We start from the raw sequence: 72,089 nt of genomic DNA, 5'->3' as shown, positions 1-72,089 counted from the left end.
CTCTCTGAGTACAAGTGTCATATCATTGGCAAGCACCATCTACAAGAAATACTGTACAAGTCTCCAAGATTTCTACTTGCAGCTCCATGCATATCCAAATGCATGAACACAAACTACAGGTATGCATATTTTCTGTACAATACATGAACACATTTTCAAATTGACTTAATATTTTTGTTTTATTTCTTTATTTATTCAATTACTTTAATTTAAGCATGACATTGAGGCACTATTACCTGGAATACCTTAGTTACAGAAATAGTGGTATTCAGTGGTACATTATGAATTTCACAAACATAGTAAAGATATTTTGTTTGCTAAAGTTAGTCATTACAATACAATGTGTTCATTAAGAACATATTATGTGTATTGAACTTGTGCGACATATCTTATGTAAATAAGATAGTTTTAATAGTTTTGAGGAAGGTGCTGAGGATTTCAATTAAAAAAATCAATGTCTAAATTAAAAACAGTGCTATATACAAACAAAATTACTAATTTGTTTCTTTTACAATAGCAGTGAAGACCATTCTCCTGAAAAGAAGCAACCAAATTTGAAGAACAGAGAAGAACTAAGAATTAACCTGTTCATTTAAAAAAAAAAAGTAAGTAGAATATCACAATAATATTTGTATTATTACTGAAACACACTGTAAAGTTAATTCATGCTATTTCTGTGCCTAAAAATAGAGATTGTGCACCATTCTGTCCAAAAATCCCCATGTCTTAAACAGCGATTTACAGACAGAATGGCCCACAAATTCCTATTTTTGGACACACAAATTACCCAACTCATCCGCTACAATTTGGATATTATAGAACAAACAACTGTTTTAATTGTATACATTAGATTTACTATTTTTACTTCTCCACACCACTAGCTTACTTTTTTCTGTCGTCTGAACCCCAGTTTAGTAGCATATAAATTCAAGAATACCCATCCCTACTAGTTGTAGTTCCCAATGCACAATCACACACCATTACATACATCTTTATCATCTTACTCAAACACTCATGCACACAGCACACATACATTGCAGAACACCCCAACCCATACCTTCTTTATTTTTTTAAACAGACCCTAAAGAATGCCTACCAAAAGTCAAGTCCGTAGAAAGCAACGCAGAAGTAGAGCAAATGAAAATAAAAGTGTCCAACATAAGCATCCATATCTAGAGGAATTTGTAAAAGAAGTTGAAACAAAACAGCTAATACAGTCATTTAGTGAAACAAAAGAAGTTTCAAATGGAAAAACATTGCCTCCACTATCAAAATGTAAAACAAACCAGAAAACAATTAACAAAAAATCAGCTATCACTACAGATAAAACTGCTTCTATAAATCTTGATAAAGTTCAAAGTAAGCATACCAAGAAAAGTATTTTAGCCAAAATGTTCTGTCACACAGTCCTTCAAAATCTTATAAAAACAGGAGAGAAACCAGGTTCAACCCTTAAAACCTATCATAGGAAATTAATCTTAGAAGCGTTGATAGACAGTGCAATTCTTCTCAAAAGAAAGTTATTTATTTTAGTGTTAAACAAAATGAAACCACTAACAAAACTAATAACTAAATTACAAAAAAGACTTCTCAATAAACGAAATGTCAACAGAAAGAACTTCTTAAGTATATGCAGAGGTGTATGGAATCACACTACGAGCACAGAACCATACTTTAATGAAGAAGCGTACAAACAAAAGCAAACAAATACAATTGCCATACATAGCAGTGGTCGAGGTTATGAAAAAGGGAACAATACCATAATGGAACAAGAAGTACTCCTTACAAATATATGCCCTGAAAACTTAGAATTACCCCTCCATTTACTGAATCAGAACATCTAGGGTACAAATGGCCATGCACGTCAATGTGTAACTTTCCCAAACAATTTTTCAAGTCTTTATGCCAATTCCTCAATCAATAAGTAAAAAGCAAAGACAAAATCCAAATTAAACTACTGCAAAATATGGATACCTGTCCAGTGCGCAAGTACACAGGACTACAAGGACATTCATTGGCCTGCATTACAAGACCTACTTGTAAAACCACCTTCCATGATATCAAAAGGATATCAACACATCATTCAACTATAAGAAATCTAGTCTATAAACTGTACTATGCTAAAAGTCCTGCTTTAGCACTAGCACATTTAAATAACATTATTCTACATGGTACAGCAAAAGACCTACTTGAAGAAATTGACTATATCCAGAACAAATATTTTGGAAGTGAAAGCCACTTACAGAATGAAATAGCTTTAAAGCAAATTAGCAACAATTCTACACATGGCAACCTTTTACAAACACACACAAAAAAGAAATAATAACATTTAAAAGTACATTAGCTGAAGTACCAAACCATGTGTGTCTATGTTGCCGCAGAACTTTTTATAAAAGTAACACAAAAACTGTAGACCTATCATACAAAATAGAAGACAATGAAGATTCTAAATGGTTTGAATTAGCTCTCTACCTTGTAGCAGAAAACACATATGAAATAACTGACCCCTTAATACTTTGCAGTTACTGCACTACAAAACTTGACAACAACCAAACTCCTTCACATGCTATCATAAATAATTTGGAATTATACCCACTACCAAAACCCCTACAACAACTTAATTTATATGAGAGCATCATAATTCAAACAGTGCACCCATTTCAAGCAATAATACTACCCATGTGTGACCAAGCCACAACAAGACTTCAAAAATAGTTTAGAAAAATCAATCTCAAACACAGCAGGCTTAGAAAAGATGTTAAAATTATCCTTAAATTGAAGAGTAATGCTTAAATGTAACCTTGACGTGGACCAAGGACTAGGTAATGGAGCACTGGGTACAGTTGTTGGCTTTCAAACATAGCCACGTGACAACAAAATTCAGTTTGTCAATATACTCTTTGACAAACTTTCAGAAGTAAAAAGGATAGGACACTCAACAGCTCGATTCCTTCTCTTCAAAGACATGTATGTACGCAGAGAAAGATTTTCTCTAACTCTTGCATACGCAGACACGATTCATAAATCACAAGGTCTTACCCTAGACAAAGCAATGATAGATATTGGTAACACAGTCTTTAAAGAAGGCATGAGCTAAATAGCACTATAACACTTCCATACACTTGACGGTCTATTTCTAATCAACTTTGATTCAAGTAAAATAAACGCTGATATTCCTTGCATTTTAGAATACAATAGACTTCGCTCACTATACACCCCCCATCTAAACACATATTCTGTTCCACAAAAAGTAAAACGTTATAAAAGAAAAATAAACCAAACCGAAATTCAACAGGATGTCACTGCAAATCCCCCAAAGAGAGTAAAAGAAAGTAATACTTCATCAAGTACCACAAGCAAAAAAGAATCAATTAGGGAAAGTAAACCAGGTACTTCTTCAAAGAAGGAAGACAAACTCCAAAAAAAGCAGTCAGATACAGAACTACCTGGTCCATTTAAACTCTCAAATATAGTTGGAGTAAGTTGCTACGGAAATGTAGCAATGAATATTCAATTTCAATTACCACCAATTGTTGACAACATTTACTTACACAGTACAGACCCATTGTGTATGCAAATGTTCGTACTTCACAGAAATGCAGCAAACAATCCTGATAACACTTATAGTATTTATGGAATAAGACAACAATTGGACTACTGTGCTGGAATGGTGGAATTCACTATAAACTCACAGGAAGATCCACAAGAATTTCTAACGTACTTACTACAAGTACTGGAAAACAAAAACATACCTATAAATGAAATCTTCCAGATTTCATACATGTGGAAACAAACATGCACTCTCTGCAACAATGTGACACAAGAAGAAATCCCCAATGAATGCTTCATATATATATCAATACCTAATTGTGAATCCATTCCATTTCAGCAACTTGTACAAAATGCAAACCATGGTAGATTATGTTCTACCTGCAATTCAGATAATCGCTCCACGTTAGTAATACAAACACGTAGTAAATACATAATGCTAATGCTTCTACGTTACAATGCAGATGGTACCAAAAACAACTGCAAGCTGACTGGATTCACCCATGGACAAATATCACTTGGTAAGAAAACCTTCACAACAATAGGTATAATCTACCACGCAGGAGCCACAATCAATTCAGGGCACTACACTGCATATATAAAAAAGAAATGTGGATGGTTTGAATGTAATGATAGTACCATTACTCTAAAGCAGAGATTACCAGCAAATCTTACAAATGCTTATTTAATATTCTTAAAACCAAAATTTGATAACTAAACTGTGCTTAAACCTTAAGTAAACTTGTAGTAAAAAAATATAAACTGTTAGAATATTCCAAAAGCTATCTAACTGCCCAAAGATTGTACAACAACTAACCAGATAAATGAATACCACTAAATAAGAGCAAAAAATAGAGAGTTAGAATACGCCAATTGGTATCTAACTGTCCCAAAATTTAACAATATCGAAACAGATAAATTTATACCACTAAAATATATAAAAAAATAGACAGTTAGAATACGCCAATTGGTATCTAACTGTCCAAAAATGTAACAATATCCAAACAGATAAATCAATACCACTAAAATATGTCAATAAATAGACAGTTAGAATACACCTACTGGTATCTAACTGCTCCAAAATTTCATAATATCCAAACAAATAAATAATATGTTAGTGCTCCAAAAAAATGCAACAAGCCAATGTATAAAGCATTAGATAGAAGCAACAAGTGAACACTGAAAACAAACAAACAAATAAACTGTAGCATAACAGAAAAAGTTTTTTTTTTTAATCCAACATGGATTTCTTTTTCTCCCACAGACCCAATGATTTTAGCAACAAACACAGAAACTGAGCAAATAGCACAGTACTCTGGTTTGTAATCTACTAAATATGAGGGTCCAAACAAAAAAAAATGTTGATTATACAATGTAATAAGTCATTACAAAATACTAACACTAACATGCTATTTTCTTTTATCACAGAAATTAACAAGAAATACATGTACTCCAGTTACTAAACCAAACCGTAAGTATATCATACACTCTATACCATGGCCACAACCATCGCAGCATATCACACCCATAATATCTTATAACTTTGTTCCTTATAAAAAAAAAATGTACCCAAAGTTATAAGCAACTATAAGTGTGCTATGGTGCGGTGGTTGTGGCCAGGGCATAGAGTGTTGGATGCATGACCAAACGGTCATGCACCCAACACTCTGTGCCCTGGCCACAACCACCGCAGCATATCACACCAATGAGTCAAAATTTGCAACTATGGCCTATGGAAGCTTTTAATGTCCGCAGACATTACCAGTGTTCTTAGAACACTTTCAACTTGCCAGCGAACCATATGGACAGTGTCTTCAGGACACCCCCTACGAACATTTGAGGACACCACGAGTGTTCTTAGAACACATTCAACTTGACAACGAACAATACGGACAGCGTCCTCAGAACACCCCCATTTTGTTTATTTGCGAACATTTCAGGACACCACAAGTGTTCTTAGAACACATTCAACTTGACAAAGAACAATATGGGCACCACGTGTGTTCTTAGAACACTTTCAACTTGACAACGAACAATACGAACTTGCGTCCTCAGAACACCCCCATTTTGTTTGTTTGCAAACATTTCAGGACACCGCAAGTGTTCTGAGAACACATTCAACTTGCCAGCGAACAATACGGACAGCGTCTTCACGACACCGCCTAGGAACATTTCAGGACACCGCGAGAGTTCTTAGAACAATTCAAATTGAGAACGAACAATACGGACAGCGTCTTCAGGACACCCAAGTATTATGACACATACCCTCTAGCAAATCACCTCCTCAACACTTACCTCTAACAACCTTAGATACTCAGTTGATGTATGATCCCTAATATGATTTCTGGCTGTGTTGTGACTCTCGCATCCAGGCGAAACACTGCCCTAGTTTTTACTATGCTCCTAATGTGATTTCTGGCTGTGTTGTGACTCTCGCATCCAGGTGAAACACTGCCCTGGTTTTTACTATGCTCCTAATGTGATTTCTGGCAGTGCTGCGACTCTCGCATCCAGGTGAAACACTGCCCTGGCTTTTACTATGCTCCTAATGTGATTTCTGGCTGTGCTGCGACTCTCGCATCTAGGTGAAACACTGCCCTGGTTTTTACTATGCTCCTAATGTGATTTCTGGCTGTGTTGTGACTCTCGCATCTAGGCGAAATACTGCCTCGTCAACTAACTTGCACTGCCAGCCTGCCACCACCTATGCCTGCCCAGCTCACCTGCCCACATAGGTCTTAGCAATCCTACCCCCGCCTAGACTACCTCACTAGATTGCACTCGCCACCTGCCTACACCCTTAGCCCTAACTCGAAGTTGCCTCATCAACTCCTCCCTGCCTATGACCACTATGAAAACCTCCCCACACCAATCACTTCACCTTATACTGAGCCTCCTCACCACCATGGCACTTACACTTGCCGCCGCGCACCCTCCTAAAGACAGAAACATGAGGCTGAGGGCAAGACTCCCCAGCCTACACGAACCATCATCCTACCATAACCACAGAGGTTACATTAATCTAGCAAACAAACGCTCGCAACATACCAAATCTGCCCCTCTCATAACACCCAACCAGACACCGTCACAAAGTGACACCCTTACCAAAAATAAACAACCTCCTACTACTACACTAGCCAATACCTTATCACTTACTGGTTCACTAGTCAATGCTAGATCCATGGTAGCCCACGCAACAGAGATCTCTGACACCTTAACGAATGAGAACTTAGACCTACTAGTCATAACCGAAACATGGCTCCATGAGGCGGCTGGCCCAGCCATCATGCTAGCAATACCGGACGGCTACCAACTCCTAAGAGTTGACAGACCTCACACCAAAGGAGGTGGCCTAGCCATTATCCACAAATCCTCTCTACCCATCAAATTAGCCACTAACGTACTATTTCAATCATGTGAACTCCTTACCGCTAAACTTCACCTCTCGTGCAACCGTACCCTCACCATGCACGTCATCTATAGACCCCCAGGACCACTAGGATCCTTTGAAGATGACCTAACCAGTATCCTAACCAATAACACTAAAGACCATGCTCAAATCCTTCTACTGGGAGACTTTAACTTGGGCTTCAATGACTGTAACGACAAACACGCCCTATCCGTCGCTACAATCTTGAATGACTATGCCCTAACTCAAAAAGTCTGCTCCCCCACTCACGTCAAAGGTAGGACCTTAGACTGGGTTGCTGATCGGAACTGCAACATTAGCATCATCAACATTCTGCCACAATCTTGGACCGACCACTACTTAATTGTATTCAACGCCTCTCTTGACCTCATCCGACCCAAACCTATACTCATGGCCCCGCCTCTCCCCACCAGAAGTAAAAAAGATATCACAGCAGAAAGACTCCTACCTCACCTTCTCCCCACACTCGACAATCTAGACATTACTACAGACCCTACTCTGCTTGTGGAAGTATACAACAACACGATGACTAAGGCACTAGACTTGATTGCTCCCACCAAAACTCGCAAAAGTAAACAACTCTGTCACCTGAACAACTGGTTCACACCACAGCTGAAAGACCTCAGAATCCAAAAAAGAAAGCTACAATCAATTTGGCAACACTCACCCACGGTGGAGAACAAAATCAAATTAGCCACATTTGCCAAACAGTACAAAAAGGAAATTATAACCACCAAAAGGAACACCTTTAACAACAGAATATCTAAGGCTAAATCAGATACCAAGGAACTATTCTCTATCCTTCGGGAAATGGAATCACCCATACCCCCGACTGATAACATCCCTAAAAATAAACTCTGGTGCACTAACATACAAAATGCCCTCGCGGGCAAAATTAGTCTGCTCCAAACCAAAATCGCTAATAAAAAAGCCGCCCTGCTCCTGCAAACCGAACCCATACCTCACTCAGAGCCGCCCTTAAACCAGCCTAACACCCCTCTCCCATTCAGCTTCAGACAAGTAACCACACTAGAGACAGAAAAAATCATACTATCTTTAAAACCATCCAATTGCAAAGGAGACAACTGCCCTCCCCAAATCATAAAAGATGCAGCTAGAGACCTAGCCCCCTTCATCTCTAAACTCATCAATGCATCCTTGAAGTCAAACCTAGTGCCCAATAACCTAAAACACTCCTGGGTGCTCCCCCTCCTAAAAAAACAAACACTTGACCCTGCTATACCGACAAACTACAGACCCATCACCACCGTCCCATTTTTGCTTAAAGTCATTGACAGAGCAGCGTATCTGCAAATACAGAATTACTTAGAAGCTAACAATTTACTAGGCTCTCGGCAATCAGGCTTCCGTCCCCTTCATGGAACTGAGACAGCCCTGATTGACCTCAAGACCCAAATTGACGAGCTGAAGGACAATGGCAAATCAGCTATGCTACTCCTCCTTGACCTCTCTGCGGCCTTCGACTTGGTAGATCATGCAGTTTTATGCAATCACCTCAGTTCTGCCGCTCATTTTTCAAGTGATGCCATAGCCTGGGTACATTCCTTCCTAGCAAACCGGACAATGAGAGTATTTTCCCCCCTAGCAGCTGCTGATCCCACACATGTTTCATGCGGTGTCCCCCAAGGATCATGTGTATCTCCAACGTTGTATAACATCTTCACTAAGCCTCTGTTCGACAAGTTGGATAGACTGGGTGTCACCTACACTAATTACGCTGATGACACGCAGATCCTTATTCCTCTCTCAGGCAACTTCTTGGCGGACACAGCCTTAGTGAACAAGATATATCTCCTCATTCAGGCATGGATGGCATCTCACGGCCTCTGCCTGAACGACGACAAAACTGAGCTATTGATCCTCGGCTCAGAGCTGGCCATCAAAAAATTGGACCCTAATTATGCCTCATTTAACATAGACAACAATATCATCAAAGTGATGCCTGCAGTTAAGACTCTCGGGGTCTATCTTGACTCAGCGCTCAACTTCAAGAAACAAACTAACTCACTAGCATCCTCCACTGCATACACCTGTAAACTGATCCGAGCATGCAGACCATTCCTAACGGAAGCTAGTTGCATTACCCTAGCGAACGCACTCATCATATCCAAGCTGGATTACTGCAATGCCCTATACACTGGCTCTAACAAATACATCCATGACAAGCTCCAAACGCTCCAAAACAACGCTATCAGAGCAGCCTTAAACATTCCTAACAGAGTTCATATCTCCACCGCTAGGAAAAATATTCACTGGCTAAAAATCAAAGACAGGATTGCGCTCAAGACCTTATCCCTTACCTCCAAATGCCTCAACAACATAGCGCCCCCCTACCTGGTAAACAGAATCAACAAGAGAATCTCAAACCGACCCACCAGAATGACGAATGCCTACACATTAGTAGTGCCCAGATATAAAAAGAGCACAGCGGGCGGCTCCAGCTTCCCGGTCATAGCTGCTCAAACCTGGAACAAACTCCCCTTTGACCTCAGAATAGACCAACCCTACACTAGCTTCAGGCGTAAAGCCCTCACCTGGATTCGATCCCTCGACACTTAGCCCGTCCACCTTACCGCCACTTTTCCCAGAGACTGCGGATGTGCATAACCAGATTACAGGTCGCTAGACTACCTGCTCTATCTACATTTCTGTATTTTTGTACTGCCTGTATATGCTTTCCTCTCATCTGTACAACCTTTTCTTGTATTGTAACTAAGTTCTCAAGTATCCTTGTACTGCCTCCTGCGCCCAGTTACCCTCGCGGGTTTGGTTTCTCTGCGCTATACCAAATAAACAAACAAACAAACAAACCCTCTACGAACATTTTAGGACACCACGAGTGTTCTTAGAACACAATCATCTTGACAAAGAACAATACAGACAGCGTCTTCAGGCACCCCCTACGAACATTTCCGGACACCACGAGTGTTCTTAGAACACAATCAACTTGACAACGAACAACACGGACAGCGTCCTCAGAACACCCCCATTTTGTTTATTTGCGAACATTTCAGGACACCGCGAGTGTTCTTAGAACACATTCAGCTTACCACAGAACAATACGGACAGTGTCCTCAGAACACCCCCATTTTGTTTATTTGCAAACATTTCAGGACACCACGAGTGTTCTTAGAACACATTCAACTTGCCATTGAACAATATGGACAGTGTCTTCAGGACACCCCCTACGAACATTTCAGGACAACGCGTGAGTTCTTAGAACACACCCCCATTTTGTTTATTTGCAAACATTGCAGGACACCACGAGAGTTCTTAGAACATTTTCAGCTTGTCAACAAACAATACGGACAGCGTCTTCAGGACACCCCCTATGAACATTTCAGGACACCACGAGTGTTCTTAGAACACATTCAACTTACCATCGAACAATACAGACAGCATCCTCAGAACACCCCCATTTTGTTTATTTGGAAACATTTCAGGACACCACGAGTGTTCTTAGAACACATTCAACTTGACAAAGAACAATACGGACAGTGTCCTCAGAACACCACCATTTTGTTTGTTTGCGAACATTTCAGGACACCGCAAGTGTTCTGAGAACACATTCAACTTGACAACGAACAATACGGACAGCGTCTTCAGGACACCCCCTACGAACAGTTTAGGACACCACGAGTGTTCTTAGAACACAATCAACTTGACAAAGAACAATACGGACAGCGTCTTCAGGACACCCCCTACGAACATTTCAGGACAACGCAAGAGTTCTTAGAACACTTTCAACTTGACAACAAACAATACTGACAGCGTCCTCAGAATACCCCCATTTTGTTTATTTGGGAACATTTCAGGACACCGCAAGTGTTCCTAGAACAGTTTCAGCTTGCTTGCGAACAAAACGGACACATATTGAGTCCTCAGAACACCCCCCCATTCAGTTTATTTAGAACATTTCAGAACACCTGTGATGTCCGCAGACAAATCGAACACAAAAAGAACGTCTACCACATAAAAAAGCACAACATTTAACCTATCTCATACCCTCCCATCCTCCCCAAACACTTCTACACACCAACACACTCTACTAAATACACATTTTGAACAAACTTTCACTGTGCTGTCCACGGACGTCCGCGAATCCAAGATGGCGGGCGCTACCGAAAATCTGACACGCTTCACACCGTCCAATCAGCGAACACACTGCATGTCCGCGGATATGACGTAAGCCGCTCGGCCAATCAGGATACTGTCCGCGGAGCGAACAGGGAAGTGTGTCCGCGGACCGAACACAGATATCACTAATTTTTTTTAACCTACTTTTTGGGCATTTTTTTAAAAAATACTGGACGGATTTTCACCAGATTTGCAAAAGCACGCTTTCGGGACCACGCCGCTGCTCCTGGTCTAAATTTGGTGAAAATCCGTCCAGCGGTTTGGGCTGTATGCGCGAGCAAAACAATTTTCCCATTCAGTCTATGGGGAAAAAAAATGTTTTGGGACCCCCCTATAACTTTGCCCCCCTGGACGAATCCTCACCAAACTTTGCAAAAAAATTCTACTACTGTGGCCATGTAATTCAACAATATTATTTAACTGACATTCATACTGCATTCAGTTTCACTTGTTATAAACTTTATGTGGGCAAAATAAGAAAGGGCACACATATCCAGATTAAAAGGAAGAGATCATGGATCAGGAGTAAAGTTTCCCATGAGCCAATGGTAAACCATTACCTGGAACTAAATCATTCTGATTTGGATATGGAGTGGTGGATGCTTGAAACTGTTTGCACAGTAGGTCGGGAACAAACAAAGGAAATGCATTATCAAGATGTGAGCAGAAAGGGATCTTAGTCATATATTGATGGCATACATTGAATCATGCATTGTCTGCACTTGTCTTCTAAACCTTTACTCATCAGACAAGTATCTCTGTACCTGGGTTTATTCAAATTATACCATTAAGATCTCCTTAATAATTAGTTGATTCCCATGTGTAGGCATCATAAGATTATATTCATTGTTGACTGTGGTAGCAAGATCTACATTTCCATGAACCGTATATTCAGATCCTAAGCATGAGATGAAGCAATCGTTATTTAGGATGCTTTATTTTGAAAAGCAAAATTACTTTGAGATGATGCTTTATTGATTGTGAACATTTATGATGCCTGTGCAGGTTTCCAAGCTCTGCTACATTTCAGAGGTTTCATTTTCGCAACCAAGAAGGTTTCTGTTATGAATGTCAAATTGGGTGACATCCTATCTCTGCTTCATTCTTTCATATTCATTGTTGTTATTTTCATCACATTTCAAATGGCCTCTCAGAGTATTTATGATCAATTCATAAGCACCTGTTTTGGTCAATTTGAAAAACAGTATTTCCAAATTTCTCTGCAGCCCTTTCACCAGATTGTAAGCTAGTACCATACACAATATCGGGAACATCTTCCTCATACTAGTTGTTAAATATGGCTTTTGAACTAAAACACCACTACAATGGGACACAGGCTGCCTGGAAATATTGACTATTTCGGAATAATAAGCACAGTGGAAAGGGATTGACATCTCTTTAAGGCTCATATATGATTGACTACTCTAAATAAGATATCAATAGCATGATTCTACTGTGTTCAAATTACTAGCAGTAATAATGACAATAGGCATTTCAAAGTATTTGCATTGAACACTTTGATAATGCATGCAAAACCAATGTTTGTAATTCATTGTACACATACAGTTGGTTAACATCAAAACAAATCATTCAGTTCAAGATGTGTTTATGGTCAACAACACATTAATTCTCTGTGATGTTTCTAGGAACTGTACCAATTTAAAGCTGGGCTTTAAACTGACATTTACTGAAGCAGGCACAGTTGAAAGATTGCATGTAAAGTACATTCATTTCTGAAACAGCAAATGGATGGGAAATCAAATTCCAACAAGTTTTGTCAAGGAGCATTTTCCATATATCAGGCCTTCCCCAACACTCTAAATACTAGGAAAAGAAATCATAGTTCAGGACTTTTTTTATCAGACCAAAGTTTCATAGAGAACACATCTAGGAACCCAATCATTGACCCTAACCATGTTGATTAAGGAAATCCATTATGCACCAAAGCCCACAGAGCCACACAGATATTTGGTTTCACAAGAAAGAGGGCAATTAAATTATTAATGTCTAAGTGTCAGAGGTGAGTGTTAGGCAGAATTGCATGCAGTACCCCCTGGGACCCCACATACAATTAGGAATATAGGTGTAAGCAAAACCAACTTTTGGTATAAGTCTGTACTACATAGATTTGTGGTAGCAAGCTGAGCAGCCAGCCTTATCTCAAGAGGGAATGTGAGCAGTACAATACGTTACACAGCGGTTTTACAATCACAGTGGTTCAAGTAGACACTCACACTCAAGGTTTCTTGGTAAAACACTTATAAATCTATTACACAATCATTTAGAAAACATTCACTAGAAGGATGCAACATAATATTATTCACAAATATACTTCTACACAAAACCAATGCGTTTCTGAACAATTTAAGCTCCGCTGAAATAGGAGCCAAATGGCATTTCAGGCACTTTGAATGGGAAGGCAAATGCACAAGTTAATATATAGATCACACATACTTTCTTAGGCAAGACAAATGTTGTAGTTCACTAGAGGACTCGATTCAGTTCAATAGGCATAGGCCAAAGTCAATGGACTAGTGTCTTGGATCAGAAAGAGCAGTTCTTGAAGTAAACAGTAAAGTCTATGCCAAAGTTCTCAGAAGTGGTTTGTACGAAAAAGAATCGTATGTTGGGTCATAAGCTCATTAGGCCTGTAAGTTGGGAAAGTTTCACGAACTTTCACCGTGAGAGAAGGGTTCTCTCAATCAGGTTGGCACAGTACCTTAGTATGAAGTAAAAGATGCAGCTGAAGATGTTGGTTCCTGGCAGTTTTTTCAGATCTCACTGTCCCTGGGCCTCAGTCATGGGGACAAGAGGGAGGACGTCAGGGGACTCCTGCACTGCACAGGATCATCGGAAAACACGGTCAAAATGGAGTCACTTCAGTTCGAGTAGCTGTTCTCCAAGCACACAAGCTTGTGTCCTTTCCCCTGGTTAATCCTAATCGGCTTCAAGAATGGTATCCAGGTGACTTATGAGTTGATTGGTCCCACGAACTCAAAGGAAGAAGTCGTCTTTGAAGGGGCTTCTCTGTCGAGATGAACTTGCGAATTTGGACCTGCAGCAGCGCTTCACCGGGCAAACCAATGGTCCAGGAGTTGCAGCAGCCATCCTTTTCCAGCTCGTCTTCGGTTGTTTTGTTCCAGTGGTCGACTCTGCTTTCCAGTCCAGGAGACTCGCCTTTTAAACAGTTTTCTCCCATTTATTCCAGCCTAGCTGCCACTCACCCAGCAGGATGGCTGTCCTTGCCAGACAGTCAGGTAGCCAATCATGCAAGAGTGCATTTGGGTCTCCTAGGAGACTAAGCACAGGGAGTCTCGGGCACCTCCCGCACTTCCTGCCTACCCCAGACACTCAGACGCCAGAGGCAGTCTTCAGTCCTGAAGCCCACCAAAGGCATGGAAACAAAGGGACAAACCTGGTTTGGTGCACAGAGACAAACACTAGAAGGACCTTTCCAAAATAAAATGGTGAAAAAAGAAGACCGGGACCCGTTTTAACAAAGGGGCTTAAGGCGCCATCTTGAAAAACATGGATCCCGCGATTTTTAGCTACCAGTGTTCGCGGTCGAGAAAATTCATGGTAGTTTGTTGTAAAACCAATGCCACCAGCCATTTCAATAGAAAAGGGTAGCATTTGACTGCTACATGAGTTTCTAGACATAGGGGATACTAGGTACCCCCTCCAGCGCTCTATAGGAAGATAGTGTGTGTTGGGTCTAGGTATTTCAAAAGACTATTAAAGTCAATGTAACCCTACATTCTCTGGGAAACAGTAGTTTATCCCAGAGAAGGTATTTAAACCTTTGGAAAGTCTAAAAAGACATCCCTGTGTCACTGCACTGAGGGTGCTGTGTAACACACATGAAAAGATGCCTATGGAGTGTCTGTGCTCAATGTCTTAGCTCATAAAGTTTGTCTCTGTGGTTCTCAGGCTACAAACGTTTGATTTCACAGGTTGAGCAGCAGTGATCACACACAAAGCAGTTCTCAGCATTGCCATTTATGGCAATCATGGAGTTTGTTTGATGCTAGGAGGGGAAGGGGAAGGAGGCTAGGAATGATGAGAACGAGGAGGAGGTGCTGAATTTCTCCTCTCAGGATGAGGACATTTACCAATGAATGATGAGTAGGTGGGGAACCATAGGATTTTTGTGGCCACCAAACTCCAGGCCTGGCCCACAGAGCACCATTGATCCTCTAAGTCAGCAGAAAGGCTATAGTATTGGTGGAGGCCTCAGGAATGGGAGAGGAGGTGGATCATTGGTGGAGTCCCCAACAATGACAACCATAGAGGCAGCAGAGGGAGAGATTCATGTGGATCCCCCAAATAAGCAGTAGCGGTAAGGCCTCACTTGAATGGTCCCACAGAGCCATTGGAGGAGCAGGTAACATGCCCTTATGAGGGAAAAAGTGATGGCCAAACCAAGCACCCTGAAGGCAGTATTTGGGATGGTCCTGTTTGTGTGAAGCACAGAGAGACTGATGTTTTCTGCACTCAGCAGGGTGAGGATGCTGCTGCAGGAGATGGGAAAAACTGACAGGAGGAGACTTGGGATGAGGACCAGCTCATGGAGTTGATGGAGCAGGAGGTGGATCTTCCTGAGGGGTAGTGGGGGGGACAAGGAGAGTAAAAGGTGATGGTGGAGGAGATATCTAGGCAGTGCCACAAGGTGCAGCCCACTGGGTTTTGGTTGTTGAACTATTTTAACCTACAAACATGGAAAACTGCTGGGTGGGTCAACTGAGGTCTACTGCACAGTGGGAAGAAAAGGGAATCAGGTGAAGTGGGGACAGAAAGGAAGCGGTTCTGCACCCTAGGGAGATTGGTGATGCAGAACCATATGCACCATTGGCACCAATTGAGCCACCACTGCCCACCTCCAGCATTGGATGAGGAGGAGGCTTCAAGCACATCCCAGGGCTCAGGTGCAGCAGAGTATCAGTATCAATATGGGAAATACCATGGTCAGGGACTAGGAAGAGGTGAGTGAGCACAGTAATATTCTATATTCCTCCAGTTTTCAATATTTTAACCTTTATTTTAACCTTTACATCTTTGAGTGTGTTGCAAACCCAGTGTTAGGTGCCTCCGTGGTGGGCACTCGAAAGTAGAACAAGGAAGAACACTTCGGCTGATCAGACAGCAGTGTGGGCTTCACTCCCAATGTCCACTTTGAAATGTAAATTAAAGACCAAAAAAGTAATAAAATGCATCAATAGGTTTTTACTCACTAATATATGTCTTCTTAGCAAATCATTTATTCATAGTTAGCAAGTAGGTGCTTGGATTGCCCTATGCATTTCGGACTATTCATGTACCATGGTCAAACATCTGCACCATCCAGCCTGCCCAATTCAGATTATTGGCTGCATCTGCTGCTGTCAGCAGCTGGTCCCATTTGCCAGTGCTCACCCACAGGTGGCTGGGCAGGACCCCCTGAAATATTTCTTCAGCATAGAGGGTTCCACTGCCTTTTCAGGAAGTCTCTTAGCTGTGGTGCGGTGGACAACATAATGGTGGCTGGAAAATTGAGATGAAAGATAGAGCTCCACCACCCTTCCCTCCTTTAAGGCATTGTCCAAAGGAGAATGAATGAGGGAATCATGGGGGTGCGACCTGCCTTAAAGAGGACTGTCCCACCTGTGAGAGAGGCAGCAATCTGTGGGAGAGCAAAGAACTTAATGAAGGTTCTGTGGGAGAGCTTGAGAACTTAGTGGTTGGATGCAACCTCGGACAGAGCCCGAGAACCATAGCGGGCAGCAGTACCCTATACAAAAAAAAAAAAAAAAAAAACAAGAAGAACTTTAGAGGGTGTCTGCACTTTGTGAAAACGCCTGAGTGATGTAGTGGGCAGATGCGTCCTCTGGGGAAAGAAAAACAGGTAACATTAGTGGGTGGCTATGCCATCTGAAAAAAAAGAGAGAACCCTTAAGGGTGGCTGCATCTGGTGGAAAAACTGAGGACCGTAGTGGATGGCTGTGCCTCAATAAAAAAATCCATTAACCTTAGCATGTGGCTGCACCCTATGAAAAAAACACAAACACCTTCAGGGCTTGCTGTGCAATATGAAAGATTTCGAGACCCTCAGTGTGAACCTGCACCCTGTGAAAAATCATGAGAATCTTAGTTAGTGGCTGGACCCTGTAAACCAATAAAAAAGGAGTGTGGAGAGTATTGGTTTAACATTTTTAAAAACTGAGAACCTTATGGGGTGGATGTACTCTGTGAAAACATGGATATATTGCACACCTAAGGAGTGTCTTCACGTGAAAAAGCCTGAGAACCTTAATAGGCAGCTGTGAAAAACAAAGAACCTTAGATTGTGGCTCTGGCCTGAGAAAAAAACCTGTGAACCCTAAGGAGTGTCAGTTCCCTGCGAAAGAAAGAACATTAGGGGACAGCAGCATTCTATGAAAACAAAAAATAATGAACCAAAGAAGTAGTGGCACCCTGTGAAATAACTCCAGAATCAGAAGAGGTGGCTGTGCCCTGTGAAAGTTGCCCAGCCACTTAGTGGACAGATATACTCTGTGGGGGAAAAAAGAAGGATTGACTAGCTATGCTTTGGGATGGGGGAAAACACAGCACATAAGTGAGTGGTTATGCTCTGTGAAAATGTTGAGATCCTTATGGGCAGGCTTATGAAGATATTTAAGGTGTAGCTGCAGACTATGGAAGAACATGCATCAACCTTTGAACAAATATGTGATCAGGATTTGTAAACATTACGGCACCACTATCAATGCAAGAAAGAAAATGGTAAGTGCCTCTCTCAGTCACAGTCTCTAAATGTCCAACCACATGCACCCTCTTCTTTTTTTATTCATATTTAGACTCTCAAAACAAAGAGAAGGACCTACATTGGGAAAACAACCTATTAAAAAGTCCTCTGCCAGAGACATGAAGGAAGAAGGCATCCAAGGCAGCTCAGGGCACAGTGGGGCTGAACTGCTGAGGACAAGGACCTCTCTGCTGCTTGTGCTCTGGAGATGGGTTCCTGCTCACTGAATGTGAAATACTGCCTGTAGTTGCCAGACAACTTCCTGGAGTGGAGGTTCAGAGTTAAAGAACTCAACTTGTCACTAGACATCTTAGATTCGACCTCCAAGCAACTCAGAAGTCAAGGAACAGCCCTAGGTTTGGGTTCCCACATTGGTCTGCTTGTGAAATACACTGACCTAGACATCACCTGGCTGTCCCATGTCTCTTCATGCCACGTGCCATTTCTGCTAGGACCACTCTGCGTTTTGGACCCAGACGACCAGCTCACCAACCCAACACTGAATCATCATTCCAGGAAGCTCTGACATGCTCGGCTTAATGATGTTAAGCCCTCAGAAGAAGATGTAACATTATATATATGGTCCTGTCCCCCTGGTCCCTATTATTGACTTTTACTCAACCCATTCTTTCGCTTTTAAAAAGACATATTCTTGAACAATAACATTGCTGCTGAAATCTATTGCTGGGGTACCCCGGCCTATTAACTCTGTGTTACCTTTATTCTGAAACTATGCCGTCTCTGTCTTTCTTCTACACTGGTAGGTCTTTAGTTTGTTTAATTAGTAGTGAGATTGATTTATGAAAGTCCCTATTTGTATAGAACCTTGATTCAACATTGTTTTGTTTTGGTATCCCCATACTATTGTATTTTTGTGTTGCAACTGTATCGGTTCACACACCATCTGAATATAAAACCTCCCCAGGACCTGCACTACCAAAAGAGGTGAAGGAAGTATGCCTCTCAGGCTCAGTCTGTTTTCCTGTTTCACCAATGTAATTGGATTCTCTGCTGGTTTAGTAGTAGTATGGGACTGAATGGGTGATTTTGCCACTAGCCATGCCTGTACTCTCGCAGAGTAGTAGTCATGTTGTCACAATGGTGAGCAGTGGTTGAATGTAACACAGACTTCTCCTACAGCTTGGTCAAATAAAATAAAACACTGTGCGTTCAATAGTAGAAAAAATGCCAAGCATTTGTTGATTTTGCACAATAGAATTGAACATGAGATCCATGTAGTGCAAGTAGAGTGCCCTTTGTGAGCTGTGTCAACGAAGAGGACACCCCATGTCAATAAGTTTAGTCAACCGAAATTCTAAAGTTTTGAGGAAGCTAGAGTGGAGGAGGAGACCTAGGGGCCAGTAGTTATCTGTAGACCACAACCAAGGTACCAATTCCAGTCGGGCATAGTCATGGAAAGGGTGGAAAGGGACAGATATAGCAATACATTTCATGCCATTCTTCCTAGAGGGCCGGAAGTGGGGTTTCCCTGAGATCCCAGAGATTTGTGAGACTTGTCCTTGGCCTCAAGCCCAAGGATCATATCTCTCAGGACTGAAATCTCTGCACTGGCTCCCAGTGGCTGCGAGGATTAAGTTCAAAACCCTCCGCATTGTCTGTATCCCTACAGTCCCATTACCAGCACTTGACACCTGATGTCTTCACTTACCCTTGTACTTGCCACCTGCTGCCCGTACTTTTTACTTATTGTTATTTATTCTATTATCCCATGTACTGCACTGTCCCCTTCCCCCACCGCATTTTCCCCCTTTCCATGCACTTGCACAATCTGAATGACACCTGGCTTAGTAGGATCGTTGTCTGTCTCCCCTCTGTTCTCCCTCCCTTGCCCTGTCGTGCCTTGAAACATTGTGTATAGGTGTGTTATAAATGCCATATCATATCATATCATATCTCATGCTTCATACAAATCCTGAGTTTCAGTTAGGCCCCAGGTCTCATGCAGGTCCTTGTGGAGATGAACTGAGACTAGTCAAAGTGCTAATAAGCACATTTTTGAAGAAAAGAGGGTGTCCACAGAATAGCAGAGAGATGAGGCACACAATCAGAGGGATTAGCCCTAGCAGAACAGAAACTGAAGGATGAAATAATGCAAGATCTGCTGGAGGTAGAGATTGAGGCGAAAAGGGAAACCTGCAGACACTGCAGACAATCTTCTAAGGGGGAAGGAAGTTTCTCAAGCAATGCACCCAAGGAAGGCCTAGGATTCATATCCTCAAGGACTTAATTTAGCTATGTGATGTGGGGAAAGTTATTTTTATCTGTCTTGAGGCACTATAATTAGCCTTCCAACTCTGGGAAATGGAAGAGTGATTGTGCGGTGCAGCCTTTAATGAGCTGATTACATAATGATAGAACTAAGGCTATTATTCAGTGTGCTCCTATGGAATGGCACATTTATCACAACATGAAAGTCGCCTTCTCCAGAAAGTTCTAGAAGACCTGTGGTAATTCAGAATCAGGAGATGGACGAGGTAGCATTTTGGGTCAATGTTTTCTTGTTTTTACACCAAAACCCTGCTCTGTGCCTATGTTTCTCCGCCCTTCTCAGAAGAAAAGAAAGGCATCTAAAGGGTGCTTTTCAGGATGCCCTACATAATAAATATAGTCCTGTGTCAAGAAACCTGTTCTTGCCTGATTTCTGTACATACCACTATAACAGAAAACAAGTCTAACTCTGACAAAGGTACAATAAGGGCATTTACCCAAACAAAACAATGGTGGATGGTTTCTGACCCCACCCTGATGTCTCTGTATCTGAAAAAGGGGGTATTTTTCCCGTTGCACAATTCAAATCAGGACAACAAACGTCTCTTAAAGCTTTGCCTTCTCAGGTTAGAATGTAACACTTCAGTTTGTCTCTTTCTTCTTGGATGTTCTGGGTCTTTGACACAGTCTCAGGATTTTCTCTACCCATGAGAAGCCCCTGGTTCATAAGTCCACACCAGGTACCCGCCTTGAGCACCCCACCCAGATCTCTTGTGGTACTTGTTCCAGTTGGCTACCTGCTGGTATGTATCCCTCCCTGGGTTCTCGTCTCCCATACCACGCATTGGGGCCTGGTTTTGCTCACACCGGCTTGGTGCTAGGTTTCTCTCACCCTGCCTCGTGGTCTGGTTTCTCACATTCCGCTTTGGTGTCTAGCTTCTGTCACCCCGCCTTGATCTGTTTTTTGTCACCCCACCTTAGGGTCTGGTTTCTCTCACATGCCTTGATTCCTGTGTTTTTTTCTCACCTCTCCTTCTGCTCTGCTTTCTGTCAACCCCGCCTTGTGGTTTGATTTCTATCACCCCGCCTGGGGGTCTGGTTTCTGCCAACTCGCCACGCTGCAATCTCCTCTTGGCTATGGACAGTGCTCTAGAAGGTTCAGGAACCATGTCAGCCGACAGTGTAGGAAGTTATTATACAGGTCAACTCCCTTATAACCAAAAGAAATAATTAGGTTCGAGAGAAAAGCAGGAATTACATATATCCCTGTTTAGGGATTGCCTGTCCTCTAAGGAAGGTCATCCACGGTGAGATACCACTTGCCCTGTCCCTTAGGGAGTGTTCAGTTAGCAAGTTCACCTCCTTAGTCCCAATGGAGGTGCCCCCCTCTTGGGGAGTGTGGACAAATTCCCGGGATTCTTCACAGACCCCAAACCAATATCTCAGTACCTTTATGCAGCTCACAAAAAGGGTGAATACAAGTTATGAGGCATGTACACATCAGTTATTGAGGTATGTGAATGGATGAGCCATTGGTAACAAAGCTGACACATTTGAAGGAATACGTTTTGCAACTCTATCAACTCACACCCCTCACATGCCATATAGCCTGCCCTTGGTTTGTGTTTAGTGTTAGGCAGATTATAGGCAGTACCCTTTGGAAACACCACATACAATTAAGACTACAAGTGACAGTACAAATTCACCTTTGGTACAAGCCTGTACTACACAGTAAAGTGGTAGCGATGGCTGAGCAGCCAGGCTTATCTCAAGAGCAAGTGAGCAGTATCAATAGTTACACAAAGGACAGCAATTACTGTGATTCAAACAAACACTGACTCAAGGTTTCTGAGTAAAAGAATGTACATTTATTTGCACATTTGTTTTATAACATCTCACTAAAGTAAAGCAGTTGAAAAATCACACTCTTAATACACCAAACCACTCCCAACTGATTCTGGACAGGTTAAACTCAAAATGAAGTATGAGCAAAAGGGCACTCCAATAATTTAAAAAGGGAGGGAAAGACACAGTTAGGAAAGAATTGAGCAGCACCAATAGGTAAGTAAGCAGGGCAATATAGAAAGAGGAACTACAGTGATGGAATTAAATCAAAAAGGCTTAGGTCCAAAGTCAATAGGACAAAAGTCATTTGCTCAAGATCACACAGTTCACGGTAGCTAGCGGTTAAGTCTTTGCCAAGAGTTCTGGACAAAGTTGGTTGGCAGAAAAGTTAGTTTAAAGAGTAGAGAAGGACAAGCCCTCAGATTGGCAAAAGGTTTCACACACCTTAACCGCGGCTGGATGAAACAAACAACCGGATTTGCACAGTACCTTTAAATGGAGAAGAAGCTGTTGCTGAGGCGGACGTTCCTGGCTTTTCCTGCAGGCTCACGGTTCCTGAAGTGATTGTCGGACTGACATGAAGTAGGAAGACTGGAGGGTCCTGCACTGCCCAGGGAAGAAACCAGCAGCAAAGCAATGAATAAAAGGTGCGCTCCTTAAAACCCAAGCAGGGTCCAACCTTCCTGGCTATCCGGTTCACTGTAGCACTGTACAGCAAATTCGACCAGAGAAGGGAGTCCTGGCTTGCAGTTTGGGCAAACTGGTTGGTCCCACCAGCTCAGGGGAAGAAGATTCCTGGTAGATCTTCTCTGTCATTGGAGCTTGAAGATTTGGACCTACAGCAGGGCTTCACCTGGCGGTTCAGTCATTGTAGGGGTCCTCTTCTGTCAGCTCCTCATCGATTCTTTCGTTCCAGTGGCGACTCTGCCTTTCCAATCCCAGAGACCTGATTTTTATGTAGTTTTCCCCCATTAACACAGCCTGGCTGTCAATCACACAGCAGGGTGGCTGTCCCGCCGGGACAGTCACCTAGCCAAAAAAACAGGAGTGCGATTTGGTTTACCAAGGGAACCCATGGCAGGGGTCCTAAAACCCCTCCCTCACATCCTGCCTACCCAGACTTTCAGGCGCCTGAGGAGGGCTTCTGTGGAGAAGCCCAAGAAAAGACGGTGAACAAAGAAACCAAACCTGCTTTGGCACGCAGAGTAAAACCCGAGAAAGACATTTTCACAAATAAATGGCAAATAAACCCAGCCAAACCGTATAAAAACCTATATGGTCTAGCGAGTTTAAGTTTGAGGCTACCAAGATAGCCTAAAACAATACCAAGGTTATTTAAGATAACCGCGGTAGGAAAAATAGTGTAGTTACCACTGCCACCAGCCAATTCTTGATGAAAAGGAAAACAAAACAATGTTCCAAGAGAAACAGACAAAAAGGGATAAGTATTAACCCTTTCCAGTACTCTATGTAAAATAGGGTGTACTTGGTCTGTGGATTTTAAAAGACTAATAAAGTCAATGGCAACTTTACATGTTCTGGGAGACAGTAGTTAGTCCCAGAAAATGGAGTCTGAGTTGGGAAGTCTAAAAGACAACCCTGTGTCACTGCACTGAGGTGCTGTGTAACACAAAATAAAAAGATGCCTATGGAGTAGGTGAGGCTCCTCAGTCTACGAACACATGAAAATGTTAAACACACAGCAAAACAGATGTAAGAGTGGGAATCCTGCTCTGTGCTTAATGGTGAAATCAAACCCTTGCAGGCAGATTGACCATCTCGGAAGTTTTGGGGTTTCCCTTTTCATTCACATTAACCATCTCAAGGGTCGGTGGTCTGTCTGAATCACAAAAGTAGATCCATACAAGTAGGGTCTAAACTTCTTCAGAGACCAAGAGACCACACAGTGGCAAAACATTCACGCTCTATGGTTGCCATCCTTGTTTCTAGTTCCTTCAGTTTCCTACTGATTAACCACATGGGTTGCTCCCTACCTTTCTCATCCAGTTGACTAAGGACTGCACCTATACCTGTATTGGAGGCATCTGTCTGCACAATGAAGGGTTAGTGATAATCAGGAGCTCTTAGGACTGGAGCTTGACAAAGGGCTTTCTTCAGGTTTTCAAAGACTTGAGTGCACTCCTCATTCCAGCTAACCTTCTTAGGGAATTTTGGAGAGGAGATCACATTCAAGGGAGAAACTATGGTCCCATAGTTCTCTATGAAATTCCTATAGTACCTGGTGAGACCTAGGAACCCTCTCTCTTGAGTTTGAGTAGAAGGGCTGGCCCAGTTTTCCACAGCTTGTACTTTGCTGGGCAATGGCCTTATTTCACCTCCTCCTACCTCATGACCAAGGTAGACCACTCTGCTCTGACCAATTTTATATTTGCCTTTATGGTCAGATGGGTCTGCTCAAGAACCTGCAAAACATATCCTAAGTGATCACTATGTTCTTTCCATGTAGGGCTGAACACTGCAATGTCATCCAAGTATGCCATGCAGAAGTCCTCCATCCCATTCAGAACTTGATTGACCATCCTTTGGAATGTAGCAGGTGCATTCTTTAATCCAAAAGGCATAACCTTGAACCGGTAGAGGCCTGCTGGAGTTGGGAAAGCAGTTTTCTCCTTGGCATCGCCTGTCAGGGCTATTTGCCAAGAGCCTGACGTCAGATCAAATGTACTTGGGTACTTGGCTGAACCAAGTCTATCCACTAGTTCATCTGTCCTTGGCAAAGGATGGGCATCAGTCTTAGTGACTGCATTTAGAGCTCTATAGTACACACAGAATCTCAACTCTTTGTATCCTGCCTTTGGTACTAGAACAACTGGACTATACCATGGACTTGTAGAGGGCTCTATAAACCCAAAGTCAAGCATCTTGTTGACCACTCCTTTGATGTGGGATCTCACATGTTCTGACCTTCTGTACCTCTGCTTTTCACAGGTAAACAGTCACCAGTGAGAAGATCATGCTGGCCCCAAGGGGTCAAGCCTGTTGATAGTGAAAACAGGGAGGCAAACCGATCTAACAGAACTTTTCACTCCTCCTGCTGTTCAGAAGTCAGTTGAGAAGAGACTGCTTCTATTTTCTCATCCAAAGTTGGCCTCCGAGGAGGTCAGGTAGAGGTTCACTATACTCCTCCTCTTGAGCTGAAGCTAGAAACAAAGCTCCCACTTCTGGTCTCGAGACATACGCCTTCAAACGGTTGGTGTGAAAGACTCTGGGAGCCTCCTTAGGTCTGCCTAAATCCACCAAATAGTTCACCTCTCCAAGTTTGCCCACAAACTTGAAGGGTCCTATACATTTGTCCTGCAGGGCCCTCTGCCTTGTTGGCACCATAACTAATACAAGCTGGTCTTGAGTAAACTCAACCATGCTAGCCTTCTGGTCATGCCAATGTTTGACCAGAGTCTGACCTGCTTTTACGTTATCACTAGCTTTTGCCATCATTGTTTGTTTATTTGTTTGTTTATTTTATTTATATCGCGCACCTGACCCAGAGGTAATTGGGCGCTAAGGATAGTAATGGTTAGAAGGCATAGGTTGACAATGGTAAATATATACAAATTGCACATTATACATACATGTTATATATTTGGTCAGAGCAGTCGTATGAGCCGATCACCTAATAGTTAGTGGTATCAGGAACTGTTATTTTATGTTTTATTTAGTATCCAGGTAATGGCCTGACTTCTGAAATTGTTGAAGGTCTGAATGGTTTGAATATTCTGTGGGAGAGAGTTCCAGAGCTGGGCAGCTAATACTGGGAAGCTGGAACCTGCGGCTCTTTTTAGATTCAATCTGGGCACCACCAGACATGGTGTGTTGGAAGATCTGGTGGTTCTATTGGATACCTTCCATGTGAATTTATTTGTAAGGTAGGGGGGGCTTGGTGGTTAAGAGCTTTATGAGTGAGGCACATAGTATTTCGGGCAATTTTGCCCTGTATAGAGAGCCACCTGTGGTACTTTCTCGTTTCTGATATGTGCTCTCTTTTAGGAATATTCAGTGCGGCTCTGAGCACGTTATTTTGCATAATCTGTAGTTTGTTAAAGATAGTTTTGTTCGCTCCTAGATAAAGACTGTTGCAATAATCATATGTGACATTCTCCTCCAGAGACCTATCACATAGTCAGTCACTCTGACTGGCTTGGGAGAAGGAGCACTCTCCAACCCCTCCTTGATCAGGACCAATGGACCTCTGACTGTATGGCAATAGAGAAGTTCAAAGGGACTGTAACCAACTCCCTCCTGAGGGACTTCTCTATAAGCAAAGAGAAGGCATGGCAGTAGAAGGTCCCACTTTCTTTTAAGTGGTTCTTCTAAAGCACCTATCATGCTCTTCATAGTACAATTAAACCTCTCTACCAGTCCAATTGTGCGTAGATGGTAGGCTGTAGAGAACGTGTAAGTGACACCACAGTTTTTCCACATGGCTTGCATGTAGTGGGACATACATTTGGATCCCCTGTCGGATATCACTTCCTTAGGAAACCCTACTCTGGTAAAAAAAAATACCAAGTAGAGTCTTAGCCAAAACCTGAGCCATAACAGTTCTCATAGGAATGGCTTCTGGGTATCTTGTAGCATGGTCTTCTACAACCAGGATAAACCTATTCCCTGAAGATGTGGGAGGGTCAAGGGGACCAACAATGTCGATGCCAACCCTCTCCCTTTGCAGTACTCTATATAAGATAGGGTGTACTGCATCTGTGGATTTTATAAGACTGATAAAGTTAATGGCAACTTTACATGTTCTGGGAGACAGTAGTCAGTCCCAGAAAATGGAGTCTGAGTTGGGAAGTCTAAATGACAACCTTGTGTCACTGCACTGAAGGTGCTGTGTAACACACAATAAAAAGATGATGCCCATGGAGTAGGTGAGGCTCCACAGTCTATGAACACAAGACAATGTTAAACACACACAGCAAAACACATGTAAGAGTGGGAAAAAAGGGCTCACGCTCTTACGAGGTGAAAAAATAAATCCTAGAAATCCAGCAAAGCTGCTGAGGGAAGGGAAATTAGCCATTCTTGAGAATTCTCCCTAACACTTTGGTGTTACTATTGTACAGTGTCTGTTTCAAATGTATGATAATGGTTTAGTAGTAGTGTGTGGCTGAGTAGGCGTCTTAGCCACCACTCATCCATATACTGTTGCGCAGCAGTAGTCAGTTAGGCACACATGAGATGAACTCCTTCAAGATGAACGTCATTATAGTAATTACAATCCTTAACTTGGCTAACATCCAAATGCTATTAACAAATGGCTCTGCACTTTCTGCTTTTCTTTCTCTAGATTGTGTGATCTGGCATCTTCCCTTCACTTCTGTTTATACTATGAGCGTTGCTATAAATAACTCATGTGTATGTATCGTGGTGCTCCATTTCCTGCTATTCATTTCCGGTGAACTATTTCTCTTTGCATGTCATGGATCTTTTTGATGACGTAATCCTGCTTACCATGCAGTGCTCCTGGGGCCAGATTACAGAAACTTTGCACCGGTGCAAGTGCAAAGTTTGCGAGGTAGTAGCACCAGAGCAAACTTTGCCCTATTTTTTAAAAACACAGGGATATATTAAAAAACAAATGCACCTCGACAAATGCAGTTTGGCACATCAAAAGCACCATGGAACAAATTGCCCTAGTGCTAAAAAGATGCATTTTCTCTAAATGTGTGCAGAAGCACAAAGTTTGCCTTAGTGCTAATACGGAATGGTAATAGCACTAGGGCAAACTTTGACCTTGTGCAAAAATGCATCAAAAATGTATTTTTTTTTTATCAGCACTGGTGATTTCAGTATGCCAAACTGCACTTGTCGAGGTGCAATGGTTTTTTGATGTGTCCGAGTTTTTTTAAAAATAGGGAAAAGTTTGCCCTACTGCTAATACTGTGCAAACATTGCACTTGCACCGGTGCAAAGTTTCTGTAATCTGGCCCCAGGCTGGTGTGTCCGAATTCACAACATATGCGCACGGCAGAGGAATCTCTGACGCGCCGAGGCATCCTCCTCTCATCTGCGTTCACCCATTTTGTCGCTATGCTCAAGCAATGGGAGCTTTTCATTGGCGATCTTCTGGGAACACAGAGGTTTAAGCTTTAAACTCGAAAGGGCGTCAAGTGTCTATACTTGACTGCTGAAGATTAAAAAGCAGTCCAGCACACAGTGGGTTTGCATTGGGTGGTGTTTGAAAGGCACGAGAAGAGGTTTGAGAAGAAAGATAAAACAATCGAATGTTACCTGTAGGATGACATGTTGAAGCTTTTATTCTGAGAATCAAGGAAAGAGTTTCAATGGAGTTTGACCTATCATCTATATAAAGACATGTGAGGCGAAAGTTTGGCTACTCAGTGGTTGGCATTTGAAGAGTTGGGAGCTATAGTTCAGGCATCTGGCTAGTTTGGGAAAGGGATTTCTGAAGATAGGGGGAATTTAGAAATAATAAAAGTGAAAGTTAGAGCATTACATGAATAGTAAGATGCAGGTAGTGTCAGGGAATGTTGTTAGAAATGTATGAGGCGTTGCAGGAACGTGATTTGGGCGTGGAAGTTGAAAACATACCTTACAGTGAAAGTCACACTTCTGGATTTTCAGGGGAAATGTGCAGCAAACCATTTACTAACGACACATTCCTGATTTTTGGCGTAGCAGAAAGAATAAGCAGCTTTAGGAATAGATGTCATAAGTTGGTAGAGGAACCCGCCAAATCACTGTTAGCTCCCCTTGCATTTTGTTGGCAGTGGAGAAAGCCAAACCATTGTTAGGCACATACATCATCTGTTGGCAGATTGGAAAGAAAGCTATGTTAACAACGCACGCATGTCTATTTTTAGCAGAGGTGAAAGCCAAGGCAGTAATAGGCAAGCATGCAATCTTTTAGGGAGGATCAGGCCATAACAGTGTTAGACACGCATGTCTTTTGCAGTTAGAGAAGGGCGCCAAGGAAATATTAGGCACACACCTATTGTGTTAACAGCAGAGAAGGTAACATCGGGCTTAGGCATGCACATATTCTGTTGGTGGGGAAGAAGGCGAAAGCACTGTACGACATATGTATATTGTGTTAGCACGTTGGGAAATATCTTTATTTCCTTCTATTGGTATCAATGGAACCAGCAGCTTTTTGCTATGTCTTCAAGCCGGTCCTGATTTTTGGAGCTAAGTAAAGTGTTTTTCCTTTGCTGCCCTTGATAAACTCAACTATTGTGGGATCACTAGACAGCTCTTCTGGTTACCTCTGCAGGGGAACCCTGTGCCCTTTGCAGGAGTGTCTTATGTTGTTTTAATGTAGCAAACATCACCTTACAGTGAAGTGCTGCAGGGGTACTATGTATCCCATATTATTTTTCCTCTGAACATTTTTTTGTTATCCTTTTTTAATGGGCCCCAGTCGGGCAGGGGGCAGTTAATTATTTTTTGTAATTTTTTATTTAGTGCAGTCGTGTGCATGTTTATTTTTTGCCGCGTCTTAACGTTTTTGAATACCACATACTCCAAATAGTTATGCCATGCACTTTTCACCCTGTTCTTTGATTATCTTGCCTTTTGACCTTCTTCCTGCCCTCCGAGGTCAGGAAATGCCATATAAGGCATGACATTTTGAGGGCTCCAGCTTCGAGTTCATAGACCAAGTGAAGGTGTGAGAATCCAGGCCAATTATGTGGGATTAGACTTTCTTCTTCCAATTCACATGTCACCCAAGGGTAGCTGTTACTGGTCATATGTATGGTGTCAGGCACTACATGATTTGGCAGCCCTTTCCAGTTTCAATGGTGCACATCCTTACCATTGATGAGCTAGGGAAGCCCTCAGACTGCATTTGAGATGCAAGGAGGAGTCCTGCTGCTGTTTTCCCCATCATCGGCTGAAGTCAAGATACCAAAGAAGAGTAATATCATGATAACGACTCAAAAACGGGTGCTGAAGATGGATAGCATTGCTTCCAGCCACGTCCCAGTGAAACCCTGTCTCGGAGTAGTTCTGTGATCCACGGAATACACTCATCTGTGGATCAACCCTTGGGCTATTGGGGCCAACCAGTCCACACACCTCCTTGAGAAGCCTGCCACCAGGAGCCTTCTGAAGTGTCCCAGAACCATCCTGTGAATTGACCAGCTTCATCCAAGACATATCTTGTGCACCAGTCGCAATCCCAAGACGCAGCTAGGAACTCTGCAGACCAACCACTTATGGTCCAAGACCATCCTATCATAGCAACTCTCCTCCTTGAAGAGGGCCATTGCTGATTCCTTGTCTTCTACACTGCCATGAAAGTCACCTGCTGTCTCCTTTTTGGAGTGAACTTCACTGCTTCCCATCTCTGTAATTTCCAGAGGGGTATTCTATTATGTCATCATGGGACCAGATCTATCTGCTGTCCTGAGGTGGAAGGGTCGTCCTACTGAAAGAAGCCTGGAACCATTTTGTCAAAGCAGGGAACTGCCGTCTAGCCGGACCCAATACCAAAGCCAAAACAAGCTACTTACTATGCAATCACCAGATCCCTTGTAACCAGACCAATGACAAAAACTAAGTGGCCCCAGCAATTCGGTGGATCCTAAGGGTGGTCACTCCGGAAATTCAGTTCTTGGTGTGAGCTTGCATACCTATTTTGACTCCCCCATCCCGCCATGTATGCTTAAGGTCCACTCACTAACTCCCCCTTACCTGGTCATGATTGATGGAGTTCTGGCTTAGTAGCCCCACTAGGGCAACCCCTTCTGTGGTTGGCTTTGGAGAGTACCCCTAAACTGCTTCTGCATAGCTTCTATCATTTCAATGCATTACAAATGGAACCTTTATTCACCTGTTAGCTTTGCCGACACTTGTTCTGTGAATGTTAATATTTTGGACTCCCTACACACGTACTTAACTGGAACATTGGATGTTTGAGTGGCATTAGGCCTCCATATCTGGTAGATATGGATGCAGTAAGGGATAGGGGTCTTGCAGTCAAATAGCAAAACCTATGTTGTTTTCATTGCACTGTTGGTTTCTTCACTTTACTGCTTACTTGTTTCAGTTATCTTGAACTATTGCTACTGTTTCAAGTGTAAAGTGTAGGTGATCACTCTCTGTATATGTACCTTTTTAACTTAAATACTCAGAGATTTAAAGACCTAATAAAGTAGTATTGTTGTACTCCTTAGTTGCTTGAATAAACATGTGAGTGCTCTATGTTGGGTGGACCAAACTATTACAAAACCCCTTAGCTACCAAAGTTCTGCCTGACTACTAAATCAACCTACCATGGTGGAGCTTGGCTAGACCGAAGTCTTGATTACCCTGTCCATCAACTAGCACAATAATATATATTTATACATATTTTTTATAACACACTTAATACCAAAGAGGTTTCTAAGTGCGGACCCGGCATTTGAACCTGTGTTGCTCTGTATCTTGCTTCCAAGACAAGGGAGTTGCCACTGAGCTATATTTCCCGTGCCAGGATGGCCTTTAATAACCCTTCCACAGGGCTGTTTGTTGAAGATATCTTAAAAGCATGCGTGGCCAAAGTAGTGTTGGACACAAATGCATTGTATAGTCAGAGTTGTCCAAAACAGTGTAAAGAACACATGTATTTTGTTGGAAGAGCAGAAAGCCAAGGGAGTGTTAGGCATGAGTGTCTTTTGTTGGCAGAGGAGGCTACAAGCGTGTTCACCAAATTAGTCTTTTCGTGGCACATATTGGCAGTGCTGCGGGTAGGTACAGATGTCTTTTTTGGTAGAGTTGACATCCAAAGCATTGTAGGGACATGTTTAATTTGTTGGATGGAGAAGGCAAAACACATTGGCCCACTTTACAACACGGGCGCTAAACCATGGCACTATTAGCACCATGGTTGGTGCCGGTGTTGTAACAAGTCCGCCATGGTGAAATGGGGAAATACTGCCCCATTCCAAGGTTGGTGGGGCGGTATTTCCCCATTTCCCGATGGCCCTTCCCATTCCCATTTTTGCCCGATAGGGCTCAATGGGAATGGGGAAGGCAGCAATTACGGTACCGCAAATTGCGGTACCGTAATTGCCTGCGAGGTCCCTTTGCGGGTCCCTACTTTAACGGCTGGTCCAGACCAGCCGTTCAGGTCGGGTCCCGCAAAGGGACCTCGTATTAAGGCGCTAAGTGGTAAACGGCGCTGCAGCCTTTTACGGCGCTGTTAACCACTTAGCGCCGCTGTTAACCACTTAGCGCCAGGGTCGTAATGACCCCCATTGTTAGATACACATGAATTTTGTTGGCAGAGTCTAATCATTTTGAAGCAATGCTTCTTTTGTTAGTATAGAACAAGATTTAAGCAACATGAGGCACATGATTCTTGTGTTGGTGGAGAAGGAGTCCAATACAGAGTTAGAGGAAGGCATTTTTGTTGTTGGAGAAGGCTAAATCAGTGTTAGACAAGTATGTCTTTTTTTGGAAGAGCCAGTGTTAGGCACATATGTGTATTGTTGGTGGGAAAGTGGGCTAAAGCAGTGCTAGGAGCGTATGCCTTTTGTTAGCGGAAGAGAAGAGCAAAAAGGTGTTAAGCACGCCGGTCACCTGTTGGTGGAGGAGAAAGCCAATGTGTCTGCTGGTGGAGAAGACGCCCTAGGCAGTTTTAGACAACATTTCTTTTGCTGCAATGTAAGGTACTTAAAGCAGGTGATTTTTTAGTTTTATTGGAATGGTGTCACAAATGTGTGCAAGTGACACCGCATAGCAAGAGCGATTAACCAGCCAGAAAGATTAATCTGGGTTCTCCCCCAATCACTTTTGCAGGATTTCTGTCTAGCCCTTGGTGGTCGTGCAGATTAGTCCTACCACCTCCGACCCCAAGCACCACCCAGGCAGGAAATAATAACACAGCCCGTGCAGCGCTTGAAACCACAGGTGGAGAACGTCGTCTTATCAGGAACCAGAAACGCCAAAGACCCCCTGACCACTGTAAGGCAACGGAGGGTTAATCAACACAGGGAATGGACAACAAAGCCTTTATGATAGAATAGCAGAAAAGGGGCTTACCCGAAAGTGAAGGAGAGGGTGGCCTGAGATGTGTGGTGGAGTAGTGGGGGTACAGCAGGCACTGGTCGATTGTGTCTCTGACAGGACTCGTGATGTAAAACTCCGAGGCAAATACGTGGGACAATCCGTGAGCAGTCCAATAGGCAGTTCCGGGGTCAATAACCAAAGTTCAGTGTTCAAGGGAATATCCGTAGGCAGTCCAGTGAGCAATTCCGAGTCAAGTAACCAGTAGCAAACAAACAGCGTGATATCCGGGATAAAGAATGAGGCAATCCGTGTATAGTTCCGTGATCAAGTAGTCGTGGTAGCAAAATCCAAAAAACGCCAAAGCAGTCCGTGAAGGAAGCAGCTGTGAAGCGGTGCTTCCGTGTTTCTCTGCTCCCTTTAGCTTGTGTGGAAGGTCACGTGATCACATCACGGGAGGGGAACGTGAGTAGTCTGTGTCACGTGACCCGTGATGATGACGAAGGCCGTTGTGGATGCCTTGTCACGTGACGTGCGGTTCTGTGTGTGCCCAATCGGCAGCGCCAGTTGTGTGAAAACCTCCATGGGAGGTGCCAGTGAAGGAAAGGGCGAAGATCCCTCGGGCCGTGATGTACGGGTCTCCTCTGTTTGGCAGGAGACCCTCGCCGCTCGCCTGCAGGGACACGTAGGCCACGTGAGTCTTGATGGTGGCGAATGTTGGGAGACACGACAATTACACACACACACACTTCCAATTCCTTCCTGGCTACCAACAGTACACAAGACCATTTCGCAACACGTTTTCAGGATATAGTTGAACATAAAATACTCCAGTATAATTCCAAAACTGTCTGTACCCCATAATGCCAGTATTGCTGGTGTAAGAAGACATGCCCATGCTGCCTGCAACACTGTGCTGCAATATCAACATCCAGGAGCTCCTCCATGTTCGATTTGACCATGTGATAGCTATTGAAATGAGCTAGTAAAGTACATGCTGGCAGGGCGAATGTTTTGCTAGTATTACCAAGTAAGAAAACCCTCATATTTGCTTTGCCCATATGGGAAGCAATGCCATTCTAAGCAAGCATATACATGCTGGCTGCAGAAATATGTATTATTATCCTCATGTTAGCTTTTCCCGTCTAGTCAGTAATACAATTGTTAGAAAACACACCCAGCCTGGCTACACACAAATGTACGAGCATCCAAATGTAATGACACCCTTATTTGTTTATTTTTTGCCAATATGGCCATTATTTGTCATTGTAGGAACACCTAGCTGTGCTAGCTGCACTAATATCTGCTAAAATTCCAACACAATTTTACCCTCATATTTAATTATTTGTATTAATTGTATAAAAACATGCAATGCTGGATATGTCAATATGTGCCTGTAAAACCATGAAAGAACTCCACACATAATTACACACTCATGTTTGTTAACCCATACAGCCACACATGCTATTGAATGGAATCATGTCCATGAAGGCTGTGTCAACATGTTAGTATCCCCCCTAACTATTTCCTGATTGTTTTTGCCCATTAGTAAATAATGTTGCTGTACGCAAACATGGCATGCTATGCTGCAGTAATATGTGCTAGTATCCACACATAATTACACCCAATGTTTGCATTGCACATATATCCAGTAAAACCCTTGTAAGAATACATGTCAATGTTAGCCGAATCATTATATGCTACTGTCCCAAGGTAAAAGTACCCTCACTTTTAGGTGACTCTGTCAAGAGAGGATGGGAACCACTTTCATTCTGGAGTAAGAGGCCTAACAATCTTTTCCTCAGAGCCATCCTTCCCAAAAGGCGGAGTGTGGGAATTGGAAGAGTCACAGTCCCTTCTACCTGTGCCTCCATGTTTTAAATGTATTCCACTTACTCTTGCCCCAAGCCTCTACTGCAACTTTCTGGCCAGTTTATGTCTTGTCCCATTATTCAAGGACCAGCTTGTACTGTAGTGGAGGACTGAGTGAGCAGCCTAGCAGGGAGACAGATTGTAGAGCAAGACCAGGCCTCAGAGGGATATGCAGTGCATACTAGAATGAATAACACAGTATGCAACAAGGGCTGTGTAGGCAAGACAGCTCCAGCAGAAGTGAGGACTCTATGTGTTTTCCTCCATGGAACAGGAATCTCAGCACATGAACCTAAACCCACATGGACAATCTTCTTATCTGTGAAGGGCACCTATGTCAAACTGGAATCCTGCATATACTGGGATTCCCTCACACAAACTGGGACATTGAAATGAATTCTTGCTGCAGCTCTCCACCATGGTCTGGAGCCAGTGGTCACACGTAAAATAAAGATGTTGGGTTTTTGGTCACCTGCAAAACCTCCCCTAGGGAAAGGAAACCCAGCGGTTTTCCACAGGAGCCATATTACAGAGAGAGCCATGGAGAGTGTGGAAAGCGAGAAGAAATAGTCTGACTAAAATGTGACAGAATTTCCAGGACGTTTATTTAAAATAAAATATCGAGTCATACTTCTGTAAGGGAAGTTCCCTGCCTGACCAACTAAAAGTAAGTTTGCTTGTCAAAGTCCAAAATAAATATTCCTTAATCCAAATCCTATTATCTAACTGGCCGTACCACTTCAAGAAAGTAACACAAATGAGGCTGGAGAAATAGCCTCTGTCCTTGGCTTTTGCCTGTGCCAATCACTTGGATCTCTTTCTTAAAAGTTCATCAAATGATCAAAATATAGTTCCCAACCTGTCTACAGGTCAGATTCCATATGGTTCTCCCTCTCCAGGAAGAAAGTTTTTCTTAATACAATTCCACCATTTCCGACTTGGTGCTGGACAATGTTCTTGTGTTGTACGTAAAACTAGAACTCTCTGGGTTCTGTCTCTCTCCATTTCGGACTGTCTGTCTGTTTCTAAAATCTCCAAAGCCATTTGGCCCTCTGATAGGCTTGTGCAATTTGGCTTAGAATGGCTGTCTGTTTGCTCAGGTTTATTAGACTTCTTTAACCATTATGGCTTTCCCAGCCTCTACTTTCAATGTCTCTTGGTTTCTCAGTGCTCTCCAAAGCCTTATGATCCTCTGATATGCCTGCTTATCACGTTTTCTGTAGGGTTTATTTTTTTTTCTCTTACCATCAGAGACTCACCTATGCATAGGATTCTCCCTACTTGATTCCATGTTCCTCAATTTTATATGTACATCATTACAAACAAAAGGGGTGTGTCATTCTTCTTTGACTGTGTGCGTTCAGGTGGTATCCAGCATTACTTGAAGTGAAAGCAATTGAAGAAATTCACTATTCAGTGAATCCAAAACAGGGTTAACAAAAGTCTGCCTGATTCCCATGCAGAAGGATAATGTCCTCTGGACAAGGAGTTCCTTGCAAGAATGGGAGTCCTTGTCCTCAAGAGGGGAGTCAATCCCAGTGAGGTCCCACTTGTCCAGACCCATAGGAAGGGTCTTGATGAGCAGGCTCAACCCCTAGCCTCAGCAGGGGTGGCTCGCCTCTGGGGAGAAGGGACGAATTGTCCAGATTCATCACAAGAGGGAACCAAAAAGATAAAAAGGGGCACAGGGATGTGTTGGAATGTGTTGGTAATTCGGGTGAGTTCAAAGTAGGAGAAGGAGGACAAAGAGGAGATAACACGGTGTAGAGCAAAGAGAACAATTGCTAAAATAGTGTGCAAGATGAAGTATTAGTTGGTGGGAGCAAGAGGTACTTGTTGTTTGTGTGTGTGTGTCCAAGGTGCTTGAGTGAGTAGGGAGTGCATGAGAATGTCATGGGAAGAGTGAAAGAAGGGTGATAGCCTGAGAAGCTGTGAGTGGTGAGTAATAGTAGAGTGGAGAGGGGAAACAGTAGTAGATTGGAGAGGTGAGACTTGTGGTAGAAAAGAGCAGTGAATAGTAGTAGAGCACAGAGGGGAATAGTAGTGCAGAGATGAGAGAACAGTACCTTGTGAAGAAGGGCAAGTAATGTAGGGTAAAATCAGAGGGTGGAGTTAGGTACCAGAGAGAGGAACATCAGAGGGAAAGAATAACAAGTGTGAGGGAGAGGCAGTAGAGGTGGTGGGTGGAGTAGTTTGGAAGAACGTTGGAGTAAAAAGGGAGTGAGACAGAGCGACAAATAGAGTAGAATAAAAGGTTGTGGAAGGAAAGGACAAAGTTTCCTGTGTCAAAGTGTCCCGGGAGGGTAGCTCAGCGGCAACGTGCATGCCTTGCAAGCAAGACAACACAAAGCAACTCAGGTTCGATCCCCGGGTCCGCGCTTAGAATCGTCTGGGTGTTTAAGCGCATTATAAATATGCAACTTAGACAAAAACAATTACACAACTAAAAAAACACAATTCCTGTAACAACGCCTCGATGCCCGCGGGCTGTGTGAGTGCTTTAAAAATGGAAATAAATAAAAATAAATAAATAAAGTGGAGCCTGAAGGGCACCACTCCAAGTGTTACATTAAATTGAGTAACCCAGACCATGGACCAAATAGATTGTTCTCCCTGTTGATCTGTTTCTTCTCTTGGCATTGTGCACATGGCCACCCTCTGTCATTCAGGCCCAGGTACCTGCTCACCCTGCCACCCTCCTGGACTGCCTGCAGGCCACACCCTGCACTGGGGTTCTCTATCTGTACCCATACAGTACCCCTCCCACTTTTCTTCTGCACTTATCAGATATACCCTATCTGACTAACTTTCACCTGCCACCTGCTGGCTGCACTACTATGGTTTATCGCCCATATTTTTTTTATTTAGTATTTATTCTGTTCTCTCCTCTGTTCCGCACTTCCACTTCCCTTACCCTTCCATGTACTTTCCCCCCTTTCCCTTTTCCATGCACTTGTGCTTTCTTAATTGTCACTGGGCCTAGTAAGATCGCTGTTTTCTTTTTTGTCCTTCCTTGTTCCCCACACGTTTGCCTGGTCGCACTTTGAAACACTTGTGTACGAGCACGTTATAAATACAATATAATTTCATTTTATTTAGCTGACCAAATAGAAAGGGTTAAAATTGTCAGGTTTCTAGTTACTAGTCAGTGATAACATTTGACCAAATGCAAGGGGTAGTGGAACTGACATCACATGACCCTTGACCTCTGATGACATCACCCCACCCTGAAGTGACATCACAGTAGAAGATGAACACAACCTTTCACCCCTTGACAAAACAGGAAGTGGCATGACATTGCATTGTTCCGAAGTACAGTACGAAAAATATGATTACAATATCACTGTACTGTGATATATTTTTCATACACGAATGGATCACCATATGTATTGTTAATATCAGTGTGTATAGGCCCATATCACCAAATTAATTTGAATGGAAAGAGACGTCCAAAGCCAAATGAAAATGAAAATGGTGTGCTATTATATAGCACCTACACTTGCTCTTTAATTAGAACAAATATCCATACAATATCACCCAACCTGTGTTGGTACTCATTTATCAATTTTAGAAGGATGAAAGGCTGAGTTGGCCTTGCTGGGATTCGAAACCTACAATCTGCAGATCACACACACATTGCAGAAGTAGCGCTCAACCTGCTGAGTTATCTTACCGGCTATAGTACAATGACATGTCTGAATGTTCTCAAATCAGAAAGCAAATTACACTATCTAATGGATACCATTAAACTGGTAACTGAGATTTAACAACAGGCCAGTTCATCTGCAGGTCTGGTGCAAAGTTGACCACATGTCATTCCTACGTGGATCTACTTTTCAGGCTTCATAGGTTGGCAAAAATATATACCATTGGAAGGGTTCATAACTGTGTATTAAAGAATATAGAGTAGCGCAGGGAAAGCAGCGCTCTCACACGGCATCCTGTACTCTGGGCACTCGTTACCTCATACATGCAAACAATCATCCTGAACTGCATGCCAGGGAGATAGGAACGATAGACACATTGCAGCAATGCATTAATTGTGGTACAATGAAATCAAGGGCCACTTTATGTGCTTTGGTCAAATATTTCTGCACTGTACACAAGCTTTTAGGTAAAATATATTTGTCAAGTGACCGAGGACACCGAGATGGAAATTTCTTGTGATTATTGTAACAGAGAAAACGGCAGAAAGAAACATGCTAATATTTCAACTTGCGAAAAGCAAAATACATAGTCGAAATGGATGCTTATTGTACTCTAAATGCTTTTTGGAAGTTGTTGTCTGAATTGTGAATTTCAGGTGTTGAAGAATAGACCAAACCAGTGACTCACCCCCTGAAGTGTCCCTGAAATAAACCTTTAAGGAGTCTAGCAATTATTGTATAGCATACCAGAAAGACACAGTATTTGTTATTCATATTCTTTTTTTATTTAGGGTCACTGCTCACAGTGTTACACTTGTGACACCCTGTTTATTTAATAAAGCCAGCCAACCCAGAAACAATGAGCCACATGGTGCTGGCCACAACCCACGTGCTTCCATTTAACACAAAATCACAATTTTTTAGGGGTATCAACAGAGACGCCCAAATGACGTCCCTATTACTAGCCAGCTATAAAAAGGCACTTGCAATCCTAATTCCACAGATATACACAGCACACCATGGGGCCTCATCATGAGTTGGGTGGTAACCCGGCGGTATTACCACCAGGGTTACTTCCTTTCGCTAATACCGTTACCGCCAACCCGGCCCAGTGCTATTAGCACTGAATCAAGAGTTGGGCGGTTACTATAATTTCCCATTCACCATTGGGTCCACTGGACCCAATGGGGAATTTTCGGCACTGTTAGCTCGCGCTAATAGCGCAGCGCTAATTGCACCCGAAAATGGGAATTGTCCCAGGCGCGTTTATAAATTTTACCAGACTCGTGATTTGATGGACCCTTAAATGCAGCAGTAATAGTGTTACTGCCGCATTTAAGGGCTACGACCCAACTCGTGATGACCCTGCATGTCTTAATCGCCAAGAGCCAATTATCACTAGCCAACGGCGATTGGTGATTGTGAATTGTGTGCCCTTGCAAATAATCATCCACAGCAATAATGCAAGCAAAACCTTGTTTTATATATATATAGTAATTGTCCTTAAGTTTGTTTTTAAATTGACTATGCTCTAAGTGTTAATTTAGTCCAACTATTAGATATCCCTGGAGCACTAGCCTAAAGTCGATAAACACGTATTATAATCAAGTTAATTGAGCAAGGCGAAATACATCTCTATCTGGCTCCAGCCTGATATAGATTGTGTGCTTTAAGTAGATATTTTACTTCATTTGAGGTGAACATTCAAGACCAAACTTAATAAATGTCCAAACATTCCTTCTTTGGAATTGTCTCACTTTGAGCATACAGGTAGCCCATTTGAGGTATTAGAATGTGAAGTCTCATATCGGTGAAGGTTTATCGGGAAATAATGAGAGGACAACATTCCTTAAGGTTTTGTGTTTTTTTAGGTTTTGTGTCAATTTTCCAGGTGTACCTGCAGTGTGGCCCAGCTTCAGATAATACTGATATCCACGTGCACACAACGTCAGTAAATCTATTGTAAGGAAACATATCCACGTGGGCTGTGTACATATGTGCCAAAATCCCGATCTAATTATACATTTGTGTTTGTTTTGCCCATATAGCCAGTAATGCCATTTTAAGAGCGCATGCCCATGCTCTTGCACCAATATGGGCCAATATCCCCATTATCATACACTTATATTTGCTTTGGCCAAATAGAGAACATTGCCATACAATTAAAGAAAAGTCCATTTTGGCTTCCCAAATATGTGCAAGTATCCACACATAAATACACCAGCATTGTTCCTTTACCCATATGCCTTTTTAAGGAACCATGACCACGTTAAAAATGTGGATATGTCCCAGGATTCCCACTTGAGAACATGCCCAAAAAAGCTTTGCCTGTTCGGCAAGTAATGCAATAGCAAGCAAGCAGTTCAATGCTGGATATGGCAGTACGTGCTAATATCCTGACATAATAACACTATCATGTTTGGTTTGCCCTATAGCCAGTAGTGACATTGTAAGATAACTTGTCCATGCTGGCTGGGCCAACTTGTGCCAGTATCCACAGATAATTACACCCTTACGTTTGATATGATATGGCATTTATAACGCAACCAGTAAGGGTATTGTTCAAAACATGCTGATGATTGCTGCACCATGTGTGCCAATATCCTCACTTTTGTTACACCCCTGTGTTTGTTTTGCTAATATAGACAGTTATGATGCTGGGAGGCATTGTCCAAGCTGGCTGTGCAAATAAGTGCCATCATTGCTATTGATTTCTGGAACCATAATTACACTCGGAAATACCTCCTTGTGCCCTCGATGCAGTGATTATTTTAACCGCATTTATCAACTCACATTCCCCATCCTCTCATCCCCAGACTTGCATTCACAATGCACACATACCTGCATGCACTGCATTTGCACTCATGAACACACTGATATGATATGCTATGATATGGCATTTGTAACGCGCCTATACACAAGTGTTTCAAGGCGCGACGAGGCAGGGAGGGGGGAACAAGGGGAGACAGACAACGATCCTACTAGGCCAGGTGTCATTCAGATGGTGCAAGTGCATGGGTAGGGGGGACGGGAAAAGTGCAAGGGTGAAAGGGAGAGGGGAAAGTGCAGTAATGAACAAGATGAATAATAAGGGCCAGCTGGTGGCAAGTGCAAGATAAGTGCAGACAAGTGCTGGGAAGGGGGGCTGTAGGCATACAGAGACAGTCCCGCAGTGCAGGGGTTGCCAGGAAGGCAGTGCAGGGGAGAGTGGTTGGGCCAAGGACCGAGATTGGTGAGTGGCCCAGTTGCTGATTCAGTACAGTTTCAGTGATTTAGCAGGGGAGAGGGAGAGAGAAAGCAGAAGCAAAGAGGAAGGTTTTGAGGTGCTTCCGGAACCGGAGATGGTTCTCCTCAAGTTTCAGAGAGGAGGGAAGGCTGTTCCAGAGGGAGACCCCAGCTGCGGAGAGAGATCTCCCCCCAACTCGTTGCTTGGAGAAGCGGCTGACTCGGAGGGAGTTGGAGGCGGAAGAGCGAAGTGCTCGAGAAGGAAGATATTTAGGAAGGGAGAGTTGAAGGTAATTTGGCCCCAGGCCCCAGAAGGCCTTGTGAACAATGCAGAGGGTTTTGAATTTAATCCTCACAGCCACAGGGAGCCAGTGTAGCGATTTCAGTCCTGAAGAGATACGGTCCCTGGGCTTGAGGCCAAGGACAAGTCTCGCAGTCCTGTTCTGGATGAGTTGCAGAGGGCGGAGAGTAGAGGCAGGCAGATTTAGATAGAGGCTGTTACACTAGTCCAGCTTCGAGAGAACCCGGCCTCTGGAGACAGTGAGCTTCTGGGGGAAGGAGAGGAAAGGAAGGATACCTCTGAGGAGGTGCAGCTGGTAGTGTGACTTCTTAGAAACGTCAGAAATGTGAGGATAGAAGGAGAGTGTGGAGTCGAAGATGACCCCGAGGTTTTTTGCCTTGCAGGTAGGAGCAGGAAGAGGGCCAAGAGAGGCCGGCCAGAGAGCTGCAGGGAAGGAGAGAGTGGGTGTGCCGATGAGTAGAATCTCGGTCATACTGGCATTAAGGCAGAGGTCGTTGGCAGCACACCATTCCTGGATAGCAGAAAGACAGTTAGAGATGAGGGAAGGAGAAGAGGAGGCCGAGGGTAGCCTGAAAAGGAGCTGGGTATCATCCGCATAGCACTGAAAGTTGGGGCAGAGAGCAGCGATGCGGTGGGCGAGAAGTGCCAGATACTGGAAATGTCGCACAAGAGCACATTCACAAGCGCATTCAACATTGGGCACACACAATCCCTCCAATTCATGCATGCATTCGGTGTACAGACACACACACACACACACACACACACATACACACACACACACACACACACACACACACACACACACACAGTTTTCATACCTGCCAATTACTTCACTTCAGCTTGCCTCAGATCCAGATGTCCGCTCATGTTGCTGCTTGAGAAGACCCACCTCATCCACCATGCAGATAGGAACCAAAAAACAATGGGCGTCACTCAAACTCCTGTCCATGAGTCCTGGTGTGAATGATGAAATGCCAGGAAACCACTGCCTCATGGCCTCCTAGCCTGTAGGGATGTGCAAAAGCACCCCCTGTCTGTGTTCCATCCTGTAGTACACCAGCCAGAATGGCCAATGGACTATGCAAGACTGGGGAAGGAAAACACCCCCACCCTTTCATGGGTCATTGGGCATGCACTGCTGTATGACACACTGTGTCATACAGCAGTACTGTTACTCCAGCAACACTGGCCAGGAGCAGGTGCAGCTGAAGGAGCACCCCAGTTTTCACTTGGCGGGCTTTGTCTCCACCATAATGGGTGGCAGGATGGCACACTTGTCGGGGTGATTATCCCGGGGTCAGCTGAGCCGTGCGCAGACCTCCGGGCTGGGAGGCCCCAACTCCTCCCGTGCTTCCCAAAAATGAGTATGAGACACACACAAGGAACAAGGTGGTTCTGCTGTTTATTATAACAATGGCAGGGATGGGCCTAGGATCGTACGCGTCCGTCCAGACTCTCAAAATTCGTGGGGCTCGCAGGCCCTTTTTACAGCAGTATGACGCGCTACTTGCGTCATCTGGGAAAGTTAGCGAAAAACCTATTGCCACTTCGGATTGGTTCCTCGAGTGGTAGGGTTAGTATAGGATACATATTGAGAATAATATTAGTGGTTAAGGATGAGTCAGGTGGTATACTTGGGCTGTCCCTTCTATTAGATACTTGAAAATTGTTACACAAAGACCCCTGATGATTGGCTAATGTTAGTGGCGTCAGTGATGAGTCCCCTCATGTTCTGATTGGTCCTCCCGCGAGCCCCTAAGTCTGGGACCATCATTGTTCCCAGCTCGCGGTGTACCTGGTACTAGCAACAATGTGTAACTATGTGTTTGTGCAGACAATGTGCGGGTTTGCTCATAGGCTTGAGAGCAGGCCATTCCCATCGCCGTAGGTGTCCATCTTGCCATTTCGCTGTTGCAACCTGTGCCCTAGACGTCGGACCCAGGCGACTTCTGTTTCGTGGGACTGGCACCTTGTCAGGTCGGCTTGGTCACGTGTGGAGAGACAGTAGCTGGAGCGGAATTCTGCACTTTTAAAGTTGTATTTCGCTTCTGTGTGCTTGGCTTTGCTTACAGGTGTGACCTTGGCGCCGGCTGGTAGCATACCAGTTGCAACATCATGCCCTAGGCTATGAGCTCTCGCTGGGCTCGTTCTGCGTGATCAGCACTTGTACTCTTGCTCATACAGTGTTCATGGCGGTTCTTGCTTGCGGCCTACTTGGGCCTAGTTCATGGGTGTGGATGCATAATCCACGGTACCTATGTCGCGGTTTGACATGGCGTCATAAGCAATATTATGTCTACATTATGTTCTCATCACGATGCGAGAGATGGGAGAAGCGTCAGCAAGCGTATACGCGAGTCCTTCAGGCGTCTTGCGTTTCTGCATTACTATAAAGGGCCCCATGTGAAAAATAAAAAAGATGCGCGTCAGTGGGTGTATCCGTCACCTACGTCATAGCACTGAATATCTTCTTCGTGTAGGCTGGTGTGTGAGTGACCAGTGTGCATGGTGACACGTGTGTTCTTGGCAGTTGGCTAGGTCGCTGTGGCATCTCAAACGATGTGGGTGCTCGTTGTTAATGTCTTAGTCGAGTTCATCCATGCCGCAGGTGTCGGCTTGAGTGGGACAGGCTGGTGGGCATATCCTTATGTTCTTGAACCAGGGTATTTTGTCATCTGCTAGATAGGCGAACTTATCTCGTGGTGGGTGCCTGGGCCGCGATCCTCTAGGCCATGGTCACGATGAGATTCGGGGGAGCTTGTTCTCCCATTCTCCCACTTCACTGTCACAAATAATGGATCTGCCCCATGAAGGAGAAGAACAAGAGGTGTTAGCCACAAGTGTCTTTTGTTGCTGGAGGAGAAAGTCAAAGCAGTGTTAGACATTCATGTCTTTTGTTGGCAGTAGAAAAGGTGACAGCATTGCTGGGCACACCTCAGATTTTTGGGAATACATTGATCAAACAATGTGTGATTTGGAAGTGGACAAAGCAAAAGCAATGGTAGAAACACATGCCATTTTTTGGAGAAGGACTCAGCATTGTGTTGTTGGAGGAAAAAGACAAAGCAATGTTAGGTGTGTATTTATTTTGTTGGTGTAGGAGAACGTCAAAGCAATGCTAGGCGCAGATGTATTGTATTGGCAGAGGAGAACGCTATTAAGCACACATATCTTTTGTGGGTGAACGAGAAATTCAAAGGAATGTCCAACCATCATGTGTTTTATAGGCACTGAAGCCCAAAGCGATGTTCGGCACACATGTTTATTTTGCAGTAGAAATGGCCAAAGCTGTGTTAGGCACAGGTGGTTTTTTGGGGCTAGGGGGGATGAAAGCCATGTAATGCCCATGTGCCTTTTGTTGGAGGAAGAAAAGATAAAATCGTTGTTGGCCAGTCTGCTTTATATTGGGCAGAGCTGAATAAAATAAATACGCTTGAAAACCTGCATGAAGTAGGGGACATGGTAGTGGTTTCAAGGGATTTACATATTGTGTGCAATTGTCACCTGCTACAGCACCAGCCATTCTCATTGCAGAAGCCTAGATAGTTTGATGCTCAGTCAAAATCTGCAACAGACGTCTTGCTCTGCAAAGAACGGGGGCATCTACCTCAAGTGAAGCAAGTGCAATGGGAATGCATGTAATGCTGTATGCAACTGTGCCCTTCTCACATCAGGTGTCATAGGACGAGGTTCAAGAGGAGGAAGGAGTTGAGGCCCTGTCATCTGAGTCAAAAGCAGGAGAAGAGATGACAACAATTCATCTACACAGTGACTATTCCACAGATGATACACAAGCGGTGACTCCTTTAAGCACCCCACCTCTGATTTCCTTGGAATCAGATGACCATGAAGAACACATCCAAGGTTCGGCTCTATGTCCTCATCCAAGTTTGAGAAACAGGCACATCTTTTGGAGGATACAAAGAGAGAACAAGGGTGTGCGGATGTGGACGAGTCAATACAATCGTCAAGGGCAAATACTGTGCTCAGGATGCTAGATTCAGAAACTCCCCGTGTTCCACTTGTCTAAAAATTAGCAGCTGGTGGTAGGCAGTCATATCAGCACCACCAGCATGTATGTGACGAGCCTTATACAGCACACACTGCAAAGTACACTATGCAAGCCTCGGGAAGCAGGAGAGGAGATGGCTTGTCTCCTTCCTAAATAAATAGGCATGTGAAGTTATTTTAAAATGGAATCACAACAAGCGCACACTATCACCAGTCATGTCTGCAAAAATGTGTCTTGACGGGAAAACAAGGAGCTAGTTAGGTAGATATGCCCTGAGGGGGAATGTGACAGCCTAACATACTTCAACTTCAGCTATGGGCCAATTTTTACCACTATCCTGCACTGATAAACCAGAGAGTCTTGCGGATTAATTGATTGTATCAGGCCCTGGTTGAACACAGACATTGCCCGCAGATTGTTTGACACTTAGACAATGTATTCCCTCCACAGTCAGCAACCACAATTTATTTGTCTTTTGATTGTGATTAACATCACTCCAAAAATACTAACATGTCACTTTTTGCATTATATTAACTATACATGTTGTGCCCTATTCCTTTGTTGAAAGTACGGTCTTCAGATGCAGAAATGTCCTCATTAGTCCTCACTGAGAAAATATGTGTAGCCACTACTCGAGAGAAATTGAGTACCATGCATCTCTGGCCAGTTGTTGGATCCACTGAGAATGGCACTGGAACACTGTGAGGTTAAAAACGTTGTTTGACGAAAGAGAGTGTGAACCATTGCTCAAGAGACTGATTTTATGGAAATCAGCTGGCACCGGACAGCCTTTTCCTGTAGCTTTCATCAGAAATATGTAAAATAACTGCCTCAGAATGTTATTTGCCAGGCCACCTTGTGTTTGAGATGGTTTGACAGCAAGATCCACAGGCGAGTTTTACTTTGGGAAAATGTAAAGGCAAGTAGGACATGGCATATAAGTGAGCTTTGTGGCAGCGAACAATAGGTCTAAAAGGTTTGGCAGTCAGGAAGACTGGCAAAGCCAATGCAAATGCCCTATGCCATTATATGTCATTGCTAAGATAGTATGTGCGGGCCAGAAACTCTATGCCCACGTTAGACACTACTATTGTGCCTTAAGCATGCTACAAAGATGCAGGTGCAACACAACCTGCCCTATAACCAGCTGAAGATTGCAAATGTTGATTCCTAAATGGTGACCAACTGCTGCAGAAGCCACAACCAGGAACTTGATTGTACCTAACCAACACCTACACGTTGGCAAATCTTGGACAATACGTGTTATGTACTACGGCCTTTTGAGGAGGGCACTTCTCAGAGTGATGGCATGCATTCACTGCCGGCTCCTGTCTCATCACACAGGTGGGTGGGCATGTCTTGTCAACAAATGAAATGCCCTGTTTCTCGTCTGCAAGAATGAGCAGGAGCACATATGTACGATAGTGTGAAGACATGACTGCAGCTCTGCAGGAGTACAGGGATGAGCAGTGCCTAAAACCCCTCCTCGGCTCCACACTACTACCAAATGAGCAGTGATCCCAACAATAAAGTTGAAACAGGCAAAGCCCAACAGCTATACCTTATTTGCAGCTTTTGGAAACATGGACTGAGGACAGGCTGTACACTTCAGGAGCAGTGTGAGGTGATACAGTTTCAGCACAAACAATAATAGCACCAGCGTATCAAAATAAAAGAATGTCCAACCAATGTGCGAGAAAAATAGGAAATTTAATAAAAACGAATATTGCACACATCAAACTAAAAACAATAAAGACCCACCACAAAAATGCCGACTTTTAGAATAGAGGCACTCTATGAGTGAAGACAGGAATGCAGATTATTGATTTGAACAGCAAATGTGGATGTCCCAGGATATGTCTTTCAAAAGAAAAGAAGGGGTGATTAAAAGGGGTCTCTTCAAAAACATTTACGTTTTTATCTTTGGGGCAAGTCAGGGTCAACTTTATTCGAGGCGTGGGGCCCAAGTGAAATGAGTCAGCATTTGAGTCAGATCGAGTTCAATTATTCCAGCACTTCATGTTGGTGGACGAGTCAGTGGTGAGGCAATGCTTCTACTGGGTTGAGTTGGCATTCATGAATGGCAAGTTGATAGCTTCCGACTGTTCAAGTCAGTGTTTGCACCAGTTGCTGCCACAGAGTCAAGCCAGTGATCGGTTTAAGTCGAGTCAGTCCGATTCAATAGGTTGAGTCAGTGACTTTATTTATTATTTATTTTTTTGCATTTATTTCAGTGCACAAAGTCCTGGGGCATCTAGGCGCTACTTACAGAAAGTGCCGCTGAAAGAGCAGGTGAGCAGGTGGAGGTTGATAGAATGCCAAAATCAGCACTAAACGCCCTATAATGGCTGGAAGTGAGCTGCACATGGTTGAGTCAGCACAAAGAAGCTTTCTCAAGACAGACTTTTGAGTTGTTGGGTGCCTCAATCCAGGGTCTCCAGGGTCAAGGTGAGCCCTTTATTCCACACTTCAAATCCAGGAAGCTTGTCTGGCACCTGCAGGGCATCCTTCACCCCTAGTGAGCATGATCCTGTTTCCACAGGCAATATAAAGACATTGGCTCTGCCACTGCAAATGTGTCCCTCAGGTGGGTAGGGACTATGTCAGAGGACCTGCTAATAGACTGTAACCCAAACACGTGCCTAAGTGAATCTGTCTTGTCTTGAAGTACAAAGATGAATCAACTAAGGGCAGATTGTCCTTATATTGGCGAATTGCTATAGTGGTTTGATCCAAAGCAAGCCTCCTGTATGGTATCCAATCCAGAATGTTGCAACAATGTTCCTTTGCCTTTTGTTGTCATACCAGAGTGCTTTCTCTGCATAAAATGGAGAGGGGGAGGAAGCTTGGGGAGCCCTACAGAATCCAAGATTGTGGAACCCCCCCTCCTGACCTATATCGTTCTTCTACACTATTCTAAACTCCATTCCCTTTCCCATGTTTGAATACTTCAAAAGTGCTTTGGTAATCAGCACCCTGGTGTGAGAGTGTTTTTATTATGTCAGGACAGTGACACTTCTATAATGTGTGCAGAAATGTGTTAGCCTTTCTCCAGGGGGTCAAAAATCAAAAAACAGTGGCTTCCTGGGATTGGTCCCACATGGTTGTTGTAGAGGTACCCAGGCCAGACAGCTAATGTACACTAGCTATAGCTAATATACACTAGCCCTGTTATTACTGAGTCACCTCACCCAGCTGACACAAATATGGCATCCAAATGATGTGGCTGCATAATTGTCGGATCCCCATAGCCATCATGTCATAACCAGACAGGGCTTATTTTTCACAGTTTACAGTGTCACAAGACTGAATAGGGGTACACAAATCTTATCTTTGAAATGAGAGATGCAGCCAATTAAAAACACCTATGCCTGTTAACCCCTTGTGTCCCTGCAGCTCTCAGGAAGGCACATGACCTTTGAACCTATCCTTTACCAATGCAGGGCAGTTGCCGGAGATGTCATGAATCTGTCACAGCAAAGGCACATGAGTGCATTATGATTTTTGTATGAAGCAATATGAAAGGTGGGTCTGATTAATAGACCGACTTTTCAGAAAAAACAATTACACACATCATTAGATTTCAAAAAAATCTAAAAGTTCAGTTACTCCATTCTCAAATCCTCAAAAGATGCAATTCTGTCACAGTATGTTATTTTTATTTCAGTTCAATTTCAGCACATCAGCCAAGGACATCCTTCAGTGAGTAGATTGGTAGAACCCCCAGTTAATCCACTCTTCAGATAGCCCATGATCAACAGGCTCATCTGACTCTCTCAGAATACTAATCAAGCTCACACACTTATCACTCTGAACAGTTTCCAAGAATCCACCTCGTATACACCATACCCTCTGGCATCAGTCATGTTTGCAGAATTAAACATGAAGATCATATCATGGCATGGCTGTACACCTGTCACACTGCTACACAAACCAATAACACATGATGCTTTCACCTCTGACTGATGATATACAACAGTTGAGGATTTAAATCTGCATCTCTGTTGCATATTTCAGAGGAGGACATTTTAGCAGTGGAGCTTCATAGTTTTTGAAGGTAAAGGTTTTCAGTCATGTGGTAAAATCGTTACTGTACTGACATTGGGCCTCATTACAATAGTGGAGGTAAGGTAGTGCTACCGACGCCTTTGTTACCATGCCACCACATTACGAGTTCTGCTTGCGGGTGCTGCTCTGCACGCCTGGTCAGACCAGACGTGCAGAGCGGCACCCGCGAGCAGAACTGAATGCTAGCAACGGTACCGTTATGAACGGTACCGCTGCTACCATCCTCCCCATTCCCATTGAGCCTTATGGGGGCTCAAATGGGAATGGGGACGTTCCAGCTCTGGGTCCCGCGCAAGGGATATTACCAGGCCTGCCAAGGTCGGAATGGCTCAGTAATTCCCCTTTCACGGGACCCAGAGCTGGACCCGAGTTTGGGGGTAGCCATGCCCTTGTTAAGGGCATGGCTACCTCCAACCTCGTAATGAAGCCCATTGTCCATGTTATAAGTTTTAGTATTAGGGTTTGGGTGCCCGATAACTCCACACAAGGGGTCAGCATCCTAGAACTACTGTATGCACGGACAACCCCTTGAAAATCAAGCACGTGTTATTGGGGTACATGGAAGTGAATGATATTGGAAAAACTGTTTGTGTAAGAAACCCTGATTCCCTTAAGACAAAAAGGCAATTGCATGAGCTATATGCAGACAATGAGGCTCAAAAGCCTTGTTTTCCAGTGTGCACCAGCGGACAGAGCTAAGGAGGCAGTCGCCAAGTGCAACGCAGTGGTGACACATGCAATTCAAGATGTTTCAAGGAGAGAATCAAGTGATCCGTGGTTATCAGAAAATACAGTTAAAGGGGAATCTGCAAGAGCCAACACAAAGACGCCTTTGTCAGCAGTCAGGCGAGGGTCATTACAGAGCTGCAGGCAAAAGTAGGCTTAATTGAAATAATTGATTTAAGACTATTTTCATTAGATGTGGCTTGAACAATTATGTTTTCAGCTTTGCTAGGTGCAATATACCTCGAGCATGCGGGATATGTGGGATTAACTTGTCACACCACAAACATGTTATTCTTACTGAAGAGTTTGGGTGTGTGTGTGCGCGTGCGCGCGCCAGTGCGTGTGTGCGCACATTTATTTATTGGTGTTTTGAACCGGTCCAATGCCAATTCAGAGCGGCAAGAGGCAAGGATGTGGGTGGGGAGCTGAAGGGGTGGGTGAACACCAGGCTCGTTCTGGCCTATAGGGCAATAGGCCCATGGCCGAACTAAAATCACAAAAATCTGGTGTGGGACAGTGTTTTTAGTCAAAGTGGGCCACATTTATGGCCAATTTGGACCAGTTTGATTTAATTCACTCTGTGGCTGGTAGTTTTGACCACTGTTGCTGAATAAATGTTCTTTCAAATGCACAATTTGGATCACACTTCAAAATACTCCACTTTGCTTACTAAAAGAATGACTAGCCATTTGCAACGGTGGGCCACTTTTTCTTTGGTGCCAGAGTCAATTGTATGGCCCAGTCCGACCCTGGTGAACACGATGGGTCTGGGAGGTCTGAGGGTAAAGAGCAGAGGTGCACTTGCAAAACATTAGGATGTCAAAATACACGTGTGTGTTACCTTTCGGGGCAACTAGCCACGTTAGATGATAACTGCAGTGTGGATAGGCTTAGAGAAAAGAAAGATAGCGCACGAGTGGCATGCCACTCTTAGGGAAACTCTGCTGCGACGCTGAGAGAAATGAACTTGCGAGGCACCCGCACCTGGAAAATACAATAACACGGCGTCCCTGGCTTGAACTGCACGATTCATCTTAAGATCCGACACATTAATCCTTGGGGGATGGATGGAAAATATTTCAGCCCTTGACAGCTTTGCTGATTTCTTCCTATTTTTTGGTACAATAGTGTACTGACACAATGCAATTGTGCCTTTGCCCTGCAGTTGAGAAAACATTCTCCAAGGACAATGCCTCTGCCTTTACCATTGTGCAAGACTACAAATAGCAACAGAAGGATGCAGTGGGTTTGAGCAACACATCATCGTTCCTTTTTCTATTGGATGCCATATCCTTGTAATGCAAAGTTATGTGATGGGCAGCAACATGTGGCATAGTTCCATCTCACAGTTCCTGAGTGGCAATCTTCTTCAAACAGCGAAAAGGAGCTGTCGCCATCTCATGTTTTGCCTCTGGATTTTTTTAGTGGGAAGTTTGGGTGAGTGCCAATTTGGAGGTGCCTAGAGGCCCCACACTGATGGCTCTTGGATTGCTTTCCTTAGTTTATATCACAGAAGGTTCTCTTTCAAAATCAATCTGCTCGCGTAAGAACGAATACCGCGAGGCTCGAGCAGCGCCATAATCTGTAATGGTCTACATTGGCTTCTGGTGAAATATCAGCTAATCTGTATGGCCCTCTGCATCGCCCACAGGGAATTCTGGGGCATTGGGCCTAAATACTTGTTCCCCATTACCAAACATTAGGGGTCATTATGACCCTGGCGTTAACCATGCCATGGTTGACGTCAGTATTTTACCAACTCCGCCATGGTGAATGGCGGAATTACCGCCCCATTCCAAGGTGTGCGTGGCAGTAATTCCCCATTCACCGTTGGCCCTTCCCCATTCCCATTTTTGCCCCGTAGGGCTCAATGGGAATGGGGATGGCGGTAATTATGGTACCGCAAATTGTGGTACCGTAATTACCTTGAAAGTCCCTTTGCGGGTTCCTTCCTTAACGGCTGGTAAAACCAGCCGTTAAGGTGGGGACCTGCAAAGGGACCTTGTAATTAGGCGGTAAGGGGTTAACGGCACCGCCACCTTTTATGGCGCCATTAACCCCTTACTGCCCGGGTCGTAATGAGGCCCATTGTGTCCCTTTGAGAGTTCTCCATCAAACATCAAAGGGCATGCGACTCCTCTCCACCTTGGGTGCTATCGGACCACTGTGCTGGCGATGCGTACAGTATAAATACAGTACATTACCTAAAACCCAGTGGCCATCACTTGCTTGCCACTAGCCGTTGCTTTACATGTCTTTTTCTTCTGTTTCTATTGTAGTCTACTCTCAATGTATGCCATTTACATTGAAATGGTCTTCACAATCCAACCCTGTACTAGTGTTGTGACGACAAGCTCAGCATGTCTTCTGCCTGGTAAGGATCTGAAATGCTACTAGCTTAAGAGGGGGTTGGAATAAAAGGAGAAGTGGTGAGGGGGGGTGCATTTGTGTGTATTGGAAAGGGTGACTCCAATGGGACGCGCTACAGAACGTAGCCTTAGCAGTTGGAGGAGGATACCGATTCCTAGCGTTCAGTACTGTACAGTCTGATCTGCAAGAGAAAAATTATCTTTTCCATTTTAATGATGTTCACATATGCATTATTCACACTCCAATCACTTGTTGGCAGCAGGCTGCTGAACCTACATAGTATTGTGCAGTCTAACATGTTAGAAACAGTCTTACCGACCTTTTGCATTACTTTGCACCCGAGCGAGCAGGACACTTGATCCTGGGTGTCGGTGGTAATGAAACCAGACAACGTTATTTCTTTTCGACAGAAATCATGCACAGTCCTTAAGTGCCAAATAACGACATACTAAACGAATGACTACATAAAATGACAGTTTACAGGCAATGTTCAAAACGCCTAACCTATTCCATTCTCTGTATGTTCAGTTTGCCTTTAACATGTGCTTGCAGGAGAAAGTCGGACATCTTCAACCCAATGATTACAGCAGCATTTCATCAGCAGGACTCAACCCAAATCTGTCAACCAAATCCTCGAAAAGTTCAGCCGAACCCGAATCACCCGACTACAGGTACAGTTTGGTGATTCTGACAAATGTGTTTGCTCAGGTTCAGATACACACTGCCATATACACTGCTTATAAGTTTATTTTGCCTGCAGACTTGATTCATTCTATGGTTTTATGATATCTTCTGGTGTGTTTATGTCTTACTTTGTGGAAGACAGATGTTTAACTGAAGCTCTCTTAATTTTCTTTATCTTTAAAACATTGAACCGTGGCTTCCTCATCTTCTCTTCCCACGTCTACTCTGTTTATTTGTTTACTTTCCCTCAAAATCTCTAATGCATAAGCAACACATATATATTGGACTTTGTTGTCCTTGGCAGCCAACTTCTCTAGAACTTTGAAAGGCACTTTCTATCCCAGTGGTGTCCTGATCAATCACGCCTTCACTATACTTAGGATAGCCTGAGCACTCCTTGAGCCACTCATGCACCCAGACTAAGCATTCACTATTCCATTATTTTCATCTCTCAACTCATTCTTCCCCTCCGTCGAAGCTTCTGTCAAGTTTTCCTGTTCTCCTCTAATCCCCCTTTCTTCATGTTTTCTCTGCAGAATATTGGCCTGGTGATCCCTGGGTGCAGAAAGCACACCCTACATTCTTGGACAAGGAAAGGCACTTTGAGACCACTGGTTTTGTGATTCTGGGCAGTATGAAAGCTAACTAATTAATTATTAATGGTGGGGCAAACTCCTGTAGGGTCTTGGGCACTAAAGGAGACTGTTACAATTCTGAAAGAAGAGTGAGTCTTTTGGGTTTGTTCCAGCGTACCATCTCAAGTTACATTGATCTAAGAATGCAACCTTCTGTCAAACTCCTGAATGCCCCCTCCACACTTTCTCCCACCCCAGCCCTTCTTGCATCCAGAGCTCTGACGTGGTTGAGCATTTGGCAAAATCTTAGAAAGTATATGAATAAATAAATCAAACATCAGAAAATATCAGATGCATCACCGATTATGTTCTCACATTGCTGAATGTCTTATATTATTATCCCTAAGTACTTTCTAGGTTTCTGTAAATTCCCATATTACGACCCAAGACAGCCATGTTTCCAGTTTTCACATGATGTATGACATTTTCAAGCCTAATGTGTGACACTTTATCACAATCTGAGGGCAACCTTGTCTATAAACTATTGATAGGTTCATAAATGATTGACTTTATTGCAGTCCATGGATTTAGAAAAGACGCTGCTATCATTCCCATAGCTTTACGCTGCGGTGTAGGCCCCGTACAATGAATCGTTGCTCCAAGAGAGAGTTTATTCTATGATCAAAGTAAGAATACAGACCCCAATCATTAATTGCCCCTCATCACGGCGCTCCACAAACTGAGTCTACTAAACAGGAACAGATTGCTTGCCTGTTTTAGGGGTATCTTGGGGCAGATGTGGCAGACAAGTGTAGAAGAAGGGGGTCGACAAGGATATGTGAAAAACGCATTAACATTTGGTGGCTGCACACTCTCTCTGGGGGCATTTTTACAGATTGTATGGATGGCATTTCAAATTCATGTCTTTTTAACATGTCCCATGTTCCTGTCATACACTTTTTATATTTGCATTCTGAGCCGGTAGAAGCTGGCTAGCAATGAAACTGCCACCTGTTGTGTGTGCCTTTGGACCACTAACAGTATACAAAAAAGGGGTAATTATGAGTTTGGAGGTAGCCATGGTGCTATTAGCGCCATGGCTGTCTCCAAACTCGTGTCCGAGTTCCTTGAATGTGGACTTGCCGAATCATTCCAACCTCGGAGGACCCGGTAAGTCCCCATTCAAAATACCCGTCCCCATTCCCATTTGAGCCTCCATAGGGCTTCCGCTAAGGGACCTCGTAATGCGGTGGTAGGGGGTTTCATCAAGTCGCAGCACATCACGAAAGACAGAAATCCACTATATCCGTGCAATATTTAATTTTGGGTGAATGCATACCCCTTTCTGCAAACTAAAAACATTACTAATGTTAAAATGGTAAACACACTAATTGAAACAGATGGAAGATAAAAGGAAATTAAACTAGACTGTGGGGAGTGTTTACATCCTCCAAAATGCTTAGGATTACTCCAGGACCGTAGGCAGTCCGTTAGTCACCGATCATCCCCGCCACTGCCATTCAAGACTGTTTTGTTCACATGCAATCATATTTACTCTAGTTTGCCACCTTATATTATGTTGGGAGGGATGAAGGACTTCTGGCCTCAGCCATCATGCTCACTTCAAATGCTTAAATTAAATAACTGCACCGTGGCCTTTCACATTTACCAATTGTGGACCTCCTGGGTAAGAGATATGAAGTGGGAAGAATATTCACTTCACTGGGATTGCCAGGTATCCATGAAGCTGGCTGGTCAAGACACATTCGTGATCGTGCAAAGAGTTGCTTCCAGAAACGTCTAAGGACAGCAAAAGACAGACCTTCACAGTTGGGACAATATGAGATGCAGTCGTTCGAAAAACAACTTGAGCACGACATTCTCAAGCAAAAGATGGCCCCATAAGCAATTAAACAGTGGTTGTCTTAAGCAGAAAGACAGACAGTTGGCATTCAGATGACATTGCTATTATATGCAGAGAGACGAGATGTTTAATGGGAAGGGCCTCTGTCATGAGGACGGTATACCTAGACTGAAAAATGCGGTGGAGAAACTTCAAACCAGACTCCCGGAGCTGGAGCTAATCTGCATGGGAACGGAGGACAAACATATGATTGATTGTGTACGTTTTTCAGCATGTTTGAAAGGTTGTCAGGGCCCACCATTTGAGCATTCCTACTGGTGCATCACCTTTCTTCCTTGGGTGTACGTTCAACATGTACACCCGCTCTGCCCCAGGAATGATGCGCGCCAAGAAGGCCCAACACAAGACGTGCTCTTTACTCCCATACATCTCATGCCAATACATTGCTTTAATAGCAACACATTAAAGACTTTTCGATTGTCTGAACGTGTCAAATAATATCCTTCATGGATTAGTTTCTTTTTTTTTAATTGCTAGATTTCTGTGCATGGTTTGATCTGCCCTTTTCCTGTATATTATTTTATGTCATGGTTGTGATGAGGAATGTGATGAGCAGGTGAAAATATGAAATCGTGTTTCATTTAAATTGCGGAATATTTGTACAGCTGTGCCTGAGCCCTAAAATGTGCTTGTTTGAAGTGGAGGTGCAAATGCTAATAGTGCATACGATGTTTCAGATAATTGGCAATGCATGAGCTGAAGATGGTAGCATATAAACAATACACACACGAAATAAACGGATATTTTCTTGGAAGATGCGGGGTACAGCACGTTTGTTGTTTAGTTCCCTGTCCATAAGCATACAACAATCAAGCAAAACATCAGGTTCTTCTGCATCATGGAGCCTTAAAGTCTTATCTGGACCTGCCATTTATAGTTAATGATTAATACAGTCCAGGTGGCACCCTCAGTGGCCTTTCTGACCAGCTACATAAAGGACTCTGTCAGGTACCCAGGTAATGATATGGGTGATATGTTCACATAAGGACAATGTCCCAATGATGCCAGGCAGTTAGGAACCTGTGTATAACCGATACAAACCCACAGGGAAATGAAGATGGGATCCTAACCATAACATGGCGCTTTTGCTATGGGATTGTGCTTTAGAGATATAAGGTTTAGTGTCATATGAATTGTTGTTGTCTAGTTTGGGGAAATGTGGCTCCATGGAAGTAGTCATGTGCCAGGATATAAGGAGGTGGCCCACAAGCACAGGTGCCGAAACATGTTCATTTGTATCAGTGAGTGTGCCATTATCTTTTTGGAAGTAGTCTTCAGACATTGCCACTCTATCCTGCATATTGCGATTGTCACGTGCCAGTGGCTTCACCAAACACAACGTCCCAGTGCTTCTCATGGAATACGAAATAGAGAGGGAAGAGCCTCTAATGGGTCACAAAATAATGTGTTATGGAGGGCCTAATAGGTGCCTAGTGAAAGCTAAGAAGCAGAAGCAGATAATCAACATTTCAAAGACATGCAGCCTATTTAACCAATAAAATCAGCCTAAGAGTGGCCTATTGATTCATGCCTTGGACGATAGTGACAGTGATTGGTACATTTTTATGAAAACCTACCCAACAGAATAACTAGATCCTCCTAGACTATGGCCCAATTCCAGAAACTGACATCCGCCCCCAATCCATAATTGACTTTGTACATATGTCCCATAAACTCAGCATCTCCTATGATGTTACCTCTGCTTGTGGGGCTGCCTCATTGCAAACTGGACCCTCCTCTGACAGGATTCAATAGCAGCTGAGATTGTACATTGACTCCAGCAGCAGGGAGGTTTACCATATCTGTAGGATAGAAAGAGATATCATAACATTAGGCTCAATTGATGTATATGCTGGTTGCTAACAACCACCAATAATTTACAGGGCCATAGCATACATATTTTATTGTACAATTCCAGTGAAACAACGAACAAAAGAAAGAGATTTGTATCAGTCTGACAGACCTAAAAACAAGCCTGCTAAAGTACAGACATCTGGATCCTGGCAGGATTATCGTCAGTGATATCAATGGAACAACGTAATAATTTACAGATACAGAGGACGCTTCTGAAATGTTGTGGTACCAAAGCAATGAAGACATGGTTTCTGCAGAACCACTTTGAACAATCGGGCTGCATCATATGTGACTCACCAACACTAAACAAGTACCTTCGGAGGAGGTTCATATACCACACCCAATACTGTTGCTACTAGGCCAAGAGATAGTAGCATGTTCGGAACGATCTCTGACAGCACCCAAGATGGAAATTCAAGAGGAAAGTCCCAGATGATGTTAGACGAGCCCCAATGATACACAGTATTGGGGAGGGTACTAGATCCAACCCAAAATGCTGCTGTATGCTTGCTGCTATAAACCATCAAATCTGGAAATGTCTCTGAAACACCTGATTCACCTCTATATGCTCCGGGCATAAGAGTTGTATTGAGGTTAGAACAAACATTAGTTGGGATAAAATGTTCCATATCAAATTAAAAGTTTGATTGGCTGACTGATACATATGAGCCTCTGTTCGCTGATCCCCAATAGAAACTCAAGATATCTTTGTTGATTCTGAGGTGTAAAGGCCCTCTTGCCTATGCTTTCTAACTGACAAAAATATATCCATTATAAAGATTGTACGGCATGTAGGAGATTTGTAGGGGTTATGTTTAGTATTTCATGGTATTTTGTGGAAAACATATTGGGGTCTTTTTATAGCGATGGGACTAATTTCAGAATACTGCCTAATAACTATTTCACCAGGGTCACTAACGGTAAACAAATACTGGACTGAATATTTGGCTCATGCTCGCCTGTGATATTTTATCTACAATATCACTCTCATGCCCTTTTGGCTGTGTTTTAAAATAAGTAAAGCATGGAAATTAAATATAAAACATACATTTGTCATCTCTCCAATTTACTCGGACTAACTTTGCCTTAAGTATTTTTACTGCACATTTTCAGGGTAATTCATAGAAATTCGCACAAAAGTGGCGCACGCAACTGGCGCACAGCATGCCCGTGCGAATGTCTGCGCCAGCCGCGTGCGCTAAAATCGATTTCCGCGCACAGCGTATTCATGGATTTTCGCATCCAAAACCAGCCGTGGCGCAGCGTGGCGCAGCGACCCTGCAGCAGCACCAGTTACGCCCCAAGAACGCCATCGCGCAAGGAACAGCCCTCAAAATCCCCAAATAATCGCAAAGGGCTGCGCCAACCCTGGACCAGTTCACAGGGCTGGTAAACAGCAAACGCCAAGCGGGGACCGTGTATTTCAGTGGTTCGCGGGAAGTTCCACACGTGATTGTCCTGTGTACGTGTGCATCAGGGGTGCGCGGGAAGTATCACACGCGATTCCATCAGGGTACGTGTATTTCAGGGGTGCGCGGGAAGTTCCACACGCGATTGGCCCTGTGCGAGCAGGGTACGTGTATTCCAGGGGTGCGCGGGAAGTTCCACATGCGATTTCAGCAGGGTACGTGTATTGCAGGGGTGCGCGGGAAGTTCCACACGCGATTTCAGCAGGGTACGTGTATTTCAGGGATTCTGGGGAGTACTACACGTGAATTGGCCGTGTGGGTCCTCCCAGGTGTTCGCTCTACAACCTCCACGGCCCCTGCAGGCAGCCCACACCACGGGGGACTACCCTGCACCCCTGCTCATGTCCCGCAGGCAGCCCATTCACCATGGGCAAGACCTCCAGCCAACCCACATGTCACCTTGCACCACTGACCAACAATGCATGTCTCCCACCACCCCCACCCCCCAGCCACCAGGGGCACCCTCCACCAGGCCCCCACCCATGTCTCCCACCACCCCCACCCCCCAGCAGTGCAGGGGCAGCCTCCACCAGGCCCCCACTCATGTCTTCCACCACCCCCATGCCCCAGCCATCAGGGGCAGCCTCCACCAAGCCCCCACTCATGTCTCCCACCACCCCCACCCCCCAGCCACCAGGGACAGCCTCCACCAGGCCCCCACTCATGTCTCCCACCACTCCCTATGCCCCAGCAGTCAGGGGCACCCTCCACCAGGCCCCCACTCATGTCTACCACCACCCCCATCCCACAGCCACCAGGGGCAGCCTCCACCAGGCCCCCACTCATGTCCCCCTGCACCCCCACCCCCCAGCAGTGCAGGGGCAGCCTCCACCAGGCCCCCACTCATGTCTCCCACCACCCCCACCCCCCCAGTGCAGGGGCAGCCTCCACCAGGCCCCCACTCATGTCCCCTATTACCCCCACCCCTAGCCACCAGGGGCAGCCTCCACCAGGCCCCCACTCATGTCTCCCACCACCCCCACCCCCCAGCAGTGCAGGGGCAGCCTCCACCAGGCCCCCACTCATGTCTCCCACCACCCCCACCCCCCAGCCACCAGGGGCAGCCTCCACCAGGCCCCCACTCATGTCCCCCTGCACCCCCACCCCCCAGCAGTGCAGGGGCAGCCTCCACCAGGCCCCCACTCATGTCTCCCACCACCCCCATCCCACAGACAGCCACCAGGGGCAGCCTCCACCAGGCCCCACTCATGTACCCCTGCACCCCCACCCCCCAGCATTGCAGGGGCAGCCTCCACCAGGTCCCCACTCATGTCTCCCACCACCCCCACCCCCCAGCAGTGCAGGGGTGCCCTCCACCAGGCCCCCACCCATGTCTCCCACCACCCCCATCTCCCAGCCACCAGGGGCAGCCTCCACCAGGCCCCCACTCATGTCCCCCTGCACCCCCACCCCCCAGCAGTGCAGGGGCAGCCTCCACCAGGCCCCCACTCATGTCTCCCACCACCCCCTACCCCCCAGCAGTCAGGGGCACCCTCCACCAGGCCCCCACTCATGTCTCCCACCACCCCCACCCCCCAGCAGTGCAGGGGCAGCCTCCACCAGGCCCCCACCCATGTCTACCACCACCCCCACTCCCCAGCCACCAGGGGCAGACTCCACCAGGCCCCCACCCATGTCTCCCACCACCCCCACGCCCCAGCCACCAGGGGCAGTCTCCACCAGGCCCCCACTCATGTCCCCCTGCACCCCCACCCCCCAGCAGTGCAGGGGCAGCCTCCACCAGGCCCCCACTCATGTCTCCCACCACCCCCATCCCACAGCCACCAGGGGCAGCCTCCACCAGGCCCCCACTCATGTCCCCCTGCACCCCCATCCCCCAGCAGTGCAGGGGCAGACTCCACCAGGCCCCCACTCATGTCTCCCACCACCCCCACCCCCCAGCCACCAGGGGCAGCCTCCACCAAGCCCCCACTCATGTCCCCTATTACCCCCACCCCCCCGCAGTGCAGGGGCAGCCTCCACCAGGCCCCCACTCATGTCCCCTATTACCCCCATCCCCCAGCTACCAGGGGCAGTCTCCACCAGGCCCCCACTCATGTCTACCACCACCCCCATCCCACAGCCACCAGGGGCAGCCTCCACCAGGCCCCCACTCATGTCCCCCTGCACCCCCACCCCACAGCAGTGCAGGGGCAGCCTCCACCAGGCCCCCACTCATGTCTCCCCCCACCCCCACCCCCCAGCCACCAGGGGCAGCCTCCACCAAGCCCCCACTCATGTCCCCTATTACCCCCACCCCCCCGCAGTGCAGGGGCAGCCTCCACCAGGCCCCCACCCATGTCTACCACCACCCCCACCCCCCAGCCACCAGTGCCAGCCTCCACCAGGCCCCCCCTCATGTCCCCTATTACACCCACCCCCCCCGCAGTGCAGGGGCAGCCTCCACCAGTCCCCCACTCATGTCTACCACCACCCCCATCCCACAGCCACCAGGGGCAGCCTCCACCAGGCCCCCACTCATGTCCCCCTGCACCCCCACCCCACAGCAGTGCAGGGCCAGCCTCCACCAGGCCCCCACTCATGTCCCCTATTACCCCCACCTCCCCGCAGTGCAGGGGCAGCCTCCACCAGGCCCCCACTCATGTCTCCCACCACCCCCACCCCCCAGCCACCAGGGTGAGCCTCCACCAAACACCCACTCATGTCCCCTATTACCCCCACCCCCCCGCAGTGCATGGGCAGCCTCCACCAGGCCCCCACCCATGTCTCCCACCACCCCCACCCCCCAGCAGTGCAGGGGCAGCCTCCACCAGGCCCCCGCTCATGTCTCCCACCACCCCCACCCCCCAGCACTGTGGGGCACCTGCCAGCAGGCCCCCACGTCAACAAGCCATTCGAGATGACGTGCAGTCTCCTCATGAAAAGACTGCAGGTCACCTCGCATGGCCCGTTGACGCAACGCCACACCACTCAGAACAGGCTCAACCCGGACCCGGATAGCCACGTCCGCAGGCAGAGGAAGGCCAGTTGTCGTGAGCTCATCCCCTGCCTGAAAACGGGTCTGGACGTAGGCATCCCTGCTGGTGCAAGATGATGCAGGGACAGGATCAGGGACAGGATTGCACACAGGCACCTCCGCGGCGGCCTGTGCTGCCTCCTGTCCCTGGTCCTGCACTGCACCACTAGCACCAGTGGGATCCCCGCCTCCAGACCCCATCTCTGTTGCTTGCACGGCTTCCTCCTCCACCAAACCCCCCACCAACCTGGATGACTCCGTGCCATCTTCCCCTGTTGGTCCCTGTGGGGTCCCAGCTGCCCCTTCTGCTGCCGAGGAGTCCAACTCCAACCTCCGCCTCTTGGACCTCCCCCCGGCAGCTGCGGCCTGGGACGCGGCACCGGACTCCTCACTCCCCGACGAGATGACAACATGGGAGGGGAGTCGGGCCTTGCGTCTCCGGCTGGCGGTGGGATCCCCGCCGCTGTGCTCCACAGCACCTTCTCCGCCCTCTTCATCAGTTGACGCTGCAGACAGGGAGAAATAAAACACAGGCATCAGGGCACTGTACAATGGACACATACACACATGACAGTTGTACATGAGTGGCATTGGCAAACCTCAGACATGTCATCACAATCCCCAACACACATGTCATTTCAACTCGACCACATGAGCCATACCACAGCCATATCGCAACTGCCAGCACCATCCATACACATACAACAGCATGAGCAGGCAAAGGTGAGCCAGACATCACATGCAACACAGGAAGTGCACCACACATGTACACACACCACCACACTTGCATGCATGTGTACACCTCTGCCAAGTGTCGCAGTGTTCAGATGGGCATCCATGTCACATCTGCCCATCAGGCTTCCACATACCACTGTCACATGCATCCATGTTGCATCACTGTTGCACCCTTGCAAATACACACACATGTACATGTACACAGTGCTGATACATGCAGCTGAAAACAACATACATGCGTGACATCACGGACATGTCTACTTACATACACATTCATCCAAACATGTGTGCCCACACAACTGCATTTGGCATGCAAGCCTACACACACAAGCACCATCCATGTCTCACACATTCCAGCCCTCGCATGTGTTAGCCCCACGGCCCTGTACACCCCCACCCATACTCGACCCCATACAAACAGATGTGCAACATGCACACTACTGAAAAATCACCACAAGCACAGCTCACAATCAGCATGCATGTACACTTACCGCTCGACTCCAGACTGGTCAGCCTCTCAAGGACCTGGACATGGAGCACTGGGGATATGCGTTCCAGGACCCTCATCTGTTCTTCCGATAAGTGGCCCCGGCGCCCCTTGGCATCCGCTGCCTTCAAGAGGCGCCGGGCCTTGTTCAGGGTCCTGGACCTGAAGTCCTCCCAGCGCTTCTTGACATGTTGGAAGTCACGGACTGCCACCCCCTCCGCGTTGATGGCAGTCACGATGTCAGTCCAGATCCGAGTCCGTCCTTCCTTGTCGGCGCGGGAACTTCCGAAGAGGGCATCATACTGCCCCAGGAATTGCTCCACCAGGACACCAACTTCGGTGGCACTGAAGCTGGTGCCCCTCTGCCTCTCTGGCCGGGGGTTGTCAGTGGTCTCACATGGTGTTTGCCCCGACATGACAACCCCAGAGGCAGGAGTGGGTGGGCAACTGGGTCCTGGGGCTGGGCTGTGGAGCGATGGAATCCCAGTCGGGAGTCTTCGGTTCCAGCTGGGGTGGTCACAGCAACAGCACCCCTGGCTGATGTGCAGGCAGCAAATGGCAAGACACGTGGGCAGCAGGCAGTCAGGCAGCAGCAGATGGCAGGTGGGAGCTTGCTCGGGGCTCTGGGGGGCAGTAGTTCAGCCTTCTGGGCAGGAGCGTGGTCTTCCATGTGCTTACGCGTGGCCAGCTTGATATGGAGTGATTTGGCACGTGAAAATCCTGCACGTCTGCGTGTAAATTGAGGAAAGGCCCTAAGCGCGTATGCACGTCAGCACGCATATGCGATTTCATTGGACCAAAGGCCCTTAGCGCGTGAGCGGGTCTGTGACGTGAGGCGCGTGGGTGTTTCCCTCATTACACGTGATGACAGAGCACACGTGGATTTCCACCAATCGCGTGTGGAACTTCCTGCGCACCCCCAGTAATACACGTACCCAGGCCAATCGCGTGTACGCTCACTTCCCTCTGATTACACGCGATGACACTCGGACGTTCAGTTTTACCACGTGTGCTCGCATATGCGATTTCATTGGCCCAAAGGCCACCATGCGCAGCTGTGATGTCACGCGCATGGCCGTAGAGAATGGCGTGTGTAAAAATGAAGAGATACACGTCCGAGTGTCAAAGCGCGTAATTGGTGGAAATGGCCTCATTGCGTATGCGCGTCTGTGACATGTGTATAAAAGGTACGCGTAGAATACCATTTCCTTGTACGTGCTTTTCGTGGAGAGCGAGTGGGTGAAATCTGTACTTCTTGTCGGTTCACACGCGATTTACTTCACGGCGTTTCCAGTTCGTACTCCCTGTTACCTCTGACAGTTTTTTCTCTTTTCCTCTTTTTCCTGGGCCTGTTTCCTCAAACAGCGTTCCCTTCTACTGTTGTCCTGTCTCCTCAGACAGCGTACAATTCTTCTTTTGGCGGGGGTGTTGCCAACGTGCACACGCGCATATTTTTCACGCTTTTGTTCCTGGCAGACGGTGAGTCGCGCACGTATCTAACATCTGTGCTTGCCCCGTGTGTCATTCTTGTGCTCCTGGGTGCCACAGCGTAGTGCAGGTTTATTTTTCCACGCATGTGGTCTAGGAGGGGTTGCGTGCACCTTACTTCCCTTTTTTGGGGTGCCTGTGCGTTGCGTGACCCGTCATCTTTCCCCAGGGGTGACATACAGCCTTGCTAGAGCACTAGGGTACGATTACCATCTGGTACGCAAGCCCTTTGACCCCCAATTGCCTAGGACAATAGTTCACATCAACTCCCATACGCACAATAACATCAGTGCCATGGCTGGGAGGCGAACAAGCCGTAAGGGTGGCAAAGGTGGCCGAGCCCCAAATGGTGGCCGTGGTGGATCCGGTAGGGGACGTGACCGTGACTTGCAGGGTGCCCCTAGCCCCCCATGTGTGGAGGAGCAGTCAGGGACACCCATGCCCCCCCCTGGTTGAGGTTACCGTGGCTGACACCATCCATGCTCAGCCCTTGTTGGACCAGCCCACTGTGGAACCAGACCTGACACAGGGTGACTCCATGGCTGACTTCCAGGTCAGCAGGTCTAGGCCACGTGCGCCGGTGAACGTTGATGTCATCAGGCCACGTGGATCAGGGGCAGCTAGGTCATCTGCTGCCCCGCATAGGCAGGCTGGGGAGGCTGCAGGGGCAGCTGCGGCTCCATCCACCCCACCTCTCACACACCCATCCAGGACAGTGTCGGTCCAAGTCCATCATGCTGACATTCCCCCTGACACCATCACACTTGAGATAATGCCTGCACCAACTCCCATGCTGAGTGTGCAATCCCACGCTCCTGCCCCTAGTGTCCAGAGCGGCGCAGGACACTCCGGATCCCCACCACCTTCCAAGCGGAAGAGGAAGAGTGCTCGTCCAGTAGAGGCTGATGCCCCAGACACGGCTACACAGTCCGGCCCGTCAAGGAAGCCCAGCTTTAATGAGTCCGAACTGAATGCACTTGTAGAGTATGTGTCCGCACATGACCGCAAAATGGTGATTGTTGCAGGATCCAAGACCACACCTGCACAACGTCAGGCACACTGGCAGACCATTGCGGACATCATAAGTGCCCTTGGAATCGTGAGGCGCACAACTAATGATTGCTACAAGCGCTGGAATGACCTGAAGCACAGGGCAAAGAATAAGCTGGCCTCAAGTCATGGCGCAACTCTAGTGACTGGAGGTGGGTCTCCAGCAGACGACATACAACTCACTCCACATGAGCAGTTTGCTGGGACCTACGTCACGGAGGAACAGATCCAAGGCGTGGGGGTAGTGGCAGATTACGAGGCATTGTCCGGTGAGTGCACATGCATGTGTGTCATCCATGTGCATGTTGTGTGTGGGAGGGCTTCTGTTTGGGTGCCAGGGGAGGGTGTGTGTGCCTGAGTGGTTCGGCTCACCCATGTGCCTCTTCCTAAACATTCTTGGCAACAGCATTTGGGTATAGCAGCATCCCTTCGGCCAACATTAGACATCCAGCCCAACACCACGCCAGTTGCCCTTGGAGTGTCATCTTGCCACTACCCTGTTGCTTATTTACCTCTGTTTATTCAGGCAGATTGTTTGCATACCACCACTTTTACTCGGGATTTCTCAGTCCTATTGTCACATGTCTGACATGGCTATGGTACAGTGGACTGGCTCAGTTTCGTGGACATGATTAGTTTGGACATGTCCCTGTGCTATTGGACCATTTTTGACTGGCAGCTGCCTGTTAAACATTAGAACCATTACAATGAAAATAATCAATCATATGAACAAACTGGACTGAATGAACAATTGGTGACCTCTCCCTCTTCATTTCATGGCTAGGGTACATGCCATCTGTGTGATGGCATGTGTATTTGACCTGTCAATCACTGGCCAATGTGTGATGCTACTGCTAGGCAGCATGCAGCAAATGTGTTCATCTTCCATCTTGGTGTCATCAATGTGTGCCATCTGCCTCCCCATTACACGCAGTGACGGTGCATGCATGGGAGTGTTTTAGTCATGTGGGACATGTGTCAATCAAGTACTGTTTCTGTAGCCTCTCAGCCCTCATTGTGTGCCATAGTGCTAATGCCTGTTTCCATTTGTTTTCTTTTATGTCTTTGCAGGGGAAGACGCACCTGATACTGCTGGGGTTGTGGAGATGGTGCAGACCCAGGAGGGGTCTGAGGGCCGACCGACCACCAGTGAGGGACGTGGTGTGGTGGTGGGTGAGAACCCACAACTGCTGCAGGTCGTGCTCTCAAGGGGTGTCTCTGGCTGCACCTCCCCTGAGCTGTACTCAGGTGTTGATTCGGATGATGAGACCTACGTGCCGTCGCAGGTGAGTGTTCCTGGGAGGGATTCTGTTCTGTCCGACCCACCTGCACTAGGGTTAGAACCCTCAATGGGGATGCCAGTGTTGGCAGGTACGCCTTTGATGGTTACGGATGCAGGGTCACACTCCGTGACATCTGATCTTGTTCCTGGGCCAGCAGATCAGAGGGGGAATGCAGTCCTGCAGCCTCAGGCAGTGCCGGCACAGCAAGGCGCAGTTCGCCTTGCCCCAGACAGGTGTGGTGCCTGCCGACGTGGTGGCCGTACGCCACCTGGCAATACCGCATGGGAGCAATCCATTTACGGTATGGCAATCCAACAGGCAGCATCATCAGAGATGATGGCTCAGGCCATGGATAGGGTGGCCACTTCCATTGTCCCCCCCGAAAGGCTGATGGAGCGACTACAGCAGGCAACCGACTCCATCTGCCAGTCACACAGGGAGGACATGTTGGCGTCCGACAGGGACAGTCGGGCAGCACTGGCGACTCTGCGGGAAGCCATCTCCATAGAGTCCCAGGGCTACAGGGAAGCCCTGAGGCTGGAACTCCTTCACCTCAGGACGACTCTTGTTGAGCTTGAGGCTTCAACAAACTGAAGGACAGAACAGCAGCGGGAGCGTCTCACCCGTACGCGCTCAGCTGAGATGCAGGCAACAAGGGCGGAGGTCCGGGCATCCCGTGAGTTGTTGCATGGGGACCTCCGCACACTCATCCTCCAGAACGAGACCTACCACACCTGCATGCTTGCAGCCATGGAGGAACAGACTAGGGCTTTGCGTGGGCTGCCTCCCATAGTGCCACCACCTCCGGATGCAGCTGCAGAGGGTGAGAATAGCGACAGCAGTGATAGTCCCACAATAGGGTAGCCGTGTAGGCCATGAGCCCATGGAGGTGTTTTTTTTTCGCAAGATCCACACAGGTGGGTTTTGGTGTGCACCGTGTCCTCCGACCTCCCGGGTGGCTTCCCCAACCCCCCCGGGCCCATTAATGGCCATTTTTGATTTTTTTTTTCTTTTTTTTTTTGGGACAGTGGGTTGCCTTGTGTGGCTCCTGTGGGCATATGCTGCATTGTGGCTAGGCACATGCAGGCTTGTCATGGATTTGGTTCAGATGCTTGGGTTTTTGTCACACACACCCCTCCTGCTTCCCGTTTCCATGGGCTTGCAAAGGGTGTGCCCAAGTGACATTGACGTACATGGTGACATTGGACTCCCATGAGCTGTGTGGGCAGTCTGTAGTCAATGCTGTGTATACATTCATAGTGCATATTTTTGTTGTATTGTACACTGCGTGGTGTATTGATATGTGCCTCTGCATCCATCTCATCCTCCATATTTGCAGGTACATTCCTCATGTCTTCACAATGCGGTCCACCTTGGAACTGGAGTCCATGTTGTAAGCAGTGCACCTACACTCTTGCGTGGCGCTAACACTGTATACTTGCAATTGTTCGGAGGGCTGTCATCATCAGGTGGTGAGGCTAGCTAATGTTTAAGTCTGTAATGGCATGTTTAAGGTAGGTTGGAGGTTGTGTAGGTGATTGGTATTCTTGGTAAGTATTTGGTAATGTGGGTTGTAGGTCCTGCATTACTGTGAGCATTTCATGTGTGGACAGGTTTCCATTAGGGACACTGTAGCTGCTGACACTTGGGGCATGTTTTGGGGATTCATTTCTTTCCTCTCACATTGCATGACATGCCATGGTGTGTTGTGTGGCCGTGCCGTGGAGGGGGTGGGTGACATGGCACTGTTTTCATGTAGTATTTTGCAAGTGGGTATTCATTTCTGCAGCATGGAAATGTCTTTTCATGACACTGCATTGGTGGTGTTTGTGTAGGTAGGGATGCACACATTGTGACACTTCAACATGAACAATCTCAGGCTGCTATGGTTCTGACAGTTGACAGTCCCTTTGTTCATCTTAATTGTCAGGTCGAGTCATCATTGCTTATCAGATGGTATGTGGCAGGCCTGTGTGCACTCCACTGGGGTGTGATTTCTATGTGAAGTAATTAGACACCAGCTGCGTACGGGCTGCCTCACCCCGTGCCCTCTCCCCTCCCATGCGCAGCGGGCGTGCATGTGGTTGGGGATGTGGGGGCACCACCATGTCCACGGCCAGACCCCGGCATGTTGCAACATTGTGCAGGACACATGCTGCCACTATGATCCTGCTGGGGGCGCATATAACAGCTGCCCGCCAGACCGGTCAAGGGAGCGAAAGCGTGACTTGAGCACTCCGAATGTGCACTCCACTATGCCCCGGGTTGCAATATGGGCTGTGTTGTATCTTACCTCTGGGGGCGTGATGGGGTTCGAATTGGCGTCATCATGTGGGTGCTCAGAGGGTAGGCACTGTCCCCTGGTGAGGAGGTGATGGGTATCATTAGTGGGGTAGTGACATAACTCTGCATCTGACATGCATGCATGTGCAGTGGCATTCATACTCACCAAGCAGCCATGTATCGCCATGCCGGCCAGCTTCTAGGTCCCGGTTTAGGGTAGACATTCGGTAAATTAAGCTGTCGTGGGTGGACCCTGGATAGTTGGCATATACTGAGGTGATGATTCCCTTAGCATTACATACTACCTGCACGTTGATGGAATACCAGTGCTTGCGGTTCCTATAGATGTGCTCAGATGCCCTGGGGGGACGTAGTGCCACATGGGTGCAGTCAATGGCACCTAGCACTTTTGGAAATTGTGCCACACCGTAGAAATCGAGGGTGGCAGCCTGCCTTTCTGCAGGTGTCCTGGGCAGGTATATGTGCCTACGGACTGATGGGCGTGCAGTGATGATGTTCAAGACCTGGTGTAGGCAGCGTGACTGCGTGGCCTGTGACACCCCACCCACTATGGCACTTGTCCGCTGAAATGATCCTGTGGCCAAGAAGTGCGGTACATTGAGGACCTTCTCCAGGGGGATGAGTGCTTGGGAGCACAGGGTGGGTGATGTGAGGTCATCCTCCCACTCACTGACCAGGTCCAGTATTATGTGTGGGGGAAACCTGTACCTCCCATACACCTGGTCATCAGGCATCCCAAAAAGGCTGGTTCTGGGAGTGAAAATTCGGGCCCTCACTATCCTCCTCCTCCTCCTTTGGTAACCCACGGCCACTGCTGCTAGGAATGGTATATTCATCCTGGCGTATGAGCTTATTTGTTGTTTGCACGCACTTTTATGCTGCGCGGGTCGACGTACGCCTGCTTCATGCTGGCGTACGTGTCTCAGGATTGGACCATTTTTCGGCACGTCGTAGGCGAACGTGTGAATCTTCCCGCCCACACCAGGAATAGATCAGTGGTGCAAGGTGACATGTGGGTTGTCTGGTGGGCATGGCCATGGTGGATGGGTTGCCTGTGGGACATGAGCAGGGGTGCAGCGTAGTACCCTGTGTTGTGGGCTGCCTGCAGGGGCCGTGGAGGGTGTAGAGGGAACACCTGGGGGGACCCACATGGCCAAATCACGTGTAGCTTTCCCCGGCACCACCGAAATACACGTACCCTGCAGAAATCGCGTGTGGAACTTCCCGCGCACCCCGTAGTACACGTACCCAGGCCAATCGCATGTGGAACTTCCCGCACACCCCTGAAATCCACGTACCCGGCCAAATCGCGTGTGAAACTTCCCGCGCATCCCTGGAATCCATGTACCCAGCCAAAACACGTGTGGAACTTCCCGCGCACCCCGAAATACACGCACACGTTATTTTTCAGTCAGCGGGTGTCCGTGTTTGTGGGTACCCCTTTGCACATCATTTGTCCTGGAGGGCCACAGCATAGGACATTCATCATAGCTGTATATAGGTGCTATTTGTTGGCGCACCTTTTGGCGCACATTTTTTACAGGCGCAGGGACGCTACCGCCTGCTTTCTTGTGGTGGTCGTGTTTGTGCCTGTGCGCTGGTTTGACCGTGCGCTGTTTTGCCCTATTCGATTCCATGAATACGTGTTGTAGGCGAGCGTGTGGGCGTTCCGCGCACTTGCACCCTGTACTTCCCCCGTGACGCCCACATTTTGGCAAGTTGTTCCCCATTCCGAGTGTTATGCCCCGTGTTCCGCCTACTTTTGTTGTGTGCGCCGCGCTATGTGCGATTTTCGCTGTGCCCTTTGTGATTTTCGCTGTGACCTGGCGCACGCCGTTAGATGGCCTGTGCGCCAACGTGCGCCGCGCACTTTTTTAGCGCACATCAGATGGTTTTTTCGCGCACGCCCTTCCATGAATCGATGTGCGCTGCTTTTCGTGCGATTTTCGCATTTGTACTGCGATTTTCGCTATTCCACTGCGAATCGCACGTTTTTGCCCACTTGCGCCGCGCTAATTATTCCATGAATCGGCCTCATAATCTCTCTATGCACGACAAATCTATGAGATTGA

The sequence above is a fragment of the Ambystoma mexicanum genome, chromosome 5p (genome assembly GCF_040938575.1).
Source record: "Ambystoma mexicanum isolate Mex_15411 chromosome 5p, UKY_AmexF1_1, whole genome shotgun sequence".
NCBI classification, from domain to species: Eukaryota; Metazoa; Chordata; class Amphibia; order Caudata; family Ambystomatidae; genus Ambystoma; species Ambystoma mexicanum.
Note: the sequence above shows the minus strand (reverse complement) of the source record.